We start from the raw sequence: 72,089 nt of genomic DNA on the forward strand, positions 1-72,089 counted from the left end.
TGGGTTGGAGGAGGGTGGTTATGGGTAGGGAAGGTTAAATGCTAGGGAGAAGAGGTAGGTTTTGAGTCGGGATTTGAAGGTGGAGAGTGAGGGAGAGTCTCTGATAGTCTGTTCCAGACTCGGGGTGCAGCACGTGAGAAGGCCCGATCACCAACACTTTTTAGTTACGATGATGATGATGCTGATGCTGTTCTGTGCTCTCTTCAAGACAGCTTCAATAGTATACAGGCTGCCTTCTCTAGTCTTAACCTCTCTTCAAGACAGCTTCAATAGTATACAATATACAGGCTGCCTTCTCTAGTCTTAACCTCTCTTCAAGACAGATTCAATAGAATACAGGCTGCCTTCTCTAATCTTAACCTCTCTTCAAGACAGATTCAATAGTATACACTATACAGGCTGCCTTCTCTAGTCTTAACCTCTCTTCAAGACAGATTCAATAGTATACAGGCTGCCTTCTCTAGTCTTAACCTCCTTTTGAACACATCTAAAACCAAAGTTATGTGGTTTTGGAAAAAGGTCTGTTATCCCTCCTGGAAACATCACAACAACTAATGGTTCAGTTCTGGATACAGTCACCTCTTATAAATACCTTGGCATCTTGTTAGTTAGATGATACACTTTCTTTTTTTCAGCATGTGTTACATCTTCAATCAAAAGTAAAAGCAAGACTTGGCGTCTTGTACAGGCATCGTTCCTGCTTTACTCACTCTGCTAAACCAAATGCAAAAGTGTGTCCTTGATTACCTTAATGTTTTGGATCACTCAGCAATCAGGTTTGCTACAAATGCCCCCTTTTCAACACATCACTGTGACTTATACACGTCTGTAAATTGGCAATCGTCACACTCTTGATGAGAAATTAATTGGCTTACACTAATTTACAAAACCCTCCTTGGTCTGACCCCTCCTTATTCGATACAGCTGTTAAAAGTGTCATCTACTCCCTATAACACCAGAGCTGCTCACCATATCTCTATAACACCAGAGCTGCTCACCATATCTCGCTAGATGTTCCCTGGTTAACACTTCCTTCAGTCAATCCCCTTACAATTAGCTGCTCTCAGCAGTTGGAACAAGATGCAGAAGGCTTTAACAATTTACAAATTGTAGCAGAGATTGTGCTCGTCACCAATGCAAGAGGCTGCGGCCTCGACTCCCGGAGAGTCAGCATTGCCTTGGCTCGGGCTGATCGCTATACTAACTCGTTTGGCTGAGTTAGGGGGAGGGGAGCCGTGGGTGGGTCCTGGGCGTTGTGGACAGCGACCCCTACAGTTCGGCAAGGGTAGGATCTGGAGAGAGGTAGTGCGACCTTCCACACGTTACACTCTCCCGGTGAGAATCTGCGCGGCCAGGCTGGCTGCCGGCTTGCTGCACATGCGTCGGAGGAAAGCATGTGACAGTCTCCGGCCTCTCGGACCAACAGTAGGGGAAAGTGCGCAACAACCAGGAAGGGGATTGGGAATTGACATAACGACTAACAGTGGGATGGGAGAAAAATCGGAAAAAGAAAGAGGGGGAAAAAGATTAAAAAAAAAAAAAAAAATTATTACAAATTGATCCCCTCACTACTTTTAAGGACTCTATCTCAGAGTTGTTTATACACACATCTGTAACTGTCACCCAGCTTTTAACTGTAAGTTGTCTGTTCTGCTTCATGTATTACATACCTTGTCATTTGAATTGGTTGTTTGTTTGTTTGTTTAAATTATTTCCCTTACCTCTGTCATGTATGTATCATCTGTCTCCGTATTTAATCTATTTATTTTTGTCCCTTTTCCCTGTTACCCTTCGAGAGGCCCTTTTGTCCTCTCACCAGGCTGGCGTTGTAAATACGAGCCTGGTGGTTCTTGCCCGGATGCTGCGCAGCCTCCTGTCTGAAGGGAGGGGGGTAAACAGTCTGTGTGCAGGGTGGGAGGGGGGTAAACAGTCCGTGTGCAGGGTGGGTGGGGGGTAAACAGTCCGTGTGCAGAGTGGGAGGGGGGAAAACAGTCAGTGCGCAGGGTAGGGTGGGGGGTAAACAGTCCGTGTGCAGGGTGGGAGGGGGGAAAACAGTCAGTGCGCAGGGTGGGAGGGGGGTAAACAGTCTGTGAGCAGGGTGGGAGGGGGGTAAACAGTCTGTGCGCAGGGTGGGAGGGGGGTAAACAGTCCGTGTGCAGGGTGGGTGGGGGGAAAACAGTCAGTGCGCAGGGTGGGTGGGGGGTAAACAGTCCGTGTGCAGGGTGGGAGGGGGGAAAACAGTCAGTGCGCAGGGTGGGAGGGGGGTAAACAGTCTGTGAGCAGGGTGGGAGGGGGGAAAACAGTCAGTGCGCAGGGTGGGTGGGGGGTAAACAGTCCGTGTGCAGGGTGGGTGGGGGGTAAACAGTCTGTGTGCAGGGTGGGAGGGGGGTAAACAGTCTGTGTGCAGGGTCAGAGGGGGTAAACAGACCATGTGCAGGGTGGGTGGGGGGTAAACAGTCTGTGTGCAGGGTGGGAGGGGGGTAAACAGACCATGTGCAGGGTGGGTGGGGTCACGCATGATGCAGATTGCTCTGTCCGTGCATCCTCTGTGCAGACCTCACCACCCTCTGTAGCGCCTGCTTCACTGCCGCTGTGCAGCTGCCGTACCATGCTGTAATGCAAGAGGTCAGTACGCTCTCCACCACACATCTGTAGAAAGAGCTGAGGATTTTATTACGGATCCCCATTAGCTGGTGCCATAGCAACCAGCTAGTCTTCCTGGGGTCCACACAAAAAAAACATACAAAAACAATTATTATTGCAAAACAAAATGATTAAAAGTCAGTACTCAACACACAATGCATAATGAAATTAACAATTAAGATGGCTAAAATGACATGCAAGCACAGAAAGAGAAAACAAAAAAAACAAAACAAAATACTTTACAGTGTTAAATACAATTTAAGATTATTTAAAAAAGTGAATCTACTGTAAATGCAGCAGAGGTTTTGAGGCAGGTTATTCCAAAGAGTTAATGCTCTAAAAATAAAAGATCTCCTTAAAGCGTTGGTTTTTGGACCTGGCAAGTCAAGCTGCCCACTACTGATGTTGGTGTCAAGCCCCGCCCCTTTCAGTTTCCTCAGGAAGTACAGCCGTTGATGAGCCTTTTTGATGAGGCTCAGGGTGTTGTCGTGCCACGTGAGGGTGTTGGAGATGTGCACCCTGAGGTATTTGACACTGGGAGCCACCTCTACAGCTGTGCCATCGATGTAGAGAGGGGGGGGGGGGGCGTGCTGGTCTTGCGGAAGTCTACAATCATCTCTTTGATTTTTTTACATTTAGGATGAGATTGTTCTCCTTGCACCACAGTCCCAGTCCATCTACTGTACCTCCTTCCTGTATTCCGACTCGTCCCTTTTTGTGATGAGCCGTACCACTGCGGTGTCATCCGCGAACTTCACTATATGAGATTGCTGTCATAGCGGGTTCTGCAGTCATGTGTGAGCAGGGTGTAAAGTAGTGGGTGTGGTATCCTTGACTGGTATTTCATAACAAATCCATGTATGTATAAATTAGTTTGGAACAAACAGTAGCAGGTTTCAGTGTTGTGTGACATTTTGGGGAGAGCCTTCAGGAAAGCCCCCTCATGCTAAAACTGTTTGTGACACATTCAAGGAGTTTTGAAGACAGTTGGGTAACTGGAGGAGCAAAACCCCCTACTCAAGCAACTGCTAATCTATAGAACAAGAAACACCGTCTAGGGTGTGACGGTTGAACCACAGAACAAGAGGCTAAATGAAGCTGATATGCCTCTGTGAAACAAGACCAATGTGTAAAACTGTTTGAATCCATACCATAATAGATTAGAGACACAACACACAGTTCAAATAATGCCTTAAGTGCAAATATGACTAAGATGAGTAGAGCTTCCCACGCTCAAGATTGGAGATCTGTAGGAAACTAAACCATATCATTTTAAAAGGAAACTGACTTAGTAGATAAAAGGTATTTGAAGAATCTAAAACCTTAGAACTATTAATTCAGTATACTTTATATAGGGAATCTGGTATTAAAATATAAGCAAAAGAGTAAAACTGCCTATCTTAGACCAGGTTTAACTAGGTGGTGGCAAAAGGAGTGGTCTATTCCATTGATACACATGACTACTTTTATGTGCAAACTTGTTTTGATGTGAGAGCCACCATGAATGGGCTATAATTATGTAAACCTCATCAACCCTTTTGTACATCATGTCTTAGGAGATGTAACATGTGTGATGATTCGATTATGGGAGATAGTCATGGGGGAGGAATTCAATGAGGGTTTATTCTGCAGACAATGCAGTGAGTGTATCAGTAGAGAATGGATACTTTGCTTGTATCTAGTTAAAATTCACAAGTTAGCTACTATGGGTAAATGTATCATTTAATAATGGGAACAATATATATCAAATATCACATGTGTACAGAGTATCATTTGGGGGCAGACCTGGCTTGCAATTCTTTTAGTCTTGGCACATTTGAAACCACTTCTGGGAGTTTTTATGGAAAATAATGTTTTATTTCTTAAATGAGTGGCCGTTGATGAAATGTTTGTTTGTAAAATTACTTGAAAGATGTGTTAAATTGTCATTTTAAATCTGTTTAGGTTGTGCAAATGTTTAGAGAAGGGATGTTGTGTTTATGCTTGTTTAGATTGTTAAATCTTTAATGCACTATTGATTTACATAGGCTGATGTTACATTGAAGTTTGATGCAAGTCCTTGAATCATAAAGGAGGATAATTTAGTGACGGGGGACTTGTTTATATGTTTTTTTAACATATAAACAGTAGTAGTTTTACAGTAGTGAAATAATGTGCTATTCAGTCCGTGGTTTCTCTGTGTTTGGCTGTTGAGAGAACAGGCAAATATGTGTTAATTTACCTCTGTGGGGGTGGGATTGCCTTCCCCCTAGAAGTGTAGGAAATAGGAATGTGTGATTAATTCAACCCTGAAGGGCGGCTTCACGGCTTGCCTCTTGGGGGTGGACTGTGTGTAATTAACCCTCTGTTTACAGGATGCTCAAGGGGGGTTTAGGCTAGGGGAGTCAGTATGCATAGGTCACGGGAAACCAGGGGGGATGGTAAACCTGTTGTTGATGGTCGATGTTACACTCAGAGAAGGGACCTAGTCTATCTTTACAACAGGAAGACAGGTCAGAGGTGAAGATTGCAGAGGGCAGTTGGTGAAAGATGACAGTAGAGGTATTTTTACAACAGGGAGACGAGACGTGAGCATGCTGGACATAGAGGGTGACAGGAAGGTGAGACAGGAGGGGGGCTAATACAGAAATCAGCTGAGTGAGTGAGTGAGAAGATCAATAAGATGGCCAGTTCAGACGCAGTTATGACGTTGAATGGCTAACTATTTGATTAGAAGGAATAGCGTTAGACTCTCAGGGTACTAGGAATGCTTTGAGATTCTATCATTGAGAGGGGGTTCCTAGACTCCCTCTGGAAGTGGGTAAGAATACAGTAAGGAGACTGTAGAGCAGAAAATGAGTGTAGACTGAGTTAGAAGTAGAAGAGGGAGAAAACAACTAACCATTGTGTGTCTGTATGTTGGTTGATTAACGAGTTGTATGAGAGAGAGTTTGAAAGTATTTGTTTATGATATGTGTAATATATGTTGGAAGCGATGGTGTTTGCAGAGGACAATGTTAAATGATCAGAGTGACTGTGGATGATTGAGTGTGGTCTGTTTTTTGTCTATGTCTTTTGATTTCAGTGAATGATTGAGGCTGTTGATGACAGGTCGTAACATGGTTCTGTTATCTGGTTAAAGCCTAACAATAGACAGGGTGTTAGATCTTGTGTCAGGATCAGATGTCAGCTGGGTAAGCCAGCAGACCATTTTTAGTATAAGTCATATCTAGGTAAAATAAAACAATAACGACGTTAATGAGTAGTAAGGCTGTTATCTTGTCTATCAGAATAAGAAGGATATCAAACCACTTGGGTTATACCTCAAATAGACCTGGGAATTATTGTCGCTTATCATTTGTTTCATATCATTTGATTTGATTTCTTTTGAATGTTTTAGTCAGTATGTGTATGGATGAGGTATTGAATTAAAAATTTTAGATTTCTTTAATTTTTTTTTTATTTTTTTTTGGTCTTTTTCCCCCTCCATTTTTCCTCCGATTTTCTCCCATCCCAATGTTAGTCGTATGCCAATTCCCAGTCCCTTCCTGGTCGCTGCACACTTACCCCCCACAGTCAGATCATCTGGGAGAGTGGAGGCTACCACGTGCTTCCTCCGACACACGTCCAGCCAATCACCGCTTCTTTTCACCTGGCAGCGCGGATTCTCATCGAGAGGGCGTAGCGTGTGGGAGGACCACACTATCCCCCTCAAGTCCTATCCGCGCTTAGCAGGCGCCCCGACCGAACTGTAGGAGTCGCTGTTTACAACGACCCGGACCCACCCCGCCAGCTTCTCCCACCTTCCAATACAGCCAATTGTATTGGTGCAGACGGCCAGCCAAGCTGGTGACAACCCCGGAGCTGTGAGCTGGATTCGAACAGGCGAATCCAGCTCACAGCTCCGGGGTTGGTGACAAACGCAATCTCCGCTCGGCCACCTAACCGCCTGATTTCTTTTATTTTTTAATCTTTTTGTGTGGACTGAAATGTGTTTGAACGGAGCCTATAGAAGAATGTACTGGAATCAAAGGTGTCAGATTAGGGCATGACTGATTTGTTCCATTTTGAGTGAGGTGTGGAATGTGTGTGTGTGAGGGAATGTGTGTGTGTGAGGGAATATGTGTGTGTGAGGGAATGTGTGTGTGTGTGAGGGCCGCGTCAGGAGTGTAAGATGGGTATGAGTGATTTTGGCATTGGTTCTTTTCATTCCTTTGATGTTTTCTCTGTGTGCATGAGATATTTCACAAGTGGGGACGCCACAACAGAGTGGTGTGTGTTTATTGGAGTGTATGACTCTGTTTAATTAATTTCCTTTTTTTGTGTTTAATCTATTTTTTCATGATCTGGTGGGAGAGAACTGGTGAAATCTGAACTACGTCAGAACAGGATGTCAAAAGAGCTAAGTAGTTCAGTCACATTGTGTGGATTGTCAAGATGGCTTCTCTTACAAGTATGTTAAATTGTTGTGTAAAATAATTTGCATTGTGCTTTGTCTCTTCACAGCTCAGTATGGGAGGGAATGCAGATCAACCCAGAGGACGCATGGTCAATACATTACATTAGGATATGCGGCACGGTAACGTAAGAATTCAGGTTGTTTCCTGTTTCTCTTCAGTCCAATGGTGGTCAATTACCAAATTGTGGTGAGAGGATTCTTGTATACATTTGCCCCCGTCTCTACAAAACCCCATAAAGGGGGGGGCCAGGTTGAAATTGTGTGAACAGATGTGGTTTGGAGAAATTTCCAGGCTAAAAGAATCGTCTACGATAGGTTGTCATGGGATAAAAGATGACTAGACCTGAGGCATGTAACCTGGCCTGAAACAATGGCTGCAGCTGTTAGCTGCTAGGCATAAAAGGAGGGGGGAGGAGCCGGTCTGAGGGCTGAGCAGGATACGTGTGAGCAAGATCCTCTGGAAATTTTGGTTGGGCTGTAGAAAACAAGGAAATAACTGAACAGATATTGATGGTCTTTGTTTTGTGCACATTTGATTTGGTAGAAGGCACAGACAAAGGGCGGATAGATTAACACAACGCAGGGTAAGGACATACACATAGAATAGGGAGGTAGACGCTAGAATAGATAGTAAAATAAATAATAATCTCGTTGGGTGTCTGCTTTCCCTGCCCGAACTGGAGCTGTGGAGACCGAGGTGGTAAGGTTATGACCATTGTGTGGTCATAAAGGGGGGAGGATATATGAGAAAGCCAATTGATTAATTATGCAAATGTGATTGTACTATTTTAAGAAAGAAATAGCAGGAAGAAAATATGGATGTAAAGTGAATATTGTGATACTAATGTATGTTTTCTCTCAACCAGATCATCTAAAGAGTGTGGGAACAAGCTTACCTGTAGATTAAGAAAATTGGGTTTTAAATTTGTGATTTTTAGATTCAATTTGTGATGTTTAGATTATTTGTAATTGTTTTTAGAAATTGAGAAAAATTTAAAATGTATGATTTTTGTTATTATGTTAAACTGGATGGTTAGTATTATAGAAATCAAGTCAAGATACTGGTTTATGACAATATAAATTGTCAAAGTGAGGATTTGTCGTATCCTTGACTGGTATTTCATAACAAATCCATGTATGTATAAATTAGTTTGGAACAAACAGTAGCAGGTTTCAGTGTTGTGTGACATTTTGGGGAGAGCCTTCAGGAAAGCCCCCTCATGCTAAAACTGTTTGTGACACATTCAAGGAGTTTTGAAGACAGTTGGGTAACTGGAGGTGCAAAAGCCCCCACTCAAGCAACTGCTAATCTATAGAACAAGAAACATCTTCTAGGGTGTGACGGTCGAACCACAGAACAAGAGGCTAAATGAAGCTGATATGCCTCTGTGAAACAAGACCAATGTGTAAAACTGTTTGAATCCATACCATAATAGATTAGAGACAAAACACACAGTTCAAATAATGCCTTAAGTACAAAAATTACTAAGATGAGTAGAGCTTCCCACGCTCAAGAGTGGAGATCTGTAGGAAACTAAACCATATCATTTTAAAAGGAAACTGACTTAGTAGATAAAAGGTATTTGAAGAATCTAAAACCTTAGAACTATTAATTCAGTATACTTTATATAGGGAATCTGGTATTAAAATATAAGCAAAAGAGTAAAACTGTGATAATACTGGAAGAGTGTAATTCATAATACACTAGAGACTTGGTAAAATGTTTAAATAGGAAATGCCTCTGTTCAAATGAGAAGCCACACCCCGAGGAGGGACAGGGACAGGGGCGGATCCCCCCCCCCCCCCCCCCCAGAAGATCATCTGATTGGGACCCAAGGAACAGAGGAGACTCCATATATAGAATCAAGAAACCTAATTGGACCAACGTATTATTAGAATATGTGCTACTATTGGGGGAAATCAGAGTATAAATAAGAATGTATTGATGAGAGAGAGGAGGCCAGACAGATATTCCCACCCCAGGGGGTTTTCTGGCCTCCACCGGTTCCACAGACTGTACTGCTATTGCCACGACGTAAGTAAACTGTATGGAATAATCACTGTTTGTTGTGATATAAAGTAAGATGCCTATCTTAGACCAGGTTTAACTAGGTGGTGGCAAAAGGAGTAGTCTATTCCATTGATAAACATGACTACTTTTATGTGCAAACTTGTTTTGATGTGAGAGCCACCGTGAATGGGCTATAATTATGTAAACCTCATCAACCTTTTTGTACATCATGTCTTATGTAAAATGATGAATAATCCCTGTATGTAACTGCTGCATTCTCACCTTTGGGCCTCTCGGCAATAAATACATGAGTTTGAATTAGAACTCTGTGGTCTTGACTGCACGTTTATTCCTTGCTGGCTATATTTGAAGTCAGATGAGGAGACCATTCTATCACTTATGATCTTTCCTCCTTCCAGATAACAACCTTGTTGTACTGTAAATAACCTTAGGTATGTGCTTAGAATATACCACATGGGCTAAGGACACAGCCCTGGGGGGAGCCAGTGTTGAGGATGATGGTGGAGGATACAGTGTTGTTGATCCTTACAGATTGGGGTCTGTTTGTCAGCAAGTCCAAAGTCCAGTTGCACAGTGATGGCGGTAATCCGAGTGCTGACAGTTTGTTCACCAGTGTCTGTGGGATGATGGTATTGAAGGCGGACCTGAAGTCCAAACATTTCACCCTCACATAGCAGTCCCTGTTCTCCAGGTGTGTGAGGGACTGATGTGTCACAGCATTCATAGCATCAGCTGTGTAGAGGTTTGGCCTGTAGGCATACTGGTGGGGGTCAGCTGTTATGTCAATGGCCTTATTTAAGCTCTGCATAACCAGCCTCTCAAAACATTTCATCACAATTGGGGTGAGAGCGATTGGTCAATAGTCATTGAGACAAGACACTGTGGAGGCCTTTGGCACCGGGACGATGGTAGATGGGCTCAGTTTGTCATTATGCAGACTTAGGACATAGGTGCTGGGAGGGTAAACTTCACACGGAATAATCAGAACATTTGTGTTTGCACATACAGCCCCTCCTATTAATGTGCAGTTAAGGTCAGGAGTCCAGTGCATGTGTGAAAGGGGCTAGAGAGAGAGGGCCAGCACACTTTTCCATAATGAGTACAATGATGGGTACTGTAGGTATCACCAGTAATATATATATATACTGTAGAAGCAGAGTGATGAAAAGCATCTAACCCTGTCCACACTACCAGCAGCATCTAACCCTGTCCACACTACCAGCAGCATCTAACCCTGTCCACACTACCAGCAGCATCTAACCCTGTCCACAGTGCACTGCCAGCATCACAGCTCCCTGAACTGCACTGAACTGAACGTACGGTTATATCTATAACCATAGTTATACGAGTATAGCGACGTTCTGCGCCTACTGGAATATATCCCTATATCAGTCTATGCATTGAATAAATCTCCACATGCACCTTTACACACCTATTCGCCTGGTCACACCCCCATCCGCTCCTCTACATAAGCAGGGGTGTGGCCATACTAACAGCTCCTTCCCAAGTCTTTCACCACCAAGGTGAAGACCACGGGGTCCTCAGTGAGTCCGGCGCAGAGCGTCGCTATACTCATATAACTATGGTTATAGATATAACCGTACGCTATAGTATCGTATAGCTGCCGCTCTGCGCCTACTGGAATACAGGAGCTGAGCAGAGCGGAAGCTCGACAAATGTACCCGCTGAGGCCCCCCACAACCATCAGAACCGGGGAGGACCTGAGCCCCCGGACCCCCCTAGTGGAGGACGGGAGGGAAACGGATCCGACTGTGCGAAGAGGGGTTTAGCAACTCAAACGCACAGGGTGAGCAGACCGTGGGACTTACCTTCCCACAGAAGAACCCACGACTACACAAACGCGCAACCCACATGCCACTAGGGAACGAATGGGAAGAAATAAAAAAAAATGTACAACCCCTAATATCACGGGGTCAAGGGCAAAAACCCAACCCGTGGCAAGGCCTTAGCAGCGGAGCGCGAAGGAGGACCCAGCCCCAGGAAGGGACTGGACCCCCCGGAAAAGGGGGCCTGGTGAGACCAACGACGCCGCAGCATCGAGACCCCACCAGGCGGTCACTAGTGACACCACCCCCCACATCACCAGCGTATTCAGACAGGGCCAATCCAAGAGCAGGCCCTTCCCCCCTACAGCACGCCGCCCTGAAGCACTCAAGAGGTTACACCCACAGCGAGACCAGGCAGCGCACCGGGGAGACAACCCCCAAAAGAGGTCGATCCCTTAATCCAGGCAACAGGCCACTCGACCTGAGCCTGGAGCACTGCGGACTAGACAGGCGCCAAAGGGGTCTGCTGAAAACAGCACCCCGGCGGAAGGGGCGTACGGTATGCTGTGGACCATGTCGCAGCCTCCACAAATAACCCTGACCCTTTAGAGGGGCCGAGGCAGAGAAGGCTGACATGATTGGCAGACGTCATGAAAGGTGCGGGGCACACTCACAGGCAGACAGGGCCAAGCCCGGCCTACCCCGAGAGTCGACTCCGCTACGAACACACCTGGATACCAACCACCACCTTGGTTCTAACATGAGGCGGTTGTTCCTATAACCCCCCAAGAAAAAACTCCAAAACTCCAAAACACAACTGCGGGTATACACTGGCTATACAGCAGTACAAGTGTTTCAGTTTTCAAGAAGGGGTTAACCCAGGCCAACAGGTCGACGAGAACAAGTTTGGACCTGGGCCCGGCGGACCGGGATGTACACAGGGATGCCAGAGGGGTACAAGAACCACCTCGACAGCCCCCTCCCAGCCCCGCCAAGCAGGAGAAGAGAGGGGTGAAAAAAGAATGGAGAAGGACCAGGCTCCTTTAGCACAGCGCAAGGTACAACACAATATGGACCAAGCAACAGTGAGGGATAACACGCAGTAACATAACCACGAACACCTCCATAACATCAAACCCTGCAACGCCCGGGCCGACCCAGCATTTTCCCCCCGAAAAAGCGCAAGTCCCTCAGGGTACCAGAACAGCAGATCTGCGCCCCGGCAGACAACGGGTTAACTAACCTGGTCCGGTGCGACCAGAACCAGTCCCGTGTCCTAATCACACCACCATCCCCAGTCCTAGGAGGGGGTAGGTACGCGTGTCGATCTAAAACATCACAGAGGGCGCCACCAAGACGGTCAGAACACAAAGCACCGCGCCCGGTGGCCCACCCCTCTACCAATGCTTTGATCTATTCCGCTATCATCCCCCAGAGATGAACGAGAATTCGTCGAGACAAGCCTAGTACACTGGCGCTCGGAAGAGACAAACTCCATCCCAGTTGCCCCATAAAAACGCTGTTTCAATGATGAGCAACCAAGGCGCGCAAGCCCATGTGTGGTTCCTATCAGAAGCACCCAGGGCCAGCACTATGTACACGTCGAGACCCAAAACATATCAATGGTAATTCTAACAAGAACCCAGATATCGTTCCTCCAAGCCGCCTGGGAGAACGGCAAGAAGCCGCCAAAAAATACGGACATGGGTCCCATATGACACGGCCGAGGGAAAACAACACCCCGTCAACCCGCTCCATAAGAGAGGGGACGGGGAACCCCCAGAGAGACTTCCCACGTGAGCAACAAATTGAAAAGTTTATGTAACATTGAGCCACGTGACCAAAAGCTCAAGACATATATAACAGAGCGCAGCAGAACTCTTGAGTTCACATGCACCGCAACACCCAACTTGACAACAACAGAGGTCCACATATGGAGCCTGAAAATAACTCACGGAAGTCTCCAACCAATAGAAACGCGCCCAGTGACGTACTCTATGGCGGGGGGAATCCCATGACTCCCTACCCCCCCCCCCCTCTCCCTACCCCATGCCGCGCTGACCAATCAGTGCGGCAGGGAACCTGAAGGACAGAAGGCCCAACCCCCTGACCAATCAGAAAAGAGGGAAGGAGGGGTTTATCAGTTCACCCCCTCATGACCCCACACCCCGGATACGATAGAAAACAACCATCAGCGGTGATACCTATGTAGCCAGCATGCTATATGAAGAAGCATATATCCTACCAGGATAAGCTAAACCAACGCAAGCCAGCCACAGACGACAACTCGTCTGCGAACAGGGTTTATAAACAAGGCCGTAGGCTTATGTGCGAACACGACACCCGTGTTTCATGTTTTAAGAAAAAAACACAGAAGGTTGAGAGAGGACCACAGAGAGTGGCCCGTTCAGCCGAACGCACAATTGGAGGGGGGCTTCCCACTCTCCAGGACATTTACAACAAGCGTGCATGGGTAAGGCTAAGAGAATGATCAAAGACTCCAGCCACCCAAACAACTGCCTCTTTGAACTATTCACTTTTAGTTTAATACATGACGAGGCATTGTCTAACGGTATCTAGCTGGCTAGCTACTGATAGCTGCTGATATCAACAAATGCTCCAGCAATAGTCTACTCGAGTGCATAATACCTCCGTTCCCTCGTTAGCTAGCTTAGCTAGCTCACGTTGATCCATCTGTCCCAGTAAACTAAATTGTCTTAACGTTATCTACCGGGCTAGCAGTAGCTACAGATAGCTCCTGATATCAATGTCTTATAACATTGATTGAATGCGTATTCTAGCTGAGGGCATGTTGAATGTGATTTGACAAAAGAACGGTAACGTTATAAATAGGGTCCAGCTGCATCGCCGGAGAATCCTTGCATGCTGAATGTAGGGTCTAGCTGAATATAGGGTCTAGCTGCAGGGCCGGAGAATCCTTGCTGGAGCTGGAGGCTACTCAAGTATACACACAGACAGTGGAGCTGTTTGCAGATAGCAAGCATTTTGACTTATTGCGTGGTGGCGATGTCTCGCAGATAATACAACTACAAGTATGATTATATAATATATATTTTATTTAAAAAAAAATTTATATAAAATATATATATATATTTTTTTAATCAAAAAATTTTGGCAGGTAAGAAATATGCTTGGCGGGTAGACTCTTCCCATCTACCCGCCACTGGCCGGTGAGTCAAAAAGTTAATTTCGATCCCTGCACACATCCACATGCACACACTCACTTTAAACAAACAACTCACTGCAGCACCCACTTTACCCACTTTAGAACACCTAAACACACTTTATATTTATTGGTAAAGAATTTGCACTACAACCCATACCTCATTGTAAATTGTACCTAAACTGTACCCCATCCCATTTCTGCTTTGTACTGTATAGTATAATGTATTGTAACTCAGTTACTTCTACTCTGCATTGTACATTGTATATATGTATATACTGAACACTTTTGTCTACGTACTTGACTTCTATTTTATACTTGCTATACTTATTTTATACGTATCTATTTTTGTCTAGCACAATCTCTGGAGCGAAACAGAAAGAAGCATTTTGTATAAAAGTATTCTGTACTTCTGTATGACAACTAATAAAGAAACTTGAAACTTGAGAAACTTGAAACACTGCAGCAGCTCACCAGGAGAATCTCTAGGATGACACTCTGCTGTTGCCATGCAGAGCCACTCTGCTCACACCACTGTGTGGCTGCTCCAACCTGTTAACATGGTCACTGTGTGGCTGTTCTAACCTGTTCAGATTCAGATTCAGATTACTTTATTCACCATATTGTTTGTACAAATGGAACGTGATTCGACATTACAGTGCATGATTTTTTCACAATAAGAACAACACAACAATACATAAATAATTATAAAGTGCAAAACAGGACAGGACGCTTATAGCTTATCCGCAACAGTAAGTGACTTCTGGGGTAGGCCTGATTGGCCCCGACAGGCACGTGACGCGCAACTTTCTCTGCCGCGCGGCACGCTCCGCGGAGCGGAGCGGCAGAGCTTGCGGAATGATGTAACCGTCCAAATACGCTATGACTTTGATTCGGCGCTTCAGCTCACCTGGCAGAGCAGCGGTCCTGCGATCCTGCGGTCCGTTGTTGACGAGTTCGAATCCCATTGAATTAATTTTTTTTAACGTGATTTTTTTTTAACATGTATTCTTTCGCCGGTTAAGGTTAGGCATGGTTAAGGTTAAGGTTAAGGTTAGGCATTGTTTCGGAGTTGGTTAAGGTTAGAACGGTTAAGTTTAGGCGCTGTTAAGGAGCTGGTTAAGGTTAGAGTTTGTGTTAGAGAATGGCAATATTCTTTCTATGGTTAAGGTTAGGCATGGTTAAGGTTAAGGTTAAGGTTAGGCATTGTTTCGGAGTTGGTTAAGGTTAGAACGGTTAAGTTTAGGCGCTGTTAAGGAGCTGGTTAAGGTTAGAGTTTGTGTTAGAGAATGGCAATAGACAGCCTATTTCCGCGCGACAGCTCTCAGCAGCCTCGTTGCGCGTCCTGAGTTTGCCGCGTCACGTGCCTGTCGGGGCCAATCAGGCCTACCCCGGAAGTCACTTACTGTTGCGGAACAGTTACACGCGGACAGGACAGTGAGACAACAATAAGACAGTAAAGTAAAGTGCAGTGGTTGGGGGACATGGATACAGTGCAGCACAAAGTTCAAGAACACCTGACTTGTTTACCAGGCGAGCTGCTGAGAGGAAGAAACTGAGTCTATGGCGGGACCTAAGTGTCTTGGGCAGCCGTAGCCGCCTGCCGTAGGGGAGCATGGTGAAGAGGTTATGACCCGGGTGGGCGGGGTCTGCCATGATCTTCCTCGCCCTCCTCAAGGCCCTGGTGGAGTGTAGGGACTCGAGGGAGGGAAGGGAGCAGCTGATCACCCTCTATATCACCCACTGCAGCATGATCTTGTCCCTGACCGTGGCTGCAGGGAACCAGGTGATGATGGAGAGGGTGAGGATGGACTGGATGGTGGTGGTGTAAAACTGGACCATCATGGTCCTCGGCAGCCTGAACATCCTCTTCCGGGCCTTTTTATTGAGAGCGATGGAATTCAGCTCCCATTTTAGGTCCCGGGAGAGTGTCATGCCGAGGAAGCGGCAGGACTCCACAGAGGCCACCGGGGTGCCTCCCAGATTGATCGGGGTGGGAGGGGCTGCCTTCCGCCTGAAGTCCACCACCATCTCCACTGTTTTCTGGGTGTTTAGGTCCAGGTTGTTGCAGCTGCACCAGCTCTGCAGCCTCTCGATCTCCCTCCTGTAGGCAGACTCATCCCCCCCTGGATATGAGACTCACCAGGGTGGTATTGTCTGCAAACTTCAGGAGCTTAACCGAGGGGTGCAGAGAGATGCAGCTGTTGGTGTACAGGGAGAATAGTAGTGGGGACAGAACGCAGCCCTGTGGGGAGCCGTGCTGATGGACTTGGGATCGGAGATGTTGATTCCCAACTTCCCCCGCTGTTTCCTGTTAGTCAGGAAGTCCGTTATCCACCTGTGGGTAGAGTCTGGCACCTGCAGCAAGGACACCTGATGCTCCAGGATGTGCCGGAGGATGGTGTTGAAGGCCGAGCTGAAGTCCACCAACAGAATCCTGGCGTAGGTCCCTGCAGTGTCCAGGTGTTCCAGGACGTAATGCAGAGCCATGTTCACAGCATCGTCCGTAGAACATGGTCACTGTGTGGCTGCTCTAACCTGTTAACATGGTCACTGTGTGGCTGATCTAACCTGTTAACATGGTCACTGCTCTAACCTGTTAACCTGGTCACTGTGTGGCTTATCTAACCTGTTAACATGGTCACTGTGTGGCTGCTCTAACCTGTTAACCTGGTCACTGTGTGGCTGATCTAACCTGTTAACATGGTCACTGTGTGGCTGCTCCAACCTGTTAACATGGTCACTGTGTGGCTGCTCTAACCTGTTAACATGGTCACTGCTCCAACCTGTTAACATGGTCACTGTGTGGCTGCTCCAACCTGTTAACATGGTCACTGTGTGGCTGCTCCAACCTGTTAACATGGTCACTGCTCTAACCTGTTAACATGGTCACTGTGGCTCTAACCTGTTAACATGGTCACTGTGTGGCTGCTCCAACCTGTTAACATGGTCACTGCTCTAACCTGTTAACATGGTCACTGTGGCTCTAACCTGTTAACATGGTCACTGTATGGCTGCTCTCTAACCTGTTAACATGCTCACTGTGTGGCTGCTCTAACCTGTTAACATGGTCACTGTGTGGCTGCTCTAACCTGTTAACATGGTCACTGTGTGGCTGCTCTAACCTGTTAACATGGTCACTGTGTAGCTGCTCTAACCTGTTAACATGCTCACTGTGTGGCTGCTCTAACCTGTTAACATGGTCACTGTGTGGCTGCTCTAACCTGTTAACATGGTCACTGTGTGGCTGCTCTAACCTGTTAACATGGTCACTGTGTAGCTGCTCTAACCTGTTAACATGGTCACTGTGTGGCTGCTCTAACCTGTTAACATGGTCACCATAGGCGCCTACGTAATTGAGCAGGCGAAGCGGGTGCTCTACCAGTATTGAACTTGGGGGAGCAAGCTTGTCTCTTTGCTCCCTCACTTTTTGATCATTGATATATCCCCCCCCCAATATATAAATATTATCTACGTAATTTCAATCAAATTAATAATACGCAATGACACTTAATAACAAGTTTTTAAGTTTCCAAAGATTGCGAACCCCCCCCCCCCCTGCCCCATTATGGTTTGATCCAGTGCCTCCCATCTCCAGCGCGTAGACCTTGGCTCACAGCGCTGCAGTCTGGCTGCAGGTAGGCTGAGTGTAAATATCAAAGCGCACAGAGTGTGTCATAATATTGGTGGCAGGCAGGCAGGCAGGCTTTTCCAGTAAGTTGTTCAAATAAAAGGATTATGTTAGACATAAGTTACTATTGAGTGGTAGTAGAACTTCTACGGTTCTACCACGCAATACAATAAAAGTGTTTCACGGTCCCGAATTGCGATCTGGTCATACGGTTTCCTCGAATAAATAATAATAACGTTTCCCTCTCTGGTTGGCGTTAGCTTTAGTGCTAGCCGCTAGCTAACGTTATCTAGATATGTGGTGTGAGCTGGATGACGTTGACTTTATTTGCAAACGTTAACGCTATCTATATGGCAGACGAGCAGGGCCGGATTAACGACGGCCGCGGCCCGTGGGCCTATAGTGACGAGGGGCCTCCATTTTCTTTTCTTTTTTTACTTTTTTTTTTATTTTTTTTTTTTTTGAGATCGATGTCATGATTGTGCACTGCAGACTCAGGGAGGAGGCAGATAAGGAGAGAAAGAGACACAAGATTTACAGGTAATGGAAATATATCTTTTTTCTCTTTCTTATTAAAACTTGGCCTATTTGAAAGGAGATTGATTTAATAAAAATGAATGAGCGAAAAATCAATATACAGTGTATATACAGTATATATATATATTAATATATTATTATTATAGTAATTGGCTATCATACTGCAATATAAACTGAGTTTTATAGTGAAAAGAGCAGCTTTATTGGTCAAGATTGAAGTCAAGTCAAGTCAAGTCAGTTTTATTTGTATAGCACATTTCCAGGCAGCGGCAGCTGACACCAAAGTGCTTCACAAGCAAGTTGATAAAAACAAATTAGTGTGAGGCAAGGTATAAGATTAAAAGAAAGAAAAAAAACATAGCAAAGCAATGAAAGCAACAAAAACAAACAGTATGGTGCAAGATATAGGATTAAAAACATAATAAAGCAATGAAAGTAATAAAAACTGGTAGGACACAGTAAAACAAAGAGGATAGAAGGGCCAGGGGTCTAGTGGTGGCTCTATATTGCAGGAAATTGCACGTACAGGTTCATTAAATTTAAAAAAAAATCTGCCATGGAGGGGGTCGTGCCGGACCCCCTCCAAACCACACCTTGCCTGTCAAAAAAAAAAAAAAAAAGAAATCTTGCACCCCCACTTTCAACTATAACTAGGCGGCCATGATGGTCACTGTGTAGCTGCTCTAACCTGTTAACATGGTCACTGTGTGGCTGCTCTAACCTGTTAACATGGGCGCCGAAATGAAAAGCGATATGTTCCGCATGGATCACACACTGCTGAGATAGGCGGTGTGGAGCGGCCGTAACACCCTGTCTAAGGTCACCTCTCCCAAATAGACACCTTCCCAATTACCTCCTTGGTGTCTTGCCAGGCAGGTCACCTATGCATTTCTTATTGAATTAGTGTCTTTTACGACTCTGCTGGCAAGACATCTGATTTCAATGAAGGGGGAGAGCGCTTACCCCCCCCCCCCCCCCCCCCCCCCTCACTCTTGTTACATTTTAATTTAGTCGTATTTTATCCAAAGCGAATTACAAGTTCTGTACAATGAGTCAGCAGGAAGGGTATAACTCTGGCAGCTAAGGGTAAATTAACGTTGTTTGTCAAACAGTGTTGAACTTGAGTGCTACAGTCTTTAGTGCATAATAGTGTAGACAAATTAGCATAGTAGGTAGTAATATAGGCAAGGTAGATTACTTAGTAGTAAAGTGCACAATAGTAAAAGACTAGTAGTTAGTAGTTTGTGTGGCAATGGGAAACCAGTGCAGCTCACTAAGAAATAGGGGTAAAGTGGCCTGACTTTGGTAGGCGGGCTGCTGCATTCTATATGAGTTGAAGTGGTTTGGTGGTGGTAGCCGTTAAAACCAGCTAGCAGTGCATTGCAGTAGTCAAGGTCAAGACTGTTGATTGCAGGAGGAGTTGGGTGGCTTCTTTTGTCAGGAAGGGGTGGATCCTTCTTATGTTGCTAAAAAGAAATCTACAGGTTCTGGTTATTACTGTGACGTGAGCCTAGAAGTGCAGCCGGTCGTCAAGGACTATACACCTAGGTTCTTGGCGGTCGGGGACGGAGCCACAGCTATGTTCTCCACTGTGATCGAAAGGTCGGTCAGTGGGGAGGATTCGACAGGCGGGTGAAGTAGCTCCGTTTTGCTTAGGTTCAGTTTGAGGTGCTCGGTCATCATCCAGGTGGAAATGTCAGACAGGCAGGCCAGGATCCGAGATGGAGAGATGGGTATCTGAGGGAGGGAAGGACAGTGTGAGGCTGCTATAGTGAGTGACAGACAAGAGTCAGATAGTCCGAACAGTTCTCAAGTTCACCAGCTGTTAGCTCTCCAGCAATTGGCAGCAGTCCGTGCCCACGGTTGTGGAGCCTGATGGCTACTGGCATGAAAGACTGGCCGAGGTGGTTTGTGGTGTGTCGTGGGGGGATAAATCTATGGCTGAATGTGCTCCTTATCCTGGCTAGCTCCTTATAGAGGGGGTGGGAGGGATTTTCCAGTATAGCATCCAGCCTTTTCCTCGTCCTCCTCTCTGCCACCGCCTCTAGTTTGACCAGCTCCCACTATGGAGCTAGCCTTCCTCACCAGCTTGATCAGTTTGTTAGTGTCTTTTAAGATTCAGGAGGCCCGTTTCAACATCAAACCAAACAGCAAATGATGAGGTTTATGTATTGTATTCTACCTCAGCCAGAATCACAATAGGAAGCCAATGACAATATCATGTTTTAGGCAAATTTGTGCATCAGGTGCAGCAGTGGCGGCCCGTACATTCTTCTCCATGGGGGGGCGCTATACCAAACATTTTGCAAACATGTACCACGCATTGGCGAATATTTAATTAGGTACAACTATCACCATTGCCATCAATCATGCCCTACACAATCAGAGAGAGGTGAGAGAGAGAGAGAAAGAGAGAGAGAGAGAGAGAGAGAGAGAGAGAGAGAGAGAGAGAGAGAGAGAGAGAGAGAGAAGAGAGAGAGAGAGAGAGAGAGAGAGAGAGAGAGAGAGAGAGAGAGAGAGAGAGAGAGAGAGAGGAGATATCGCAACTCTACCTTGTTGTTAAGTTGGCAGCAGGCAGGAGGGCTTGATAAAGTATATCCACTCCACTGTCCAGACTGTGTTGATGTCCATTGTCCATGCATGTCCACACTGCATCCATATATAGCTTGTTGTTAGCCAACAAGTACTGTGTGAGTGAAGAGCTGTGTCTTTGTCCATTTCCGCGTCGAACAGCCTGCAAACTACCTGGCGTTCCTATCGCCATGCTCTAAGACAAACTATCCTTAACCACTTGAAAAGAGTGCCTAAGCTTAACCGTCGAAAGATCTTGCCGTCACGCTCTAAGACAAATAGCTGCATCACAACAACACAACAGCTAGGAGAAATGCGGCTACGGTAACGGAACGTATTCTCTATCAGACAGTGAGTCACTTCCTGTTCAGGAAAACGATTATTTATATTTGATATATTAACGTTATATTGTGCATTGGAAACACAAACATACTTAAAATGAGTAAATATTATTCATTTTAAACATGTTTATATTATTTATAGGGCTATAAAACAAAAAACAAAAAAAAATATTTCTTATTCTTCTCTCTTTTAACCAGGGTTAACCAGGGGGGGGGCGGCGCCCGAGCGCCCCTAGTGGCCAGCCGCCACTGCCCCCAGCATACAACAGCGAAGAAGAGGACACTGGCAAACACAGACTGGTAAAACGTCTACAGTAGCCGGCTGCACACGTTGGAAGACCTCCTCAGGAACAGTCTGCTCTGTTCCTGAAAACAAGGGGTGATCGAGCCTTCGAGGTGACAGCACCAAGGCTCTGGAATGCTCTCCCCCTGGACCTGCAAACTGCCCCCTCTGATAACTCTTTTAAAAAACAACTAAAAACACATTTGTTCAGACAGGCCTTTGGGCATACATAGGCACTTCTTCTTGTCCTCACTGTTCTATATTTTTGTTTTAATTAGTGACTCATGATTTTATCCAAATTCTTTTATTCTACTTTTTCTATCTGGTTTCACTGTTTTAACTGCTGTTTGTTGTTGTTGTCATTTATTTCTGATTTTGTTTTATTGTGTTTTTATATTAAGCTGTAGTGTAAAGCACCCTGTGCATTCGTGCTGTGAAGGGTGCTATATAAATAAAGGTCATTCATTCCCTTCCTGTAAGACCTCCTCAGGAAGAGTCTGCTCTGTCCCTTCCTGTAAAGACCTCCTCAGGAACAGTCTGCTCTGTCCCTTCCTGTAAAGACCTCCTCCGGAAGGTCTTCTCTGTCCCTTCCTGTAAAGACCTCCTCAGGAAGAGTCTGCTCTGTCCCTTCCTGTAAAGACCTCCTCAGGAAGAGTCTGCTCTGTCCCTTCCTGTAAAGACATCCTCAGGAACAGTCTGCTCTGTCTCTTCCTGTAAAGACCTCCTCCGGAAGGTCTGCTCTGTCCCTTCCTGTAAAGACCTCAGGAAGAGTCTGCTCTGTCCCTTCCTGTAAAGACCTCAGGAAGAGTCTGCTCTGTCCCTTCCTGTAAAGACCTCAGGAACAGTCTGCTCTGTCCCTTCCTGTAAAGACCTCCTCAGGAACAGTCTGCTCTGTCCCTTCCTGTAAAGACCTCCTCCGGAAGGTCTGCTCTGTCCCTTCCTGTAAAGACCTCAGGAAGAGTCTGCTCTGTCCCTTCCTGTAAAGACCTCAGGAAGAGTCTGCTCTGTCCCTTCCTGTAAAGACCTCAGGAAGAGTCTGCTCTGTCCCTTCCTGTAAAGACCTCCTCAGGAAGAGTCTGCTCTGTCCCTTCCTGTAAAGACCTCCTCTGGAAGGTCTGCTCTGTCCCTTCCTCTAAAGACCTCCTCCGGAAGGTCTGCTCTGTCCCTTCATGTAAAGACCTCCTCAGGAAGGTCTGCTCTGTCCCTTCCTGTAAAGACCTCCTCAGGAAGGTCTGCTCTGTCCCTTCCTGTAAAGACCTCCTCAGGAACAGTCTGTTCTGTCCCTTCCTGTAAAGACCTCCTCAGGAATAGTCTGTTCTGTCCCTTCCTGTAAAGGGCCTCTCGTTCCATTAGTTTTGTCATAGGGGTTTGTTTTTTGTCTAGTGTGTCTAGTGTTGTTCTCTTCCATCATTCTGTCAAATGCGTAATTTAGCATTTCTGGTATATTTACAGCTGTATTTTGTTTGTGTACCAAAGGGGAAAAAACAGCATTCTGTCTGAACACACATAAGTCTACTCATTGTTATGCGACCCCCAACTGTTAATAAAAAATACCCATTAAATCAAATCGTAAACAACTGATTGACATTGTCATGTCTGAATAGAAAACCACCCAGTAGATCCGTAGTCGGAGTGAATTTAATAACAAAAGAATAATGGAATCCAGTAATGTGAGTCAATACAAAGTTAACAAGCTCAGACTGTGACAGATTTGTCCAACTCTGGCTGCTGTACACACAGATAAGGAGGAGTGCTGGGCGAGGCGGACAAGAGGTGGACGCAGGCAAAAATCCTACGGCATGGTCATGCTGGACCTACGAAAGGCCTTCGACTCTGTCAATCACTCCATTCTGATTGACAAGCTAAAAGCAATTGGTTTTGATAGTCTATCAGTGAGCTGGATGCAATCCTACCTGGAGAGGAGAGAACAGATGGTGGAGGTAAACGGTAGCCTATCCCCCCCGTCCCAGTGAGCTGTGGTGTTCCACAAGGAAGCATACTAAGACCGTTACTGTTCCTAATTTATGCAAATGACATGTCGTCAGCTTGTGACTGCAACTTGTTCCTGTTCGCGGACGACTCAGCCCTGCTGGTCTCTGACAAGAACAAGTTACAGGTTGAAAAAAGCCTCAGCTCGGAACTCGGCAAAATCTGCACCTGGCTCGCTGATAACAAACTATCATTACACCTGGGTAAAACTGTCATGGTCCCGGCCAGGGATCCTGCCCGAACAATATGAACAGCGGTTTTCTGCTGCCCTCTGGTGGCCAAACGCAGCAGCAACTGCAGATACTAGACCTCCTAGGTTTGCTGGATAATATTAATGCTATCTTTAATGCTTTGTTGTTTGCCTCTGTTCATGTTGTGTGTTGTTGTGTAGCATGTGTTTAGAAGGTTATCTTTTTGCATAGGTTTCCATTAAGGGTTAATCCTTTTCATATGTTTCCATTAAGGTTTATCCTTTACATATGTTTCCAGTAAGGCTTTTCTCTCTACTTATGCTTTAATTTAAGGGTTAAACCTTCTCATATGTTTTCATTAAGGTTTATCCTTTACATATGTTCCAGTAAGGGTTATCTCTTTATATATGTTTCCAGTGTGGAGCTAATCTCTTTACATATATATTTCTAGAGTAAGATATGAAATGAAATGAATGAAAACTTTATTTAACAGATTGCAGAATGGGTACAATACAGTACGGCTCAATACATACAATTGTTACGGGGATGCAGACCTGAGAAAGACGTTTGTCTTGTTTCCATCAGGGTCCCCCATTTTCAATTCATATAGACATTTATGACATACATAACATACATGACATTTATGGCATAGGGACATATAGGTATTTAGTACTGATACATTTGTGACATAGGCGGTATTCAAATATACAGTACTGTTACCCCTAGATCCTGACAGAGTATATACATATGATGGGGAGGGGACTGTACATTAGGAGGGGGTGGGTGGGTGGGAGGGGAATATACATACGGCGGGGAGGGAATATATACATGCGGTGGGGAGGAGACTGTCTATTAGGAGGTGGTGGGGGTTTTGGGCATTTACGGTGGCCAGTTTCGAATTGCAGCCTCCCGTAGGTGCTCTTTAAGGGCGGTTTTGAATGTGGGCAGGGATTCACATTCCTTTACAGCTTTGGGTAGGGCGTTCCACATTGTTGTGGCATAATTGCGAAACGTGTTTAGTCCCTTGTTTGAGCCGAATCTGGGTTTAACATGATTTGTTGAGCTTCCTCTGGTGTAGTGGTTGTGGTATTCACTGACCTTTGGGAAGTATTTTGACATGTACATGGGCACCCCGGTCGTATAGTGTATCTTGTAGACCAGGCCCATTGCAAGTTGCTGTACTCTGTCGTCTACTCTAAGCCATCCTAGGTTGGCAAAGTGGGCAGGGGTGAGGTGGGTTCTGGGGTTCAGGTCAAGTAGTAGTCTGACCAGTTTGTTTTGTGATGTTTGTAATTTTGTTTTAAGCGCCTTTGAGGTGCTTTGGTACCATGAGGTGCACGCATAGTCATAGTACCCTTGAATGAGTGCTCCTGCCAGAGTCCTCAGGGTATTCTTGTTTACCAGAGAGGAGATCCGGTACAAGAATCTAGTTCGTTGGTTGACTTTTTTTATTACATTGGATGCCATTTTGTCACAGGAAAGATTTGCCTCTAGGATGGAACCCAGGTAGGTAATTTCGTCTTTCCTTGTGACAATATTGTCACCCACTGTAACTGAGAAGCCGTCGGTCTTGCTGAGTTTGTTATTTGAACCGAAGAGAATGGACTCTGTTTTGCCCATGTGTAATGATAGTTTGTTATCTGCGAGCCATATGCAGATTTTGCCTAGTTCCGTGCTGAGGGTTTTTTCAACCTGCAATTTGTTCTTGTCAGAGACCAGCAGGGCTGAGTCGTCCGCAAACAGGAACAAGTTGCAGTCACAGGCTGACGACATGTCATTTGCATAAATTAGGAAGAGTAGCGGTCCTAGTATGCTTCCTTGTGGAACACCACAGCTCACTGTGAGGGGGGGGGATAGAGTACCGTTTACCTCTACCATCTGTTCTCTCCCCTCCAGGTAGGATTGCATCCAGCTCACTGATAGGCTATCAAAACCAATTGCTTTTAGCTTGTCCATTAGAATGGAGTGATTGACAGTGTCGAAGGCCTTTTGTAGGTCCAGCATGACCATGCCGCAGTATTTGCCAGCGTCCACCTCTTGTTTGATGTGGTCGTTCAAATAGAGGAGGCATGTGTCAGTGGAGTGGGACGTTCTGAAGCCAGATTGGAATTCGTAGATTAGGTTTTTTTCCGCCAGGTACTTTTCGACCTGTTCGTAGACTATTTTCTCCATGACTTTCGAGATGGAGGTAAGAATAGAAACAGGGCGGTAGTTGCCTGGGTCTAATTTGCTGCCCTTTTTGTGTAGAGGGGTCACTCTCGCAATTTTGAAGTCCTTGGGGACGTGCCCCTGTTTTATAGAGAGGTTTATTATGTGTGTGATGACTGGGGTGATGGCGGCTGCTGCGTCTCTGAGGAATTTGGAGGGGATGTTGTCATGGCCAGTGGCCTTGTTAGGTTGGAGGGCGCTCAATTTTTTGAGTACCTCATCGGTTGTTACCATTTCAAGTTTGAAGTCGTCTTTGTGGACCCCTAGGTTTTTGTAGTATGCTACTATGTGTTCTACCCCATAATGCCCTGAGTGGGAGGGTAGTTTGTTTACCAGTGTTGTGGCTATGTTTGTGAAGAAGATGCTTAAGTAATTGGCTACATCCAGCTTGTCTGTGATGAGCGTGTTGTCCGTCTTTATGTTTATGTTTGAGAATCTGGTTTTAAGTTTTTTACTGCAGCCTAGTTGATTATTGAGTAGTTTCCAAAGTTCGCGGGGTTTGTTTTTGTTTTCCTCAGTTTTGTCGTTGATGAAATTTCTTTTTGCGGTTCTGATCATGGTGTTTACGTCATTTCTTAGTCTGTTTCTTTGGATTTTTAGTTCAACCACGTGGGCTTGGAGTTCACTGTTTGAGCTTTTGGAAAGCTTTGTCTGACTTTTATGAAGTTCAGAGCATTTTTTGTCTCTGGTTTTCATAGCGGCCAGTATTTCAGTGTGCATCCATGCCTCAGCGCGATTTTTAACCCTGGTGGTTCTTATCGGTGCCATGTTGTTGAGTATTGCTGTGAATTTGGTTTTGAATCCAAGCCATGTTTCTTCAACCTGTGTACCACTGAGCTCATCTGACCAGTCCAAGCTCCCCAGTTCTAGGTTAAAGGCCTCTCTAGAGTAAGTTTTGAGGTCTCTAGATGTGACTGTTTTGTGACAGCCGGCCTTCTGTTTTAGCTTTTTGCGGGTACAGAAAATCATATAATGATCACTTAACCCGCATGCTATCACCCCTTTACTGGAGATCATGGACTTGTCAGAGGTCAAAATGAGGTCAATGGTGGTTTGTGTCGAATCGCATACCCTTGTGGGTTGTGTGATTAGCTGGCTGAAACCGTGCAGGTCAGAAAATCTACTGAAGGCCTTGAAGACGGGTGCTGATTTACGCAGCATATCCGTGTTCCAGTCCCCAATAAGAATTTTTTCTACCCCCTCCACCCCAGCTAAACACCCATCAAGTGTGTCATAAAACCCACTCTGTTCTGGTGGTCTATAGATTGTGCCTACTAGTACCGGTTTCGCCCTGTCTAATAAGATTTCAATCCAAACAGTTTCAATTTCATCATGGTTAAGGTCAGTACGGTTGATGTATTTGGTATCCTTGTGTATATACACACAGACGCCACCTCCATACTGGTTCCTATCCCTCCTGACTATTGAGTAGTTTTCTATTTCAATCTCTGGATCCTGTACAGATGAGTCTAATTTTGTTTCTGTGAAACACAATATGTTAGCCTTACCGTTTAAAAACAACTGTTTGATTTCAGCCAGTTTCGGTCTCAGGCTATTTGTATTCAGATGAAATATGTGAAGTCCATTTTTGCTTGTAATAAGTTTGATGTCGTCACAGTTGAGGTAACTCTGTTCCATTGTGTCCTGTCCTGTGGTGGGGGGAGGGGGGGCGTTGTTGCTGTTTGTGCCGTGGGTGGGGAGGGGGGGGAGGGGTGATGCTTTGTCCTTTGCTGGTGTCTGTATTCCTTTGTGTGAAAGCCCGCGATGTGGGGGGGGGGGCTGGTTGATTACAGATATGTCTGATTGTACTCCATTGTGGGGGAGGGGGGGTGCCTTTTGTCCTGGCCTCGGCCCGGGTAGACTTGCTGGCATGGCGGCCTTGGCGGGGCCAGCCAAGCTAACCGTCGGGTCCTTGGTGGTCTCGATGTCCCGCGCCGCTCTCCCTTTAGCCACTCGCCGAGTCCGCTGGGGCTTCTGTGAGGGTATGTCGCCGCTTGCTGGTCGGCTGGTGCAACTGCTGGCTGAAGCGTCAATTGCGTGCATGCTGTTGATCTCCGGCGCCGGTGTGAGGAGCGATGCCTCGCTGTTTTGTCCCCGCGACGTGCTGGGCGCCTCGGTTGTGAACCCCGGTTCCTTCCCTCTCGCTGTGGCCTCTCGTGGGTTCTTTTGCAGGGGTGGCAGAGGAGGAATGTTGCCGTTGATCATGTCGTTAGCCGCAGTATGTGTGGGTAGCCGTTGATCTGTTGCGCTGGCTGCTGCTTCTTGGATCAGCAGATTTGACTGTAGTCTCTGGTTCCGTGTCATTACGGGACCAGGGTTCTGATGAATGTCACCCGACATGAGCAGGTACAATAAAAACATTGATCTCTTATTACACTTGCCTGCCGGGGGTAATTTCTTTCGTTCCGGATTTGCAGTAAGTACTGTGTGGATGGTCGTGGCTCCGAAGGTTGGATGTTTCCTCTCCGAGCCCGTTAACAAATAGAAGTCGCAATGGGACTGCTGTTTTACGTTTTCGCTATCCTCCACTTCTGTCTGGAGTTGCTGCTTGAGTTGTGAATTCAGGTACAAATCCATAATCCACAGGAGGGAAAGTAGAAAATGCGCAAAGTACTTTGTTGTTGTTGCTCTGTTGCGTTGGTTACGGGAGCTACGTAAAATGCGACCGTCCATGTTGAAGCCGGATGTCTCTTTACATCCGGCTTTACATATCCCTTTTATTTATGATGTGAGTTTTCTTTTACTAATTCTTTGTGTTCCTCAGCCTTGGCCATGCCTGGCCTTATACCAGCTGGCAATTGTTAGTAATCACGGGCAGTATTTAATGCTGCCCGTTCCTCACATTCATTGTCGCGCGATTGTATTGTATTGTTTTTCATAGTTGTGTTCGGTCACAGTCATATTTATTGCTGTACTTACTGTACCTAAAAGTTAAAGGTGCTATAGCTAACATTCAGCCACTAGATGTCGAACTAGAGCACCAGCATGTAATTTATCCCATCAGGTGCATTCCATGTGCACAACATGTAAAACATTATTTTTGGACCCTCAAAAAGTTTTTAAATGATAAATACATTAATGAATATAATTTTCAAATAATAACATCTTAAATAAAATCTGTAAATGGTTGGTGAAGTTAAAGCTAAAATGTGTAAGATTTCTTTTTAAAATCTTGCTCTCTGTGAAACTTTAGAAAGGAATATCTCTGCACTGGGCAATGAAAGTCACATGCAGTAAATCAGTACGTTAAGATACATTTTAGAGCAATACCCTCTGAGATGCGGGATGGTAATTGTCCCTGCTTTAGGCTTCAGTGGTTTGGCTGGGTGGACACCACAGACGGACAGGAGTTTCTCTGGGTGGACAGACAGACTGGAGTTTATCTGAGATCCTCCCCGGCAGCTTGAGGGGGATGTGACATTTCCACGGCTCATTTAGCGCTACATGAATTCCGTCAATAATTGCCGTGCGAGGGATTATGAAGTAATGTGCGGAGGGGCGCAAGGAGGAGTTGGCAAAGTTTGCTCGTTCCCTCGAAGCAGAGGGCACTGTGAAAGTCACCCCATCAACAGTAATGACTCAGGAAAGTGGTCTCTCTCTCTCTCTCTCTCTCTCTCTCTCTCTCTCTCTCTCTCTCTCTCTCTCTCGTGGCTTTCATGAGCGGTAAAATAGTCATTTACCTTACCTGCTCCACTGAGTCTTGATTGGGGTTGAGCCCATAATTAGCTCAAGTGCTGGTTGAACACATGCACAACATAACAAAACAAACTCTACTTTTATTTTATACAAGTCACTTGCCTACAAATACTGGGGACCAAAACGACTAATATTAATCTTTATCCTGGTAAAGATAAAATGTGATAATACCCAACAACATCAGGATATAGCAAATATTTGTCACATTTCTCTCGTTTTTATATTATGCAGTATGCCAGTGGTTATACTTTTATCCCAAAACACCAGTTAAAACACCACGATACAACACATTCTCAGTATATGGATGGATCCCATATCCCTGGCGACGTTAGTGCCTTACTTTTAAGATTGAGCTTCCCCACAAACACCTCACCCGTTGTCCAATCAGCTATAATTGTTTACCAAGAAAAGAGACCGCAACAATCAAAAAACAATTTCCATGACTATTCGTCTGGAAACAACCCCAATTACACAGTGTGATGTATTTAGGATTATGCTAAGAGCTCAGCTAAATATCTTCTTGTTATAACCTGACTTAATGGGAAGTCTCAAAGTTGCCTTCCGACGCTATACTTGTTAACTTTAATGGTTTCAATCGTTACAGCTCACTTGTCCCCCCCCCCCCCCCCCCCCCCCCCCCCATGGGCCTGGTACAGAAGATCTGAAGGAATTGACCGATCCAATGCTCTAACCTAGAGAGAAGACATTTTATTTCTTTCCAAAAATGCAAATACAACACTATGAAGTAGAAGGATTGTAAAAAGTCAAAGACGATTCATTGCGTCATATCGTATCATCGACACTATTACAGCGACAGCTTAAACTAAGCTGCAGTAAATGGAATATGACAGTTTAGCTTCCTGTCCTATTTGCGGCGCCGGGATCCGTCGTAACACCTCACAGCAACAGATGCTTAACGCTTCTGCTGTAATATTGATTAATGGGGATTTCCTCGCGGATGCTCATGAAGAGGCATCAAATGAGCCTGAGTCGCTACCTCCACATGTCTCATTTGGGTGATGTTGGTAAATGGAGGGGGCTCTTTTTCATTTCCATCGGGTAATCCTCAATTAACACGCCCCCGGGATGTTTTAAAATTAATTCTTTTTTTTGGCCGCTGATCGAAACCTCTCCTCCCTCCTCTCCCCAGGCTACCAGCTACCAGCCACCACCACCAGGCCAGCCAAGATGGCTTATTTTATTATTTGATTCCTTGTTTTATCTATCCTGGACCCTGGGACTCTTACAAACTCAGTGCATCTTACCTGTACAACTATATAGGTTAAAGTAATGTCACATCGTACCTGTACAACTACTGTATATAGGTTAAAGTAATGTCACATCTTACTTTAACCTATATAGTTATATATAATCGCTATCGGAGGACATACAGAGCAAGCTGATTGCTGAGGGTTCAGAACGACTGGATCGGACCGCAGATTTACAATCCACAGGATTACAGCAGAACTAACAGCGCTCCCCGTATCGACGTCAAGGCAGTATATCGGCATTCACCCTCCCCCCAGCCTTTCCCCCCCTGTGTCACTTTCCTCCTCCCCCCTCCCTCTTGATCGGGGATCTCCCTCTCCATCAACAACCCTAAAACGCAGGGCGCCCCTCCCCCCAGCCACCCCAATCTTTCCTCCCTTGTGTCACTCTCCTCCTCACCCCTCCCTCTTGCCATGTCATCACCAAAGTACCAGGCACCCTTTCCCCCCTCTCCCTTCTCACCCCTGTACCAAACCCCCCTTCCCCCCTCTCCCTCCTCATCCCTGCTCTCCCCCCGGCCCCCATCTCCCCCCACCTGCCTTTCACGCCAAAAATGGTCAAACTGGTAAATGCTGGTCGGATTTACAGCCAGGCATCTCCAAAACATCAAAAAATAACTATTCCGCCATCTTTCCTCGACAGCCCGCAACTGAAACCTCCGAAATGTCCACCACATCCGGCGCAGTCATGAGCAGTCGCATTACAGAGAGCTCTCGCCAAACAACCAAATCAACAAGGTTTTGTGGACATTTTCTACTCCTGCTAATATGGATTACGGACTTATACCTCAATTCAGCAATGAAGCAACATCAAACAGAAGTGGAGAGAAGTGAAAACGGATTTAACGAGACCCACAGTGACTTCTACCTTCTCAATGGCTCGGAAAAGAAACACATAGACGTCGGAACAGCGGCTATACACACGCTACTAACAGCGAGCCCTGTACGGAAAAACTTACCCCCGACTGGCAGATTGGACCGTAGGACCATGATCATCCTGGTTCTGCTACTTTCGGGAGACATTCATCTAAACCCAGGCCCGGTTATGACCAGAACTCAGGCTAGAAGACTTGGTCTGGCAACGCAAGAAGCGATGGAGGTTCCCATCGCGACCAACAACAACATCAACAACGCAACCTGTGGCTACATCCACAGCGCGGGCGGCGATTCTCCCCCAATGACGCCGCAGCAGACAAGCACACGTGAGGCAGAGACGAGAGGAGGTGAACCGAGGGTCGAAACCATGACGACCAACTCGACGCGGGATTTAAACATCTCGACGCCCGATAGCCGGCTAGCTAGCAGAGCTAACAACGAAAACATCCAGGAACGAGTCCTTTGTTGTTCCAGCACGGCGCGGGACCCTCCCCCCCCCTCCCCCCTTCTTTGTTGTTCCAGCACGGCGCGGGACCCGACCCCCCCCTCCCCCCTTCCCACCCACAACAACAAAGCCCCCCAGCCCCACACAGTGGAACAGATCACAAACAAACAATACTTCGAACCTGCCAACATCAATGAAATAACCAACGCCAATGGACTGAACATTTTTCACATTAACATTAACAGCTTAAAAAACAAATTGGATGAAATCAAACAATTATTCATAAATGGTAAGGCAAACATACTGTGCTTCTCAGAAACTAAGCTTGACGATTCTGTAAAAGATCCAGAGATAGAGATTGAGAACTACTCAATAATCAGGAATGATAGGAACAAACATGGAGGTGGTGTCTGTGTGTACATACACAAGGACACCAAATTCATCAACAGAAATGACCTGAATCATAAATCAATTGAAACTGTATGGGTGGAAATCCTATTCGAAAGGGCGAAATCCCTACTGGTTGGCACAGTCTACAGGCCGCCAGATCATAGTGGCTTTTATGATACACTGGATGGGTGTTTAGCTGGAGTTGAGGATGTAGACAAAATTCTTATTGGAGACTGGAACACGGATATGCAACGAAAAGATGCACCCGTCTTCAAGTCATTCAGTAGGTTTTGTGATCTGCACGGCCTCAGCCAGCTAATCACCCAACCCACACGTGTATGTGAATCAACTCAGACTACCATTGACCTCATTCTGACCTCCGACAAGTCCAAGATCTCCAATAAAGGGGTTATAGCATGCGGGTTAAGTGATCATTATATGATATTCTGTACCCGCAAAAAACTAAAACAAAAGGCTGGCTGCCACAAAACAGTCACATCTAGAGACCTAAAAACCTACTCTAGCGAGGCCTTCAACCTTGAACTGGAGAGTCTGGACTGGTCAGATGAACTCAATGGTACACTGGTTGAAGAAACATGGCTTGGTTTCAAAACCAAATTCTCAACAATACTAAACGACATGGCCCCCCTAAGAACCACCAGGGTAAAAAATCGCGCTGAGCCGTGGATGCACTCCGAAATACTGGCCGCTATGAAAACCAGAGACAAAAAATGCTCTGAGTTTCGTAAAAGTCAGTCAAAGCTTACTAAAAGCACGAGCAGTGAACTCCAAGCCCACGTGACTGAACTCAAACTAGAAAGAAACAGACTAAGAAACGACGTAAACTCCATGATCAAAACTGCAAAAAAGAATTTCATCAATGACAAAACTGAGGAAAACAAAAACAAACCACGTGAACTTTGGAAATTACTCAATAATCAACTAGGATGCAGTAAAAAACTTAAAACCAGATTCTCAAACATAAACATAAAAACGGACAACACGCTCATCACAGACAAGCTGGATGTAGCCAATTACTTAAACATTTTCTTCACAAACATAGCCACAACACTGGTAAACAAACTACCCTCCCACTCAGGGCTTTATGGGGTAGAACACATAGTAGCTTACTACAAAAACCTAGGGGTCCGCAAGGACGACTTCAAGCTGGAAATGGTAACAACAGATGAGGTACTCAATAAACTGAGCGCCCTCCAACCTAACAAGGCCACTGGCCACGACAACATCCCTTCCAAATTCCTCAGAGACTCAGCAGCCGCCATCACCCCAATCATCACACACATAATAAACCTCTCCATAAAACAGGGACACGTCCCCAAGGACTTCAAAATTGCGAGGGTGACCCCTCTGCACAAAAAGGGCAGCAAATTAGACCCAGGCAACTACCGCCCTGTTTCTATTCTCACCTCCATCTCGAAAGTCATGGAAAAAATAGTCTACGAACAGGTCGAAAAGTACTGTTGTGGCTGATGGTTGTTTAACACAGCAGGAGACGATATTTCCAATTGTAACAAGTAGGTAATTTATTTAGGAAAAGAAGTTCTTAACAGCAAAAGCTATGGATCGAGCAGAGGATCACCACAGCTTGAACAAAAAACACTCTCCCTCCCAATCCCTCTGCTTGTCCCCTAAATCCCCTCTCAGTCCTGCCCCCCCATGACAGATATGATGACGTATCATATCATGTCAGATCTGACATGACGTACATTAAGATGATACGTAGATTTAACATCGGAGAGAGATAAAAACATTAAGAACATGAAGAGAGATAAAGACTTTAAGAAGAACATAGATTTAGATAAAAACATTAAGAACATCGAAGAGAGATAAACAAGATATGATGTACACACACGATATGATGTAAAACATTAAGAACATTGAAGAGAGAGTGAGATGTGTGTGTGTGTGTGTGTGTGTGTATGTGTGTGTGTGTCTGTGTGTATGTGCGTCTGTGTACAGACGTGTGTGTATTGTGTCACAGGGAATGTGTGTGTGTGTGTGTGTGTGTCGGTGTGTATGTCTGTGCTGTGTGTGTGTGTGTGTGTGTCTGTGTGACTGTGTGTGTCTGTGTGTCTGTGTGTGTGTGCTGTGTCTGTGTGTGTGTGCTGTGTATGTGTGTGTCTGTGTGTCTGTGTGACTGTGTGTGTCTGTGTGTCTGTGTGTGTGTGCTGTGTCTGTGTGTGTGTGCTGTGTATGTGTGTAAGAGAGAAAAGACACAAGATTAGAGCACACGATATGATGTACTAAAATGTCCATCTGCCTATCTTGAGGCTGTTTTAAGAACATCAGCCAGACTGTCGCCCTAGTGTCTTTGAGCCCTGCTAGTTGACCTATATTAAACTAGTCAAGACTAACCCCTTTCCTACCTCCACCCCCGTATCCACATTTTCCCCAACATTCCCCCATTTGGGGCTATCCCTAGTCCCACCCAAATCATATAACCAAGAAAATGTGAACGTCTAACTAAACGAGAAACCACAATTATATAATAAAAGTTTAAATGCCTAATCTAAACCAGAAACCTTACTTCATTCACTGGACCCCTAACGGACCAACAAAGGCTGACTACCGTTCTTCGCTTTGACCCTTTTAACCTCCTTCCAGTTAAGAGTACCCTCCTCCCGTTCGGATGCACTCCTTCCCCTACTTAGATGCACCTCTCCCCGTAAGGTTTAGGCAGTCCGCTACGACGCAACAACCAGCTCCTTTCTCAGGACTGCCTTGTCCGACGTCGGCCCCTCTCCCCCAACAGAGATGCAGGTCTCCACTTCCGGCGGTAAGGTCTCCTCTCATGAACGGAAGCAGTCCCCTTATTTTACCTTCAGGTGCAGTTTAAGGCTGGGTCCCTTTCCAACCTTAGGAGAGACAATCCAGATTCCTCTGAATTGACACCCCTTATCCTTCTGCTTCCCAGTGGTTCTTTTCAAACCTGCTGATCATAGAAGCACAACTCGCCTACTAACCCTGTATCGGTTAGTAAGGTTACTGTGGCCTGACTGTACATTGAGCCAGGTGCATTCATGCCACTGTTGTCCAGTCACTCACGGTCCCACATCCCGCGTGTCTGTGACTATAAACAGGGTCATAACGCTCTCCCAACCGGCTGGCGACCCAGTCGATAGCGACCTCATAGTCCGTCATCAAGTCAGGACCCCAAGCGGCTGACTGTCCGTAGTACCTATCAGCCACTCAGTTTAGAAACCGACGGTCTTGTCCCCACCCCACTTGCTCTGGGCATGGAAATATTGACCGTTTTCGCCAGCCTTGCCTGTTCACGGCAGGAGCTGTGCCCCTTCCGGTGCACCGCCCTGCTCCTAGGTGTGGACTGTCGCCCACGTACCACCCAGTGCCCACACCAACTTACGTGCGACGTTTCCTGGGCCGACTAGACGGTACCACAGTGGTATGTTATTTCATACCTCGTTACGCACGAGGGCCTTCAGTTTCTCCCCAGCACTATAGGTATGTGTTTAACGTGCGCCCAGACTCTTGCGAGCCCACTGCCGCCTGTTGTTGACTAGAGGTTCGGGGAGCCTACCCCCTCCCTAATCAACAAAATACCCCAATTTATAATCCTAACCTGACAGACAAATCCCCCCAACCTCCACCGCTTACCAAATGAGCCACAGTTCCGGCCGGAAACCGCGACTCTCATCAGGGAAAGGAGAAGTTGACCGTCAGAACTAAACATAGAACATCCCTCCCAAAAAAAATGACATTGTCTCTTCCATAACATTGAGTCCCAGTGTCCATCGCTCAGCCCCCCTTCCATGCCCACGCCATAGTCTCCTCACCGTATTGCCAAAAGTCACATTTTGCCAATACAGCAACCACCACGCCACACCTCCAGTCCTCGTAGAAGCATGTCCCCATGCCTGGACGGGAGGCGCTGGTACCGACCTCACCACGTGTCCCCCCATCTTCGACGGGAGGTGCCCATCTTGCCCACTGCGTTAGCCCCCCCCTTTGTCCCTCCAGTCCCCAGAACCGATCCCCAGACCACTTCTTCTCAATGCTTCCTCAGGCTCAGAACCGACACTCTGCCGATGCCCCTTCCCATTCCGGTTTGACCAGGACCACGAGTAAAATAAAAAAAAAATAATAATAAAAAAAAAAAAAATAATGCAATGATTTTCAATGGTTGCAATCTCTATGCCGAAGGATCATTAGAAAATCAGACTAAAATTCCTAGTTAAAGGAATAAACCAACAAAACTGCACTCAGACCATCCCCCGTCACTCTTAAAGGAAAGAACCAACAAAAAGAAAATGTCCCTACCTCACCATACCCCTAATCCTCTATCCCCTCGTCTCCCTCTAAGGCAGCATAAAGCTGAGGATATGGCCCGATTTGTGGCTCAATCTCTTTCTGTCCCACCATCAGCATTTGGCTCGTTACGTGTGAAGTTACCAGCCTACCCAAGAGAGGCATACCACAACAGAAAAGGAGAACCAATATCAACCCTGCCACCCCAATGGATATCCCCGTCTGCATCACTATGCTTCCCCACTGTCCCAATCTTTCCAACACCTCACTCCCCCACCATTCTTCATTCCGGCCAGAATTCCCCCTCAACTCCTCCCTCAAATCCTTCAGCTTAGCCATGGCCTCGGAGAACTTTCCCCCTGGCCCCACATTCGTCGGAATGAATGTGCAGCAGTACTGTCCAAACATGGAACAGACTCCACCCTTCTCCGCCATTAACCAGTTCAGAGCCTGTCTATTCTGCCACGCCACCGTACTGGTCGCGTGCATCTGGTCCCCCATTGCATCCAACGCCTCCTCGGTGTAGTTGAGATACCGCTGCTGATTGTAAAACAAATAGTTGATCCACCCGGTGTTCTTATTGACCGATATCCATGGCAGAATAGACTCAAACCCTGCCGCAATCTCATTCTTAGCCATGAACTCGGCTGGAATGCCCCTTGGCTGTCCTATGCTGTCCAGATACACCCTTGGGTCTGCCTTGTAGCTACGCTTCGTTCGAGAGATAGGAGACTCAGAAGGTCCTTCCGTCACTGATAATGGTAGGACCACCATTGGCATGATCGCCTGAACCCGGGCACATCTACCTGACCAATCTAAAGGAAGTGTATTCCTCAACCTCCTACCGCCGCAGAGCCAGTATTGGTCCGCCAGTGCCATATCCTGGACATGAAAAGGGCAAGCTACAGGCCGTGGGTTGGTATCCACTCCCTTTAACACGACCCCGTGTCCACACTTTCCTTCTTTCGTGCAGTTAGTCGTGATGCTCCAAATAGTAGTGCACCGCCCCTCTGCCACCTCCCCTACATCCCGGGTCCCCTCCTTTTGCAAGCACTCGAAATCCTTGGTCAGCCATAGTTTGACACCTCTGGGTATTGGCAACCCCGTCGCTACCCCCTGCACACGTACATCCAATTTCCTACAACGTTCCCGCATAGTGACATCCTTGAAATCCGTGACGTTTCCTGCCGCCTTAAAACGACTAGAGCCGAGAAACCCCAAACACTCTGCCTCGCACCAAGGGCGACTATTATGGGGCCCCTCCCATGCCTCTGCGTCCCTGTCACACTGAGCCCAACTGAACTTCGTGCCCTTCACCAGCAGCCTATCCGGACGTGCCTTGGAGCAGACATAACAATCCTCTATCTGATTCTGCGCGCTCGTGTACTGGACCCACTTAAACCACTCATTCCCTAAAGCCGCCCTATACATCGGGTCAGCCTCCGGGTCTTCCTCGTCATAGTCATAGTCGCCCCCATCTTGTTCCCCGGAAGGAAGCAAACCCCTCAACCTGGCCCAGAGTGAGCCCACTGAGTCCCTCAACGTTCCGGCTGTCCTCTGGAACATATCCTGTCCCCCCACCTCTTCCGACTCAGTGTCCTTGACCTCCCTTTTTCCCCTCACCCCTGTCCCCTGTGATTGGTTCGGGACAGGCTCAACCCTCCTATCTACCCCCACAACCCGATCCTCGTTAGTATAATGGTAAGTATCCCCGCCTGTAACGGGGGAATGGTCAAAATCAAAAACATGCCCTTGCGGTCCTACGGGAAACACCCCTTTTGGTTGTAGTCTTATCTTCTCCCCCCCTTCCTCGATGGAGGGAAGAGGGGGCGCCTGATTCTGAGCCTGGTCATGAAAGCCTGCTGGTACTTGAGCCTGAGCGGGACCCCCGTGGGACTCCTACCCACTCAAACCCGTCATCCTCAAGGACGGGTCGACCGTGACGGTTCTCAATGACGTCGTTGTGCCCGGCCGACCGTCCGCACACTGCTGCCAACATCTGCGGGAGCATCAGCAGGCACTGCACCTTCCAGTTGCCGTCTCGGACCCTCCATGTCGGGTTCTGCATAACTGCGATCGATTGTATCCCCCAAGAGATCGCCGCTGGCCTTTATGCAGTGATTGAAGTGGAACCAGGTCGCTGATCCTTTGACTTGGACTGCCGTTCCAGTCGATCGGATCACCTCGTACGGGCCCTCTCTCCGGGGTGATGACCACTTTCTCTTGTGGACCTTTACGAAGACCAGGTCCCCAGGGATCAGTCTCGGTTTGGTGGCTTCCTTCTCCGCCTCCTTCACCCCCTTTCTCTCCTTTCTCTGCTCCTGTCGAAACACAGCTTCATGTATTTTAGTCACTTGCTGAAGATATTTTTTCAGATCTTGCTAAAAAATATCTAATGCCGGGCCCCTAGCCAGGTGTCTAAATGGCGGTGCTGGCATGCTGCGGCCTGTAAGCATTTCATGCGGTGTTAGCTGTGTTTGGCGGTTTACGCTGCTTCTAATAGCCATCAGAGCAAGTGGCAAAGCATCAATCCAGTTAAGCTTAGTTTGCATACAGATTTTCAACAGTTTGTTTTTAATGACCAGATTGGCCCTTTCCACCTTCCCCTGCGACCCGGGACTATAGACACAGGAAAGGCGCTGTCTTATACCTAATTTCTGCATCAGCCCTTTAACCACCTTGTCGATGAACTCGCGGCCATTATCGCTTTGTAATATCGTGGGAATTCCAAATCTCGGAATGACCTCGCGACACAGGAACTTGATCACTGTGTCCGCGTTCTTGTGTTTAGATGGAATGGCCTCAATCCAGCGACTAAAGCAGTCCTGTACTACCAGGAGGTATCGTTTGCCCTGCACTGGCGTTATCATGTCTGTATAGTCCATAATCAGATGTCTGAATGGTCCCTCAGGGAGGGGTGTGTAAGCCGCCACTGTCGGTACTCCTTTGCGCACATTGCCCTGTAAGCATGTTAAACACCTGGCTAGTGTAACGTCAATTTGTGCCTGAAGCTTTGGGGACCAAAATCCCATTTTCGTGATTCGTTTCAGGGTCTCTGCTCTTCCACAGTGATCAACACCATGAGCCTCAGGTATCACTAAGGACAGAAGATCGATGGAGGCGACTATCAAACCGTTATGACTCCTCCACAGACCATCTGCCCCCCTTACAGCCCCCCTCTCCGTCCACGACTGTTTCTCGGCCTGCGTGGCTGAGTCCTGAAGATCACTCAAATTATCCTCAGTTACCTCAGTCGTCAGTTCGACCGCAAACATCAGAACAGCCGTGGACGGCACCGCAGCCGCCGCCTTCGCGGCCTCGTCCGCCGCGTTGTTTCCCGTCGTCACAAAGGACAGGTCTTTTCTGTGTGCCTGGCACTTTACGATAGCAATGCTTTTGGGCAACTTTACAGCCTGAATAAGCGCCACAACCTGCTTGTGGTGAAGGATCGGTGAGCCGTCCGATTTCTTAAAGCCTCTTGCCTTCCAAATGGCCGCGAATAGGTGGCATACGCCATGCGCATACGCAGAGTCTGTAAAGATGTTAACCGTGCGATCTTTAGCTATTATGCATGCTTCTGTTAGTGCTATTAGTTCTGCAAGCTGGGCCGAACATGGTTGCATGCATTGTTCGGCCTTTCTTGTTAGTGTTTCTCCGTTAGGTTTGCACTGTACGACGGCGTATCCTGACCTTAAATTTTCCCCCTCCCGATAGCAGGACCCATCCACAAAAAGTGAGAGTTCTGCTATCGCGAGCGGGTCGACTCCCAAATCAGGACGGAGTTTCACGAAAGCCTGTACCTCCACCTCACACTCATGCGGTTGACCCTCGCTCGGGAGTGGTACCAGATCCGCCGGGTTACTGCCGTGGCATGTTTTTATCGTAACGTCCGAGTACTGCAGGAGCCTCATGTAAGCCTGTTGCCGTTGGCTGGTCAGAACAAATTTGCCTCTTTCAATCAAGTTTGCCAATTTGTGATGTGTCCAAATGCAAATGTCATATCCCATTGTCACGGCCGTTGCCTTCTCATACATCAAATGTGCTGCGGCCAGGGCCTGATAACAAGGTGGCAGACCCTGCTCCACCGGCGAAAGAGCTCTAGAGTAATATGCTATCGGTTGTTTTTTCCCACTCCCCCCCTGTGTTTGAGTCAGGACAGCCGTCGCATGCTGCGCTCTATGTGAGACGAATAGGTGGAAACACTTCTCATAATCCGGCAGCGCCAGGGCAGGGGCCTGTAACAACAGACGCTTAATGTTTATGAACGCGTCCTCCCCCTCCTCGGTCCATGTCAAGGGAGCGCGAAGCTTGTCTGTACCCGCCTCTTTTATCATCATCCTCAACGGCGCTGTCGCTATCGTATAGTCCTCCACCCACTCAGAGCTGTACCCAGTCATCCCTAAAAACGTCATCATCTGTCGGACCGTCAATGGCCTAGGTGCCTTGGATACAGCTTCGAGTTGCGTGGGTGAGATGTTTTTTATGCCCTTTTGAATGACGCGAGACAAGTACTCAACTTTTGGCTGGCAGTACTGCAGTTTTGAACGGGATGCCTTGTGGCCTCCCACGGCTAATCCACTCAAAACTTTGATGGAGTCCTCATGGCACTGCTGACGTGTATCCGAGCAGATTAGAATGTCATCTGCATACAGTAAAACCGTGCTGAGTAGTGTGTCGCACACTCCTTGCAAGTCTTCCTTGAGCGCCTTCGAGAAGTAATGCGGCGAGTGCGCGAACCCTTGTGGCAACCGGGTGTAAGAGTATTGTTTCCCCCTGTGGGTAAAAGCAAACAGATACTGAGACTCTTTTTCCAATGGAACACTGAAGAATGCCTGCGTGAGATCAATGACCGTATAGTACTGCGAGCTACTCGGGATGTTTGTCAGGAGGGTGTGTGGATTAGCGACTTCCGCCTCTGGTCCAGACACCACGTCGTTCACCGCCCTCAAATCGTGTACCAGTCTGTACCTAGCCCTGTCCGCCTTTAGCACTGGGTGGATAGGTGTATTACATCTGGATTTGAAAGGGACGAGCACTCCCCCCTTTAACAGTCCCTCAATCTGATGTGATATAGCTTCCTCCGACTCTGGCTTCATTGTATACTGTCTGATAAAGGGTGGTCTACAACCCTTCTTTAACCTGACCTTCACTGGCTGTGCCGACAATATTAGACCCACATCTGTGTCGTGTTTTGACCACAACCGTTCCGGGGTGCGCGCCAACATGTCCTGTTCCAGCAAAGCATCCGCCTCTGGAATAACGCAAGGGTCTCCTGGTAATCTGATTACTTGCGGTTTTGCCAAAACTGAAAAGGAAATCATTATTTTTATGAAACTCCCATCTGCGCTGTTCCAAATTAGCGGAGATTCCGTGGAGACCCACCTTTGAGTCTCGGATTCCTGTATCATTGAACCTAGATGTTCGGATTCGTAACCAGGATTTATTCTCAGAGTGATGTGTGGGGCGGCGTCTCTTAGTCTATGTTGTTCCCGTAGATACTTACCCGTGTTAACCCTCAACGCTGCGCCCTGTCTCCCTACAATTATCGTAGATGAGTCAATCTGCACCTGCTCGGGCTGTCCCTGCAACCATGCCTTGTTCCTAACTAGGTCACTATTCGTCAAATATTGTAGTGTGCAATGTGCCTCCATGTTTGTTTGTCTAGACTGAGGCAGTTGGGTTTTCAGAAATGGCTCCCAGGGGTCACAGACCCTTTGCAGCTCTGCATCTATGTTGCCCAGCCAGAACACAGTGGCCTCTTTCTCCCCCGTCCCTTGTAGCATCATTTGGTACACGTCTTGTTCAATTTGAATCCCCTCAGGCGTACATAGGATTTTACAGCCTAGTTTACACATTGCATCTCGTCCCAAGAGATTGCGCGGGGTGCTGTCCGAAATTAATACAGGTATTGTTATGGTCTTGTTGTTATACGTCATAGAGATTGGATCTGATGTGGGTATTAATTGTGTTTTTCCCGAGAATCCGACCGTCCGAACATACTGTCCAGACTGGGGTAAGTGAGCGGCGTATTTTTGCTTTATGCAGGAAAAACCTGCTCCAGTGTCTGCCATCATCTCTGTTAATTTGCCCTCCACTAGGACCTGCAGAATAGGTTCTTGCTCAGCTCCCTTGGAAACCACAATCATTTGATTTCCCCCCGTCGCATTCTCTGGGCACCCCTAGTGATTACCCCCCTGGTTTCGGGGCCCTCCTGTCTCCCCCTGGTCGTGGGGCCCTTGTGACTCCCCCTGGCGCACGGGTCTTCCATACTCCGAGCCGGGACGGTATGGTTGCCTACATCTCATTTCCCTGTGTCCCTGCATGCCGCAGTTCCAACAGTGGAAACGGGGAAACTGTTGTTCGTTCCCCGGTCCCTGTGTAAACCGTGGGCCTGATTGCCCATTCCCTGCCTGCCGCCTGGACGCCTGGTTCTGTGAACTATAGCCATAGCTTCTCACTACCTGAGGTGCAGGCGGGGGTCCCTGGTCCTGCATGGGTGGAGAGGTAGCAGATGACACCATTACTGCCTGCAACCTCCTTTGGGGCTGCAGTTGTTGCTGAGTTAACTTCCTTGAGTCATTTCTATCCTGATCCCTGACTTTCTGCTCCTGAGCCCTTTGCTTCTCCACACTATGTGTTACATGTGCACAGAACAAAGGATAAGTCATGTCCATTAACCCCACCACGTCTTCCAGTCTATTCTTAACCACCTCTGGAAGCCCTCTCATCACACTTTCTCTAAACATCGCCCTCTGCAACGGGTCTATTTCTGGGTTGTGTCCTAGCTCACCTCTCCACTCCTTCAGTATTTTGTTCACATAGGTGCCAGGCCCTTCCGTCTCCATTATGGGGTTGCCCGCCAGTTTTGCCGGATTAATACGTGATGGATATTGATTCCTGAGTTTGTACCACAACGCCGCTCTATGCGCGTTGAATATGTCTCCATCATGGGCCTGCGTGTCACATGCCACTCGCATCGATGTATCACCCATGATGTCCCGGCAGGCACCAATTCCTAGCAAGCGCGTCAACAGGGATTTGACGTCACCCACTGCTAGCAGAAAAGATGACGTATTTTCCTCAAACTGCGTGATCCACCTGGAGGCTCCTTCTGAAAGGTCCGGTAGTCTTGCTATTATGCCATCGATGTCTAGAGGTGACCATGGCATGTGAAAGATATCGTTCCCCTTTATTAGCAGGGGAAACTGGCCTGTACTTGTCACACTTCCCAGGAATGTAGGGGCGAAAGTCAGGGTTCCTGTAATGTTTCCTTTCTCCTGTGCTGGTTTCGTGTCGTTCTCATCTTCCTCATCAGTCAACAGTTTGGTGTGGCCACACGCCCCGTGTTTCCCTGATGTCTGCTGTGCCATATTTTGACGGGCCTCTTCCTCTATCTTCCTCCCGACTCCCTCCCTCTGCCTGCCCAGGTTCTCTACCTCCTCTTCCTCTGCATCATACAACTTCCGACGTACTGTCTCGCCATATGCCGCCAGGACTTTCGGATAGAGATCCTGCGGGGTCAGTTTGGGGGGGGTATCTCGCCTAAGGGAGGTCTCTGATCTAGCGGAGGTTTCTGACCTAGCGGGGGTTTCTGACCTAGCGGGGGTCCCTAATTCCGTCTCCTCATATTCTCCTCTTATTGTCACCGTGCCCACCGGCAATTGCGTGACATAAGGTGGGGATGTTGGTTTCCCTATATCCGTCTCTCTCTGATTTAGCGCTAAAGCTTCCTGCCTGTATGCTCTCCCCTTCTGGGCGTAGAGCTTCATTACCCCCAACTCTTCTGTCCTCTTTTTCAACCTCTTTTTGCTGCTGTCGCCTGGCTTGTGGTTACGAATCATTACATTCATCTCTTCGCATACGTCGAGATCAAAAGTACCTCCGGAAGGCCATTTTGTGTCCCCGGCCTTTGTACGCCTCTGCCACCGGACACCAACCTTAAGAATTAGGTTCTTTATGAGCGGGTTCCGGTCTAACAGTATGTCCTCTGCTGTATGCATCGTTGTTTAGTGTGTATGTGTGTTTATTGTGTTGTGTATGTGTGTGTGTGGTTGTACTTCAACTACTACTACTCTACAACTACCACTCCAGGACACAGTTAACCTAGATCTACTACTACTCTACTCCAGGACACAGTTAACCTAGATCTACTACTACTCTACTCCAGGACACAGTTAACCTAGATCTACTACTACTCTACTCCAGGACACAGTTAACCTAAATCTACTACTACTCTACTCCAGGACACAGTTAACCTAGATCTACTACTACTCTACTCCAGGACACAGTTAACCTAGATCTACCACTACAACGCTACTACAACTCGGTGTGTGTGTGTCTGTGTGTGACTGTGTGTTTGTGTGTGATTGTGTGTGTGTGTGTGTGTAACTGTGTGTGTCTTTGTGTGACTGTGTGTGTGTGTGTGTGTGACTGTGTGTGTGTGCGTCACAACCCGCTGTCTACCGGGACACAGGAATGTGTGTGTGTGTGTGTGTGTGTCGGTGTGTGTGTGTGTGTGTGACTGTGTGTGTGTGTGTGTGTGTGTGTGTGTGTGTGTCTGTGTGTGGTGACTGTGTGTGTGTGTGTGTCTGTGTGTGTGTGTGTGTGTGTGTGTGTGTGTGTGACTGTGTGTGTGTGTGTGTGTGTGTGTGTGTATGTATGTATGTCTACCACCAGGGGTCAGCAAACCCAAGAGAGAAAGAGATGTGATGAGTCTGTATGCTACACCTTGGCCCACCAACAGGGGTCAGCAAACCCAGGAGAGAGAGAGAGAGAGAGAGAGAGAGAGAGAGAGAGAGAGAGAGAGAGAGAGAGAGAGAGAGAGAGAGAGAGAGAGAGAGAGAGAGAGAGAGAGAGAGAGAGAGAGAGAGAGAGAGAGAGAGAGAGAGAGAGAGAGAGAGAGAGAGAGAGAGAGCTATCTCTCTTGGCTCAACGCCCAGATTTGCTAGCTGGCTCTACGCCCAGAATGAGTTATCTTCTACAGATGTACGAAAGAAAGAGAGAGAGAGAGAGAGAGAGAGAGAGAGAGAGAGAGAGAGAGAGAGAGAGAGAGAGAGAGAGAGAGAGAGAGAGAGAGAGAGAGAGAGCTATCTCTCTTGGCTCAACGCCCAGATTTGCTAGCTGGCTCTACGCCCAGAATGAGTTATCTTCTACAGATGTACGAAAGAAGAGAGAGAGAGAGAGAGAGAGAGAGAGAGAGAGAGAGAGAGAGAGAGAGAGAGAGATCAGGGGCCTGATCTGATCCAAACCCTACTTTTTCCCCAACCTGGTGCGTCCTATTGGGGTGTAATAGCTAACTTTTTAAGCGATGGGGGGGTGTGTGTGTATTGTATGTGTGTATTGTATGTGTGACTGTGTGTGTGTGTGTGTGTGTGTGTGACTGTCTGTGTGTGTGTGTGTGTGTGTGTGTGTGTATTGTATGTGTGACTGTGTGTGTGTGTGTGTGTGTGTGTAGGACAGCTAGCCTCTCTGTAGCAACAACCTCACAAGCCAATAAGAAAACGAACAATAGTGTATCCGTAAACGTAATTAGTTTGACACAGAGAATGCCAGCTGTGATAGTGTGTTTTGAATAACAGCAGAGCGGTACCGGTTTTTGTTTTGAAAATTGAGAGTCTTATCTACAGAGGACAGAAGGCACAGTTATGTGTGTATGTGGAGAGTGTCGTAAAGAAATCAGGGAAAGGGGTCGGGGAGAGGTTTGAAGAGATGGAGAAAAATTTGACCAGAGGTCGAAAACATGCAATTAAAATTGATTAGTGGCGCCCTTATAGCCTGTTAAAAGAGGAATCGCCCCAGTGTAAACACCTCACCAGTCGTGTTCGTTTTAGCCGTCCATCCAGACCCCCGTCACACAGTCAGCTCAACTTATTCCTCCCTCAGAATCTCTTACGGATATTCTAATCAAAAGCAAAAATGCTCACCTGTGTTTGTTTGTCGACACCGCCAGAATTTCTACGGGGGAGATGGCCGGAGCTGGCCGTGTGAGGGGGCCCGGCAGGGCGGTCTACAGGTCAAGGGTCACCAAATGTTGTGGCTGATGGTTGTTTAACACAGCAGGAGACGATATTTCCAATTGTAACAAGTAGGTAATTTATTTAGGAAAAGAAGTTCTTAACAGCAAAAGCTATGGATCGAGCAGAGGATCACCACAGCTTGAACAAAAAACACTCTCCCTCCCAATCCCTCTGCTTGTCCCCTAAATCCCCTCTCAGTCCTGCCCCCCCATGACAGATATGATGACGTATCATATCATGTCAGATCTGACATGACGTACATTAAGATGATACGTAGATTTAACATCGGAGAGAGATAAAAACATTAAGAACATGAAGAGAGATAAAGACTTTAAGAAGAACATAGATTTAGATAAAAACATTAAGAACATCGAAGAGAGATAAACAAGATATGATGTACACACACGATATGATGTAAAACATTAAGAACATTGAAGAGAGAGTGAGATGTGTGTGTGTGTGTGTGTGTGTGTGTGTGTATGTGTGTGTGTGTCTGTGTGTGTGTGCGTCTGTGTACAGACGTGTGTGTATTGTGTCACAGGGAATGTGTGTGTGTGTGTGTGTGTCGGTGTGTATGTCTGTGCTGTGTGTGTGTGTGTGTGTCTGTGTGACTGTGTGTGTCTGTGTGTCTATGTGTGTGTGCTGTGTCTGTGTGTGTGCTGTGTATGTGTGTGTCTGTGTGTCTGTGTGACTGTGTGTGTCTGTGTGTCTGTGTGTGTGTGCTGTGTCTGTGTGTGTGTGCTGTGTATGTGTGTAAGAGAGAAAAGACACAGGATTAGAGCACACGATATGATGTACTAAAATGTCCATCTGCCTATCTTGAGGCTGTTTTAAGAACATCAGCCAGACTGTCGCCCTAGTGTCTTTGAGCCCTGCTAGTTGACCTATATTAAACTAGTCAAGACTAACCCCTTTCCTACCTCCACCCCCGTATCCACATTTTCCCCAACAGTACCTAGCGGAAAAAAATCTAATCTACGAATTCCAATCTGGCTTCAGAACATCCCACTCCACTGACACATGCCTTCTCTATTTGAATGACCACATCAAACAAGAGGTGGACGCAGGCAAATACTGCGGCATGGTCATGCTGGACCTACAAAAGGCCTTTGACACGGTCAATCACTCCATTCTGATTGACAAGCTAAAAGCAATTGGTTTTGATAGTCTATCAGTGAGCTGGATGCAATCCTACCTTGAGGGGAGGGAACAGATGGTGGAGGTAAACGGTACCCTATCCCCCCCCCTCACAGTGAGCTGTGGTGTTCCACAAGGAAGCATACTAGGACCGCTACTGTTCCTAATTTATGCAAATGACATGTCGTCAGCTTGTGACTGCAACTTGTTCCTGTTTGCGGACGACTCAGCCCTGCTGGTCTCTGACAAGAACAAGTTACAGGTTGAAAAAACCCTCAGCTCGGAACTAGGCAGAATCTGCATATGGCTCGCTGATAACAAACTATCATTACACATGGGCAAAACAGAGTCCATTCTCTTCTGTTCAAATAACAAACTCAGCAAGACCGACGGCTTCTCAGTTACAGTGGGTGACAATATTGTCACAAGGAAAGATGAAATTACCTACCTGGGTTCCATCCTAGAGGCTAATCTCTCCTGTGACAAAATGGCATCCAATGTAATAAAAAAAGTCAACCAACGAACTCGATTCTTGTACCGGAGCACTCATTCAGGGGTACTACGACTATGCTTGCACCTCATGGTACCAAAGCACCTCAAAGGCGCTAAAAACAAAATTACAAACATCTCAAAACAAACTGGTCAGACTACTGCTTGACCTTACTCCTAGAACCCACCTCACCCCTGCCCACTTTGACAACCTAGGATGGCTTAGAGTAGACGACAGAGTACAGCAACTTGCAATGGGCCTGGTCTACAAGATACACTACACGACCAAGGTACCCATGTACATGTCAAAATACTTCCCAAAGGTCAGTGAATACCACGATCACAACACCAGAGGGAGCTCCACAAATCATGTTAAACCCAGATTCGGCTCAAATAAGGGACTAAACACGTTTCGCAATTATGCCACATCAATGTGGAACGCCCTACCCAAAGCTGTAAAGGAATGTGGATCACTACCCACTTTCAAAACCTCTCTCAAGGGACACCTACGGGAGACTGCAATTCAACACTGGCCCCTGTAAATATCCTAACCCAACCCCCTCCAATGTACAGTCATTTACCTAGTATGGTTTTGTCAATAGTCCAATGTACAATTTTGTTTGTTTGTACAGTGTCTCCCCCCCCCCCCTCAATGTACAGTTTTGCTTGTATATACAGTGTGCCCCCCCCCCCAACCACCTCCAATGTAGATTACCCAGTATGGTTGTCAATATCCCAGTGTACCCAACCCCCCCCCACCCAACCTCCTCCAATGTACAGTTTCTACGTCAAATGTATATACTCCCTTTTCCTGACTCCTTCTGTATCACAAACAGTACTGTATTTGCAAATCTGGTATGTCATAAATGTATAGATGTAGCAGTACTGACTATCTGTATGTCATGTATGTCATATATGTCCAGATGAATTGAAAATGGGGGACCCTGATGTAAACAAGACGAAAGTCTTTCTCTGGTCTGCATCCCCTTAACAATTGTGTGTATTGAGCTGTACTGTATTGTACCCATTCTGCAATCTGTTAATAAAGTTTTCAATCAATCAATCAATCACCTCGCACCCAAACTACTGCTATCAATTTGTTCCAATAAAAAAAACATGCTGTTCCTGTTCTCACTACTATCAGACTCAAGAAGAAATGCCTGACACATACTGTAACACTTAGCATCCTCAGACCCATCATCGCTCAGCCAAGGCCGGCCACACCCCCCATCACAAAATCACTGACAATTCTCGTTGAGCAACAAATCTTTCTTAATCAATGATCTGATGACAGCCTGAAAATACAAATAATTATTACGCTCGTGTTCATCACATACCGCAATATACTGAGCACTGAGCACACATTAGGAACAAATGTAACGTTAGCGCCCACCACATCAAGTCCCAGGTGGCCAGCATACTCGGCCCAATTCCGGCTACCGGTCGGCACACTCGGCATATGTCCGGCACGGCACGCCAACGATGAGCCGGATCTGGCTCGGTAATGGTTGCCGGGGCAGAGCCGACTCGGGCTCGCCAAAGATAAACCGGATCTGGCCCGGCTCTGGTTGCCGGGGCAGAGCCGACTCGGGCTCGCCAAAGCTAAACCGGCTCTGGCCCGGCAATGGTTGCCGTGCCAGAGCCGACTCGGGCTCGCCAAAGATAAACCGGCTCTGGCCCGGCAATGGTTGCCGGGGCAGAGCCGACTCGGGCTCGCCAAAGATAAACCGGCTCTGGCCCGGCTCGGCTTGCCGGGGCAGAGCCGACTCGGGCTCGCCAAAGATAAACCGGCTCTGGCACGGCAATGGTTGCCGGGGCAGAGCCGACTCGGGCTCGCCAAAGATAAACTGGCTCTGGCTCGGCAATGGTTGCCGGGGCAGAGCCGAAGTTTCAGTCAAGCGACGCCGCCCCCACACACAACAGCGGTGTGATTGGCAGAATCGACTGTCAATCAAAATTGTTCCGTTGAGACCACCGCAACAAGTGAATACAGCTGTACTGGGCTCTGTTAAGGAAGGACAGGACACTCTCACTGAGAAACATTGCTTTATACTGAAAACTAGGGTAAGCCATTTTAAGTTTATTAGTGAATCTTAAAAGTGAGGAACCAGCTGACTTGATTAAAGGGGCGTGTTTAAAACGGCCATTTTGTTTAGTTAAGTGCCCCCATTAAGGGTCTGTTTCCTGTTTACTAGTAGCATCTGATTTGCTGAGTGAGCCATTAAGAGCCTGCCCTGTTTAAAAGCAGAGGTCCACACTGTGTTGAAGTCACTCTGTACTGGGCTCTGTTAAGGAAGGACAGGACACTCTCACTGAGAAACATTGCTTTATACTGAAAACTAGGGTAAGCCATTTTAAGTTTATTAGTGAATCTTAAAAGTGAGGAACCAGCTGACTTGATTAAAGGGGCGTGTTTAAAACGGCCATTTTTGTTTAGTTAAGTGCCCCCATTAAGGGTCTGTTTCCTGTTTACTAGTAGCATCTGATTTGCTGAGTGAGCCATTAAGAGCCTGCCCTGTTTAAAAGCAGAGGTCCACACTGTGTTGAAGTCACTCTGTACTGGGCTCTGTTAAGGAAGGACAGGACACTCTCACTGAGAAACATTGCTTTATACTGAAAACTAGGGTAAGCCATTTTAAGTTTATTAGTGAATCTTAAAAGTGAGGAACCAGCTGACTTGATTAAAGGGGCGTGTTTAAAACGGCCATTTTGTTTAGTTAAGTGCCCCCATTAAGGGTCTGTTTCCTGTTTACTAGTAGCATCTGATTTGCTGAGTGAGCCATTAAGAGCCTGCCCTGTTTAAAAGCAGAGGTCCACACTGTGTTGAAGTCACTCTGTACTGGGCTCTGTTAAGGAAGGACAGGACACTCTCACTGAGAAACATTGCTTTATACTGAAAACTAGGGTAAGCCATTTTAAGTTTATTAGTGAATCTTAAAAGTGAGGAACCAGCTGACTTGATTAAAGGGGCGTGTTTAAAACGGCCATTTTGTTTAGTTAAGTGCCCCCATTAAGGGTCTGTTTCCTGTTTACTAGTAGCATCTGATTTGCTGAGTGAGCCATTAAGAGCCTGCCCTGTTTAAAAGCAGAGGTCCACACTGTGTTGAAGTCACTCTGTACTGGGCTCTGTTAAGGAAGGACAGGACACTCTCACTGAGAAACATTGCTTTATACTGAAAACTAGGGTAAGCCATTTTAAGTTTATTAGTGAATCTTAAAAGTGAGGAACCAGCTGACTTGATTAAAGGGGCGTGTTTAAAACGGCCATTTTGTTTAGTTAAGTGCCCCCATTAAGGGTCTGTTTCCTGTTTACTAGTAGCATCTGATTTGCTGAGTGAGCCATTAAGAGCCTGCCCTGTTTAAAAGCAGAGGTCCACACTGTGTTGAAGTCACTCTGTACTGGGCTCTGTTAAGGAAGGACAGGACACTCTCACTGAGAAACATTGCTTTATACTGAAAACTAGGGTAAGCCATTTTAAGTTTATTAGTGAATCTTAAAAGTGAGGAACCAGCTGACTTGATTAAAGGGGCGTGTTTAAAACGGCCATTTTTGTTTAGTTAAGTGCCCCCATTAAGGGTCTGTTTCCTGTTTACTAGTAGCATCTGATTTGCTGAGTGAGCCATTAAGAGCCTGCCCTGTTTAAAAGCAGAGGTCCACACTGTGTTGAAGTCACTCTGTACTGGGCTCTGTTAAGGAAGGACAGGACACTCTCACTGAGAAACATTGCTTTATACTGAAAACTAGGGTAAGCCATTTTAAGTTTATTAGTGAATCTTAAAAGTGAGGAACCAGCTGACTTGATTAAAGGGGCGTGTTTAAAACGGCCATTTTGTTTAGTTAAGTGCCCCCATTAAGGGTCTGTTTCCTGTTTACTAGTAGCATCTGATTTGCTGAGTGAGCCATTAAGAGCCTGCCCTGTTTAAAAGCAGAGGTCCACACTGTGTTGAAGTCACTCTGTACTGGGCTCTGTTAAGGAAGGACAGGACACTCTCACTGAGAAACATTGCTTTATACTGAAAACTAGGGTAAGCCATTTTAAGTTTATTAGTGAATCTTAAAAGTGAGGAACCAGCTGACTTGATTAAAGGGGCGTGTTTAAAACGGCCATTTTGTTTTGTTAAGTGCCCCCATTAAGGGCCAGGTGTTAAGACAGCACTAATTAGTGATAGTGATTTAAAGGCTTGCTGGTGTAGCGTCAGCGAAGCGTCGAGAAACGAAGAGGGACAAAGAGGAGGAGTTATCCTGGAGTTCACCGCCGAGTGATCCACCGATCCACCCAGTGCTAAGTACACCATAATCCTATATTTCCCTCCCACACCGCTATTTCTCTACTTCCTCCCTGCCACTCTCGACAATACAATGTGTCTCATACCTATATCCACAATCTGCTCCTCCAGAACTGACTCTACCCATCCACGCCAGTTTGCTAGTAACCCGGCTAATCTCTCCTACCCTCCTACAGCCACTAATACACCTGTCACAGTACGGGGAGGCTTATGGAATTGTCAATCAGCAGTCAGGAAAGCTGACTTCATTACTGCCTACGCCCATAGTCTAAATCTGCAGCTCCTGGCTCTAACTGAGACCTGGATAACCCCCAATAACTCATCAACACCTGCAGCATTATCTACAAACTATAACTTCACTCACACACCTCGACCTTCCAGACGGGGTGGAGGCACTGCCCTCATGACATCTCCTTCATGGGCTACAAACGTAACACCACTCCCAGAACTGTCACTCTCCTCTCTCGAATATCATGCAGTATCTGTCTCTAATCCTTTCAATCTCACCATTGTTACACTCTACCGCCCTCCAGGTCCGCTCGATCACTTCACAGATGAGCTGGACATGCTTCTTAGCTCCTTACCGGAAGATGGTACCCCTCTCCTTCTACTGGGCGACTTCAACCTGCCTGACTCATCTCAGTCAGTCATAGTAGTCTCCCTCCTACAATCGTTTGACCTGACTCCCACTGCCATGCCTCCCACCCACAAAGCAGGCAACTCCTTGGATCTCATATTTTCCCGTAACTCCAGCATCATTAACACCACGGTAACTCCCCTACATGTATCTGACCATTCCTTCATATCCTTCTCACTAACTCTCATGCTTAACCGAAAGGTCTTCACCCCAACTCAAACAGTCTCACTCAGACGCAACCTGCCCTCCCTATCCCCCTCCACCCTCTCCTCTGACATACTATCCGCTCTACCTTTGAGTGACACCTTCTCTGCTCTCTCCACAGAGATGGCAACCTCCACCCTCCTTTCAGCCCTTGCAACCTCCTTCGACAAGCTCTGTCCTCTCGTTGAGAAACCTGCCCGCCGTTCCCCACCCAGTCCATGGCTGACAGATCCAGTGAGAGAACAAAGACAGGTCCTGAGAGCAGCTGAAAGGAAGTATAGAAAGTCACGCCTCACTGCTGACATCGACACATATCACAACCTCTTGTTAACATTCTCCAAAACCATCACTAATGCCAAAGCTTCTTTCTTCCACCATAGGATCGAGGCCTCTGCCAAGAATCTTCGCAAACTGCATGCTACCATGTCCTCCCTCCTCACTCCCCCCCCACCCCCCCCTCCCTCATCTTTCTCTGCCGAAGACTTTGCGATCTTCTTTGAGGAAAAAGTGGAGAACATCCGCAGCTCCTTCTCCCAACCCCCACCCATTCCAAATGCTGAATCGAGAACCTCATCCTTCACTCTGTCATCTTTCTCTCCCATTACAGAAGCAGAGACCCTGACACTGGTAACGTCAAACCGTCCGACTACTTGCCAGCTGGACAAGCTACCCTCCCCACTCCTCCAGACCATAGCACCAGACATCCTCCCATTCCTAACTGCAACCATCAACTCCTCACTCAACTCGGGGGTGGTCCCCACCTCCCTAAAACAAGCCAGAGTCACGCCGCTCATAAAAAAACCAACCCTGAACCCTACTGTCATAGGCAACTACCGTCCTGTCTCTCTTCTCTCCTTCCTTTCTAAAACACTTGAACGTGCTGTATCCAACCAACTTACTACTTATCTCTTACAGAATGACCTCCTAGACCCTAATCAGTCAGGCTTCAGGACTGGTCACTCCACAGAGACAGCCCTCATTGCGGTCACAGAGGCACTTCACTTAGCAAAAGCGAAAGGCCTCTCCTCTGTCCTGATTCTCCTAGATCTATCTGCAGCCTTCGACACAGTCAACCACCAGATCCTCCTTGCGGCCCTCGCAGGAATGGGAGTGGCTGGCTCTGCGCTGACATGGCTGTCATCATACCTCAATGACCGCTCCTACCAAGTGTCATGGAGAGGGACCCTGTCGGCCACCCGCCCCCTGCGGACGGGTGTCCCCCAGGGCTCGGTTTTAGGACCCCTTCTCTTCTCCCTCTACACTAAATCACTGGGTAACATTATCACGTCTCATGGCTTCTCCTACCATTGTTATGCCGACGATACTCAACTCTTCCTCTCCTTCCCTCCCTCAGATATCCACGTCTCTGTGCGGATCTCGGCCTGTCTGTCCGACATCTCAGCCTGGATGACGTCCAACCACCTCAAACTGAACCTAAGCAAAACAGAATTGCTCCACCTGCCGGCCAAATCCTCCCCCCTAACCGACCTTTCAATCACAGTCGAGAATGCAGCTGTGACTGCGTCCCCGACCGCCAAGAACCTTGGTGTTGTCCTCGACGACCAGTTGAACTTCTCTGCTCACATCGCAGCGACGACCAGAACCTGCCGATTCCTCCTGAGCAACGTCAGAAGGATACGCCCCTTCCTGACAAAAGAAGCCACCCAACTCCTCGTCCAATCAACAGTCATCTCCCGCCTCGACTACTGCAATGCACTGCTCGCTGGCCTCCCGGCCACTGCCACTAAGCCTCTTCAACTCATTCAGAACGCAGCGGCCCGCCTGATCTCAAACCTACCGAAGTCGGCCCATGTCACCCCACTTCTTAGGGACCTGCACTGGCTCCCCATTGCTGCACGAATCCGCTTCAAGGCCCTCGACCTAGCATACCGTGCGGCAAAGGGAACCGCTCCCGCCTACCTCCGGTCAATGGTCTCTAACTACACACCCTCAAGACCCCTACGCTCTGCATCTTCTGGCCGCCTCAGACCTACTCCTATCCAAGCTCCGGGAGGGTCATCAAAGAGAAGTCGCCTATTCTCAGTCCTTGCCCCACAATGGTGGAATGAACTACCCACCCCAGTTAGGACAGCCGAATCACGTCCAATCTTTCGCCGTCGACTAAAGACGCACTTCTTCAACCATTATCTGAATTAAAAAAAAAAAATAAAAAATCTAACCCTAACTAACCGTACTGTCATGCACTTGTCCTAATAAACTAACCTACACTGTAGCACTCAACACTTTGATGAACATTGTTGCTCAGCTGATAGAGTTGTGCCCTTCCTGATGGCTTGTCGTACAGAACTTGTAAGTCGCTTTGGATAAAAGCGTCAGCTAAATGACTAAATGTAAATGTAAATGTAAATGTACTGTACCCACTCTGCAGTCTGTCAATAAAGCTTTCAATCAATCAATCAATCAATCAGACAAATGCATAGAAAAGACCTTATTATAACCAAATAAAAAATTATATTATTGTTTATGAAAATGTTTTAGCCCTATGCTTGCCTATTATTTTAATGGCAACAAATAAAATAATAATAATAAAATTAATAAATAAAATGTTAGAGGAGTGGAGGGGGGGGCAGACCGAGGTGGGTGTTAGAGGAGTGGAGGGGGGGCAGAGCCTCATAAAGCTAACATTAGCTGCACTCATAGGAGCCTGCATGTTGATGTAGCCTCATAAAGCTAACATTATAGCTGCACTCATAGGATGTTGATGTAGCCTCATAAAGCTAACATGCTGCACTCATAGGAGCGTGTTGATGTAGCCTCATAAAGCTAACAAGAGTATATGTAATACTGTGGTTATGGCCTCTATAGTTAGCAGCTCCCCAAGCTAACACAACATGGACCGCAGCTCCCCAAGCTAACACAACACAGACTGCAGCTCCCCAAGCTAACACAACACGGACCGCAGCTCCCCAAGCTAACACAAGCTAACACAACACAGACTGCAGCTCCCCAATCTAACACAACACAGACCGCAGCTCCCCAAGCTAACACAACACGGACTGCAGCTCCCCAAGCTAACACAACACGGACCGTAGCTCCCCAAGCTAACACAACACAGACTGCAGCTCCCCAAGCTAACACAACACAGACCGCAGCTCCCCAAGCTAACACAACATGGACCGCAGCTCCCCAAGCTAACACAACACAGACTGCAGCTCCCCAAGCTAACACAACACAGACCGCAGCTCCCCAAGCTAACACAACACAGACCGCAGCTCCCCAAGCTAACACAAGCTAACACAACACAGACCGCAGCTCCCCAAGCTAACACAACACAGACCGCAGCTCCCCAAGCTAACACAACACAGACCACAGCTCCCCAAGCTAACACAACACAGACCGCAGCTCCCCAAGCTAACACAACATGGACCGCAGCTCCCCAAGCTAACACAAGCTAACACAACACAGACTGCAGCTCCCCAAGCTAACACAAGCTAATACAACACGGACCACAGCTCCCCAAGCTAACACAACACAGACCGCAGCTCCCCAAGCTAACACAAGCTAACACAACACAGACCGCAGCTCCCCAAGCTAACACAACACAGACCGCAGCTCCCCAAGCTAACACAAGCTAACACAACACAGACCGCAGCTCCCCAAGCTAACACAACACAGACCGCAGCTCCCCAAGCTAACACAACACAGACCGCAGCTCCCCAAGCTAACACAACACAGACCGCAGCTCCCCAAGCTAACACAAGCTAACACAACACGGACCGCAGCTCCCCAAGCTAACACAACACGGACCGCAGCTCCCCAAGCTAACACAAGCTAATACAACACGGACCACAGCTCCCCAAGCTAACACAACACGGACCGCAGCTCCCCAAGCTAACACAACATGGACCGCAGCTCCCCAAGCTAACACAACATGGACTGCAGCTCCCCAAGCTAACACAACATGGACCGCAGCTCCCCAAGCTAACACAACATGGACCGCAGCTCCCCAAGCTAACACAACACAGACTGCAGCTCCCCAAGCTAACACAACACGGACCGCAGCTCCCCAAGCTAACACAAGCTAACACAACACAGACTGCAGCTCCCCAAGCTAACACAACACAGACCGCAGCTCCCCAAGCTAACACAACACGGACTGCAGCTCCCCAAGCTAACACAACACGGACCGCAGCTCCCCAAGCTAACACAACACGGACCACAGCTCCCCAAGCTAACACAAGCTAATACAACACGGACCACAGCTCCCCAAGCTAACACAACACGGACCGCAGCTCCCCAAGCTAACACAAGCTAACACAACACGGACCGCAGCTCCCCAAACTAACACAACACGGACCGCAGCTCCCCAAGCTAACACAAGCTAATACAACACGGACCACAGCTCCCCAAGCTAACACAACACGGACCGCAGCTCCCCAAGCTAACACAACATGGACCCCAGCTCCCCAAGCTAACACAACATGGACTGCAGCTCCCCAAGCTAACACAACATGGACCGCAGCTCCCCAAGCTAACACAACATGGACCGCAGCTCCCCAAGCTAACACAACACAGACTGCAGCTCCCCAAGCTAACACAACATGGACCGCAGCTCCCCAAGCTAACACAACACAGACTGCAGCTCCCCAAGCTAACACAACACGGACCGCAGCTCCCCAAGCTAACACAAGCTAACACAACACAGACTGCAGCTCCCCAAGCTAACACAACACAGACCGTAGCTCCCCAAGCTAACACAACACGGACTGCAGCTCCCCAAGCTAACACAACACGGACCGCAGCTCCCCAAGCTAACACAACACGGACCGCAGCTCCCCAAGCTAACACAAGCTAATACAACACGGACCACAGCTCCCCAAGCTAACACAACACGGACCGCAGCTCCCCAAGCTAACACAACACGGACCGCAGCTCCCCAAACTAACACAACACGGACCGCAGCTCCCCAAGCTAACACAAGCTAATACAACACGGACCACAGCTCCCCAAGCTAACACAACACGGACCGCAGCTCCCCAAGCTAACACAACATGGACCGCAGCTCCCCAAGCTAACACAACATGGACTGCAGCTCCCCAAGCTAACACAACATGGACCGCAGCTCCCCAAGCTAACACAACATGGACCGCAGCTCCCCAAGCTAACACAACACAGACTGCAGCTCCCCAAGCTAACACAACACGGACCGCAGCTCCCCAAGCTAACACAACACAGACTGCAGCTCCCCAAGCTAACACAACACAGACCGCAGCTCCCCAAGCTAACACAACACAGACCGCAGCTCCCCAAGCTAACACAACACAGACCGCAGCTCCCCAAGCTAACACAAGCTAACACAACACAGACTGCAGCTCCCCAAGCTAACACAAGCTAATACAACACGGACCACAGCTCCCCAAGCTAACACAACACAGACCGCAGCTCCCCAAGCTAACACAAGCTAATACAACACGGACCACAGCTCCCCAAGCTAACACAACACGGACCGCAGCTCCCCAAGCTAACACAACATGGACCGCAGCTCCCCAAGCTAACACAACATGGACTGCAGCTCCCCAAGCTAACACAACATGGACTGCAGCTCCCCAAGCTAACACAACATGGACCGCAGCTCCCCAAGCTAACACAACACAGACTGCAGCTCCCCAAGCTAACACAACACGGACCGCAGCTCCCCAAGCTAACACAAGCTAACACAACACAGATTGCAGCTCCCCAAGCTAACACAAGCTAACACAACACAGACCGCAGCTCCCCAAGCTAACACAACACAGACCGCAGCTCCTCAAGCTAACACAACATGGACCGCAGCTCCCCAAGCTAACACAAGCTAACACAACACAGACTGCAGCTCCCCAATCAACCAAACTCCCCTCTCCCCCATGCTGCTATGATGCCTGAATTTCCTCAAGGGGATCAATAAAGGAATATCTTATCTTATAATTATCTAAATGAATAACAAACTGTTAATTATGACTATTGTAAACAAGACAAATGTCTTTCTCTGGTCTGCATCCCATTAACAATTGTGTGTATTGAGCCGTACTGTATTGTACCCATTCTGCAATCTGTTAATAAAGTTTTCATTAATTCATTCTCCTTTTGGATTGCCCAGCTGCTGCTAGCCTGCTAGCTAGCGTTTTAGCTTGCTAGCCTGCTAGCTAGCGTTCATTCTCCTTTACGATTTTGATTATGATGTTCAGCCAAACATTACTTTGCATAATCTATGCAATAGTGTCATTGCATAACTCCTCTGTGTATTGTTAGGTTGTCACTAGATGTTGTAACTGGACTGTGGTGAAGCCCTGAGTTAGGCCCACATGCTACCTAGACTGTGATGAAGCCCTGAGTTAGGCCCACATGCTGCTAACTGGACTGTGGTGAAGCCCTGAGTTAGGCCCACATGCTGCTAACTGGACTGTGGTGAAGCCCTGATTTAGGCCCACATGCTAACTGGACTGTGGTGAAGCCCTGGGTTAGGCCCACATGCTAACTGGACTGTGGTGAAGCCCTGAGTTAGGGCCACATGCTAACTGGACTGTGGTGAAGCCCTGGGTTAGGCCCACATGCTAACTGGACTGTGATGAAGCCCTGAGTTAGGCCCACATGCTGCTAACTGGACTGTGATGAAGCCCTGGGTTAGGCCCACATGCTAACTGGACTGTGGTGAAGCCCTGAGTTAGGCCCACATGCTAACTGGACTGTGATGAAGCCCTGGGTTAGGCCCACATGCTGCTAACTGGACTGTGATGAAGCCCTGAGTTAGGCCCACATGCTAACTGGACTGTGGTGAAGCCCTGAGTTAGACCCACATGCTGCTAACTGGACTGTGGTGAAGCCCTGAGTTAGGCCCACATGCTAACTGAACTGTGGTGAAGCCCTGAGTTAGGCCCACATGCTAACTGGACTGTGGTGAAGCCCTGAGTTAGACCCACATGCTGCTAACTGGACTGTGGTGAAGCCCTGAGTTAGGCCCACATGCTGCTAACTGGACTGTGGTGAAGCCCTGGATTCCTGAAGCCCTGAATTCCTAACCTTAGAGAGTTCCTCTCCTAGCAAGGAGTGTGAGATCCTTATGGGAGATGAGCAAAGCTGAATCATCTGCAAATAAGAATAAATTACAAGAACATGCTTCTCTCATATCATTTATGTACAATAAAAATAGCAATGGTCCTAAAACATGTTACGTTTTGATGAATTGAAAATGGGGGACCCTGATGTAAACAAGACGAAAGTCTTTCTCTGGTCTGCATCCCCTTAACAATTGTGTGTATTGAGCTGTACTGTATTGTACCCATTCTGCAATCTGTTAATAAAGTTTTCAATCAATCAATCAAAACCGTGGTCAGTCTGTGCGGAGAAACAAGGATCCGAGCATGGTTGCCAGATCGGATTAACAATATCCGAACCGCCCATTATTATCAAAGGTCTGTCAGATGAAGGCGGACTCTCAAATCTGGCAACACTGATGCGTTGCATTGTGGGGGATCCCGGTTTGAAATTTGAATTGAAGCGCGTTACAGAAGAGTCTGCACCACGTCGTGAGCATTGCAACTGTTGCATCTTCTCCTCAGGTAATTGTGTGCAACACATATATTTTATTATTTATAAGTAATGCGTGCCGCTGATATAAATGAGTGCTGTTTAGTCTGTGTTTTCAGTGACTACTGTAACGTTATTAGCTCGATATTATGAAACTGCCGCGATCTGTAAACTACCGGAGCTGCTAACTGGCTAACGGTATGACTAGCTAACGTTGGTACCTATACTGTACCCGGAGCTGATAGCGTTATGACTATGAGAGCTAACTTTTGTTAGCTTGGGGAGCTGTGGTCCGTGTTGTATTAGCTTGTGTTAGCTTGGGGAGCTGCGGTCTGTGTTGTGTTAGCTTGTGTTAGCTTGGGGAGCTGCGGTCTGTGTTGTGTTAGCTTGGGGAGCTGTGGTCCGTGTTGTATTAGCTTGTGTTAGCTTGGGGAGCTTACTAACACTACTGTCATGCACTAATAAACTAACCTACGCTGTAACACGCAACACTTTGATGAATATTGTTACTCAGCTGATAGAGTTGTAATAAAATATATAATTTCATTGTTGCAAATACTGTTACAGTGCTGGATCTCATCAATGAGATGAACGCAGAAGACGGCTCAAGAACAACTACTTCAAGTGGTCGTAAGTGATGTATAAATTTTTTTTATTGTGTGTGTGACTGTGTATGTATATATAATATATACTTTTTAATCTGGGACATCATTTCAAAGAGTCATCCTGTAATGCCCTCTCTCCCCCTCTCTCTCTCTCTCTCTCTCTCTCTCTCTCTCTCTCTCTCTCTCTCTCTCTCTCTCTCTCTCTCTCTCTCTCTCTCTCTCTCTCTATATGGGTAACGCATGTATTCCTGGTAACCTGCCCCATTTCTAAGCCATATAACCCAGGACGTTATACGAACAACATTAAAATCTTTTCTCATGTCAAGAATGATTGTTATAGATGCCAAATAATTCACCTTTAAAAAAAAAATCATGTAATGAGGGATGGCGGACCTCTAAAGTTGACCTAAGTTACCGGGAATACCAATTCACTATCTCCTCCAATTTAAGAGAGAATTAAAATGTTTTGGTTGTTTTGTAGGGATATCATCATCATGTAACATAATACCATAGTTCTCCCCGAGTTATCTCAAGAGAATTCAAATTTAGCTGAATCTGAAGGAAAAATCCGGGTATGGGATATGAGTCAACATAGTTCATGACCTTCAATTGATAACAAACATAAAAGGCTTAATTTTCATGGCAGATGCATGATATGTTTTGGGCATGATCTTGGCACCCCAATGAACAACCAAAATGAGTTTTGTCTTTTGTGGCCAATTATTTGAGGAGATAATTACGTTTCACATATTGATCCCAGGTTACCGCGAATACCTATCCTCACAATTCCAGATAAACACTTAAATCTCCTATTTTACTAAAGATTGGTGAGATTTTATTTTTGGAAATCATAACAGCAATAATAAGGGTTAGGTGTAAACCAGAATTACTAGAATGTGTTGTGTTTTGTCTGTTAAAATGAGCAAAAACAAGGAAAGGGTATTCCCAGTAACTTAAAAACAAGTGCAAAAAATACAGTTCTAGAACAAGTATTTAAATTTTTTCTATATTCAAGAAAGTGGAAAGGAACCCAACATTTTCAATTGTCTGCACACAATCGTTGTTTTGTTATTCACCACCATGCCCCTAGTCAGTCTACACCACCATGCCCCTAGTCAGTCTACACCACCACCATGCCCCTAGTCAGTCTACACCACCACCATGCCCCTAGTCAGTCTACACCACCACCATGCCCCTAGTCAGTCTACACCACCACCATGCCCCTAGTCAGTCTACACCACCACCATGCCCCTAGTCAGTCTACACCACCACCATGCCCCTAGTCAGTCTACACCACCACCACCATGCCCCTAGTCAGTCTACACCAGCAACCTGCCCCTAGTCAGTCTACACCAGCAACCTGCCCCTAGTCAGTCTACACCACCACCATGCCCCTAGTCAGTCTACACCAACCTGCCCCTAGTCAGTCTACACCACCACCATGCCCCTAGTCAGTCTACACCACCATGCCCCTAGTCGGTCTACACCAACCTGCCCCTAGTCAGATATGCTTACTTTTGGTTAGGCCTCCAAATTAAGATAATCTGGACAAACCTGTCAGATTTTCTGATTTATATGTAGACCGGTTTGAGTTTATTGTAGTGATGTTACTGTGTTTCCAAATCTCAGATATTAACTGGTTAAGTGTTTTTCTTTACAGTATGTAAAACCCTACTGTCATGCACTAATAAACTAACCTACGCTGTAACATGCAACACTTTGATGAATATTGTTACTCAGCTGATAGAGTTGTAATAAAATATATAATTTCATTGTTGCAAATATACTGTTACAGTGCTGGATCTCATCAATGAGATGAACGCAGAAGACGGCTCAAGAACAACTACTTCAAGTGGTCGTAAGTGATGTATACATTTTTTTTATTGTGTGTGTGACTGTGTATATATAATATATACTTTTTAATCTGGGACATCATTTTCAAAGAGTCATCCTGTAATGCCTTCTCTATCTCTCTCTCTCCCAAGACGGTCAAGATCTACCAAGTCTTCAAGATCTTCAAGTGGTCATGCTTGTAAGTGATGTATAAAATGTTTTATTGTGTGTGTGACTGTGTATATATATACTTTTCAATCTGGGACTTTCATTTCAACAGCTGGAAAGGGTCATCCTGTGTTGATGGATGCTACAGTATATTGTATGTAGATGTGCATGACGTGGACTAAATTAGAGGTCCTAGATATGCAAAATAATATTGAGAATCACTGGCCTTAGACTATCTACTAACGTATTCTCGCTCTCTCTAGGTTCATGGCCACTAATGACTTCAGACCTTCAGAAGGACAGTATGCTGGATGAGGAAGGTCTTGGCCATGCTGCGATGGCTCCTAGAAGACAAGAACGGAGAGGTGCTGGACCTGGCTGTCAAATGGTTTGTAATGCTACAGTATATTGTATGTAGATGTGCATGACATGGACTAAATTAGAGGTCCTAGATATGCAAAATAATATTGAGAATCACTGGCCTTAGACTATCTACTAACGTATTCTCGCTCTCTCTCTTTAGGTTCATGGCCACTAATGACTTCAGAGCTTCAGAAGGACAGTATGCGTGTAGCTTATTGCCAGCGGAAGAGTGCAAGAATGCTTCCGCATTTGTCACCGCACGCCAGTACGGTAATGCGCCTTTCCTTTCGCCCCGCTCAGACAAATGCATGTAGTACATTGCAACACAACGCAGCATTTCCGCGTACATTGCAACGAATCACTTGGAGTTTGAAAGTGATATCAGAAGAAACTACTCAACCTCGGCTGTCTTTAACTAGCAGGACGCTAGTGGGCTAGACGCTAAAATATATATCGTTTTATATATAATTGTACCAACACAGATATTAGGCAGTACACACATTGTCCTGCAATACATGTACAGTGAATGCACAGCTACATTCGCCATATATTTCTATCGCTGCTGCGGTCTACAGTGAAATGCAATATTATTATTATTGTAAAGATCATTACAATTATTATTTTGTGCACGTTGTGCAAATTGAGAGGCTGTGCTCTTTGCACACAACCCTCGTACACTTGTAACATTGCCTCCAGGCTGCGATTGTAATGATAATCTTTACAATAATAATAATAATATTGCATTTCATTGTAGACCGCAGCAGCGATAGAAATATATGGCGAATGTAGCTGTGCATTCACTGTACATGTATTGCAGGACAATGTGTGTACTGCCTAATATCTGTGTTGGTACAATTATATATTTTAGCGACTAGCCCACTAGCGTCCTGCTAGTTAAAGACAGCCGCGGAAATGCTGCGTTGTGTTGCAATGTACTACATGCATTTGTCTGAGCGGGGCGAAAGGAAAGGCGCATTACCGTACTGGCGTGCGGTGACGAATGCGAAAGCATTCTTGCACTCTTCCGCTGGCAATAAGTTACACGCGGACAGTATGCTGGATGAGGAAGGTCTTGGCCATGCTGCGATGGCTCCTAGAGGACAAGAACGGAGGTGCAGGACCTGGCTGTCAAATGGTTTGTAATGCTACAGTATAAATTATTGTATTACATCACACTCACCATCAATGACTCCACCATCACCCCCTCCCCCCTAGTCCGCAACCTCGGTGTCATCCTCGACCCCACCCTCTCATTTGACCCCATGTCCGCTCCATTGTCAAAACTTCATATTTTCACCTCCGCAACATTGCCAAAATCTGTCACTGCCTCTACCCCCTGCTGCTGAATCCCTCATACACGCCTTCATCTTTTCCCTCCTGGACTACTGTAACTCCCTCCTCACTCGCATCACCTCCCGCTCCCTCCATAAACTGCAGATGGTCCAAAACTCAGTTGCCCGCCTCCTCACTAACACCCGGTCCCGCGAACACATCACTCCTGTCCTCCACTCCCTCCACTGGCTCCCGATCAAGGAACGCATTAACTTCAAAACACTACTCCTCACCTTCAAAGCCATCCATAGCCTGGCCTCACCCTGGTCTTAAACTTTTTACACCAAGAGAACGGTGGGGAGAGAATATATACATATGATGGGGAGAGAATATATACATGCAGTGGGGAGGAGACTGTACATTAGGAGGGGGTGGTTGGGAGAGAAATATACATATAATAGACAGTCTCCTCCCCACCGTATGTATATATTCTCTCCCCACCATATGTATATTTCTCTCCCACCCACCCACCCCCTCCTAATGTACAGTCTCCTCCCCACCGTATGTATATATTCTCTCCCCACCATATGTATATATTCTCTCCCCACCATATGTATATTTCTCTCCCACCCCCTCCTAATGTACAGTCTTCTCCCCACCGTATGTATATATTCTCTCCCCACCATATGTATTTTCTCTCCCACCCACCCACCCCCTCCTAATGTACAGTCTCCTCCCCACCGTATGTATATATTCTCTCCCCACCATATGTATATATTCTCTCCCCACCATATGTATATTTCTCTCCCACCCCCTCGTAATGTACAGTCTCCTCCCCACCGTATGTATATATTCTCTCCCACCCCCTCCTAATGTACAGTCTCCTCCCCACTGTATGTATATATTCTCTCCCCACCATATGTATATTTCTCTCCCACCCCCTCCTAATATACAGTCTCCTCCCCACCGTATGTATATATTCTCTCCCCACCGTATGTATATTTCTCTCCCACCCACCCCCTCCTAATGTACAGTCTCCTCCCCACCGTATGTATATATTTTCTCCCACCCCCTCCTAATGTACAGTCTCCTCCCCACCGTATGTATATATTCTCTCCCCACCGTATGTATATTTCTCTCCCACCCACCCCCTCCTAATGTACAGTCTCCTCCCCACCGTATGTATATTCTCTCCCCAACGTATGTATATATACCGCCATCTTTCTCCCGGTTGGTGTGATCACATGACTGACAAAGCCGTGCAGTGATAGGCCAGAAGTCAATTCGATTGCATCCAGGCTCGGTTGCTTATCCTGTCTGGGTAGCCCGGATGATGGTTTTTTACATCGAATTTTATACACCGCAATTATGCATCGAATTTTTTACATTGAATTTTATTATACATTCGAATTTTTTACATTGAATTTTTATTTCACATAGGTAAATTCGGAGCAAAAAAATTCAGATACATGATTTTCAAAGTAATTATTTTCAATGCTATAAATTCGGTGTCTGAAAAAATTCAGATACATTTTTCGAAGTAATTATTTTCAATGCTATAAATTCGGTGTCTGAAAAAATTCAGATACATGTTTTCAAAGTAATTATTTTCAATGCTATAAATTCAATTCAGATACATGTTTTCAAAGTAATTATTTTCAATGCTATAAATTCGGTGTCTGATCAAATTCAAATACTTCTGTCACTCATTTGCTTCCATACTGTGGCTCTTGTTGTATTTTGTTATCTTGCTTTCCTTCTCTCTCTTCTCTCTCTCTTCTCTCTCTTCTCTCTCTCTCTCTTCTCTCTCTCTATCTCATCCTCTTCTCTTCTGTCGTTGAATTTGTGGTTCGTTCTTTTTATTTGCCTTTTTCACTTTTCGTGTAGGGCAGTGAGTGGAAGTCCCGTCCCCTCCACGTCGGGGACCAGCACGCCTCACCGGGGCCGGCGACAGCTCCCCCAGACCCCCGCCACGCTACGCCCCCACGTCACCTATTCCCCCGTGGTCCGTAAGGCTATGCCCACGCCTCCCGGGGTGCCCCAGGGGCGTCTCCCGGCCCGGCCCCCTGGCGCTTTTCTCCGGAGCCCCCCCCCAGGGCCAGGGGCCTCCCCCTGCCAGCCCCCCGCCACCCCACCATGGCTCACCTCGTCAGGGTCGCCACCCGCCACCTCGCTGGGGTGACGCGGGAGGAGGGGGGTCTCCATGGAGGGTGACGGTTGCTTCTACAACCAGGACTACGAGCCACGCCACGAGCCGCCCGCCTATGAGCAGAGCCCCGCATAACATTGGGGTCTTGTGCTTGGCACTCCGAGCATGGCACTAACACTGTCACGGTTAGGAGTTTGATTCCTGCTGGGGCCACCCGTTGTGAATGATGTATACAGTCATTCCAAAGCACTTTATGTCCTAGTAATAGAGCTGTGCTATAGAGATGCTGTCATTCATTCATAACCAAACCAAAAGACATTTATAAACAACGTCTTACTAAATGCAGGCTTTCATTTACAACTGAACGGCCATATCACTTGTTTTTGTATTAATTCTCCTAAAAAATTTTGCTAAGCTAGACTAACATGAAAGTTTAAGGGAAAGTACACACTTGAGTAAAAGTCAAAGTTTCTACTTTTAAATGTACTTAAGTAGTAAACAGTGAACTTTTTTTCTGACTGTCTATATTCTTCTGATAGCAGGTGTTTAATCAAATGTCCCCTGTGGGAGAAGCTGTTGCAGGGGAACAATGGGTTCATTTCATTCGAGGCTTTGTCGTTGGGGTCAGAGAGGAGGATGTGATATTTTTTTGTTAATAAATGTTTAAATATCTATTCAAGTTGTCATTTTTAACTGGAAAAAGTAGCATGTATGGGGGTAATTGTTACTTTACTTGATATTTGAGCTTCACTGCAGAATGGTGTATATTGTGTACAATGTGCACATACACTGAGAATATATTTCAGTGAGGTAGGAGACAGCATGTAAACTTCTGAATTGTTCAATGAGGGACATGCCAATACTCCATTGGTAAAGGGAAGGGTCCTTAAATATGTGGCATTGTATTACTAATCAACCATTTCCTACTGTATTTCCGGTAATGTATGGTCATAGGCAGATAGTGGAGTAGCTCTGGCAGAATACTGGGTACACAGTAAATTCCGCAAAGTAAATTTGACTCAAACTGAGTACATTTCATTCAAACTGAGTAAAATTTCTTTACTCAGTTTGAATCAAATGTACTCAGTTTGAGTCAAATGTACACTGCGGAATTTACTGTGTAGTACCATTGCATTGGCAGTGTCGGCTAGGCTTCGGGCAACCAGACCTGGCCCAGTGTGTTTGGGCCGCATCTGGGCTGCTTTAGGCAACCGGACGTTCACCGCTTCCGGCAACCCCGGACATGGCCCAGTGTACTCGGGCCGCAATCGGCCAGTCAGTCATTGCCGCCTACTGGGCCGATTCCGCCAATTCCGGACGTTCACCGCTTCCGGCAACCCCGGACCTGGCCCAGTGTACTCGGGCTGGAATCGGCCAGTCAGTCATTGCCGCCTACTTGGCCGACTCTGGCAACCGGACTTGGGCCGACTAATTTCTTCCGGCCTGCCGGATACAGGCCATTAATGGGCCGGAACTTTTTGGCCACCTGGGGTACGTCTACACAACATATAAGAGTTGTTTGTAGGTCGGAAATTATGGAATAGATTTACCAACAAAAAAGGTGTTAAACCTGCTCATACCTTTATTAAAAGCATGGGGCAGGAGCAGCATGGATAACTTGGTTCTGCATGTATCGTGCTTCCATTCAAACAGACCAATAGGGGGTATCTGCAGAGCCGCAGAGCCAGGCTGGACGGGTTGGAGGCGGTCTGGACAAGTATTAGTGGTCTGGACAAGTATTTGCACTACTGCGCACCATTTTCAACTTCACTTTCGTCTCGTTTACATAGGTACATAGACAGTAATGTTACATCTAGACATTTATGACATGTAATAATAGAGTAAACTTGTAAATAGACAGTAATGTTACATCTAGACATACCAGATCTAGTAATAATAGAGTAAACTTAACTTTCGTCTCAGTAACAATGTTCATAAAGTGTACATCTAGACATGATGTGTACATAGACAGTAATGTTACATCTCTAGACATACCAGATCTAGTAATAATAGAGTAAACTTAACTTTCATCTCAGTAACAATGTTCATAAAGTGTACATCTAGACATTTATGACATACCAGATCTAGTAATAATAGAGTAAACTTAACTTTCGTCTCAGTAACAATGTTCATAAAGTGTTGAGTGCTACAGTGTAGGTTAGTTTATTAGGACAAGTGCATGACAGTAAGGTTAGTTAGGGTTAGATTTTTTTTATTTAGATAATGGTTGAAGTAGTGAGTCTTTAGTCGACGGCGAAAGATTAGACGGGATTCGGCTGTCCTAACTGGGGTGGGTAGTTCATTCCACCATTGTGGGGCAAGGACTAAGAATAGGTGACTTCTCTTTGATGACCCTCCCGGAGCTTGGATAGGAGTAGGAATAAACTGTACATATACAGCACTGTTTGAACCTGGCACACAACATACTTCACATGTAATTTTTCTTTTTGTGGAGACGAAGATGATGAGTACCGGTCTTCTCCTCAGACATATAAAATCAGTTTTTCAATACAAGTACGACTCAAGACACGGAACATTAGTATGCAAAATAAAAAATGAACACAGATTTTGAGTGTGAATGAAAACTTTATTTCAACAAGATTGCAGAATGGGTACAATACAGTACGGCTCAATACACACAATTGTTAAGGGGATGCAGACCAGAGAAAGAAGTTTTGTCTTGTCTTCTCGTACTAAAAACGTGACTGTTAGCACAGAGACGGCTGCAGTTACACACAGGGCCATTTTCGTTTCGTTTTCAGGGTCAGTTTCGCTTTTCAGAACGCAACGTAATGGCAGGCAAGTTAGGCCCAGTCCACACGAGCGCTGGATTTAATATAACCATGATTGTATGTGCGCAGTTGCACTGTTCGGCCACACACAACCGGGGATTTGCTACACTGCAACCCCGGTCTTTGAAAACCGGAGTCCAGGGTGAAGTTTTGCGGTTTTGTGTGGGCATAGCAACCAAGGTTGGAGGGAGGGAGCAGAATTAATTATTCGATATCAGTATAATAACTGGACTTTGAGAAGTCTTTATTCATGCAGACAGACACGCAGTTAGTTGGGTCGCTGATGCGTTTGAGTCTCTGCACTCCCTCCCCCCAAGGGCAGCATCGCTCATCGGTGAACCATCACATCTAAATGACATATGAACACAACAAAAAGTAGCTCTCATCTGTGTACCTAAAAACAGTTCTGGGCCCTGTTTCATGTACGTGGTTCAACTAAGTCGATCAAGATGTCCATTATCCAGCTTCAGTTAACCCGATGTTCGAAGCCGGGATTTTCCTGTTTCACAAAGGTGGATTCAGTCTCGTTAACTCAAGCCAGACTTGCGAGTCAGGCTAAATGCGCGCGGCCGTTTTAGGTGAAAAGCCAGCACGTATCGATGGCAGAGATCCTGATTCTCAATGGCATTGATTGATTAATTGATTTAAGACTTTATTGACAGATTGCAATACGGCTCAATCGCCTCGCCGACAAGTTAAATGCGTTATCTATAGGCTAATTCTAAGTCCCTCATTACCTCAATCAATCAGATTATATTTCTTTAAACTTGCCTGCTGGATTGAATAATCAAATGAGATCTTGCTAGCGAAAATTATTAGTTAACCGTTATACAGAATTACGATACGGCTCTCTTACCCATTGATTGATGTATAGTCAATCTTTTACTTATCTTCTCTGTGGTGTAACGGGTTCTTCTTTTGACTTTCACACGGACGACCGGGGTTCAAGACCCTAGTCTTTTCCTTCTTTTTGCAATATAGGAATAATTCAATTTGGTGCACGTTGAGAGCTATATAAAGAATGACATCCTCAATGCATGTAGATTTATAATATTTTAACTTAAAACCAGGCTACTTTGGCGTATAATCATTAATATTATATTCAAAAAAATCATATTGGAAACACCGAGATTAGAACCCCGGTCGCTGGATTGGCAGGCTTGAGCACTACCGCTGGGCCACTGGGCCAGATGGGATAAATTCATTGTTTATACATTAATGAACGAGAGACCCGTGTTTAGAATATCCTTTGTTTTGAATGAAGTTTATCTCTTTATCCTCATTCATTAATGTGACGTCAACGGCTCATTCAATTTCTCAAATCCGTCAAACAGCGCATCTCATCAGACATCTTAATCCCAGTTACAATTAAAATAACCACATCATGTGTACATCGCACGAGCGAGCGCCACCGTCGCCACGGTATATATAACGTGCATTATTTAGGACAAAGTGAATTTAATATCAGCATTTTGGGTCTATTTTACATTTCAAAAGCCCCCTCTGGAAGAATGGAGCACAAAAACGTAATTCAGAATGGTATAATGCAGATCGTAGACTGTGGGAATAGTTTCAGGAAACGGGCTGTCACTTCTTTGCGGGGGCGTGGCGATAGTTCAGGCTAACTTGAACTTGAACTCTGCTTTCGACCAGGCTCAAACTTTTGGATATGTTGTCATGGTGATTTGGAAAATCCAGGTACATGAAACCGGAAAGTCCGGCTAACCCAGTTATCCAGCTAAAGTTATCCGGCTAACTCAGTTATCCAGGTACAAGAAACAGGGCCCAGTCTTCATCGCCAAAGCCAGAGGTATGC

This window comes from Notolepis coatsorum (genome assembly GCF_963971535.1).
Source record: "Notolepis coatsorum genome assembly, chromosome: 13".
In the NCBI taxonomy this organism is placed as follows: Eukaryota; Metazoa; Chordata; class Actinopteri; order Aulopiformes; family Paralepididae; genus Notolepis; species Notolepis coatsorum.